Source organism: Adiantum capillus-veneris, chromosome 7, assembly GCF_014529385.1.
Source record: "Adiantum capillus-veneris isolate H3 chromosome 7, ASM1452938v2, whole genome shotgun sequence".
In the NCBI taxonomy this organism is placed as follows: Eukaryota; Viridiplantae; Streptophyta; class Polypodiopsida; order Polypodiales; family Pteridaceae; genus Adiantum; species Adiantum capillus-veneris.
The window spans coordinates 29,662,004-29,734,092 of NC_140937.1; the positions used below are offsets into that span (position 1 = coordinate 29,662,004).

Genomic DNA, 72,089 nt, shown 5'->3' on the forward strand with positions numbered 1-72,089 from the left:
CCAAGGAAACAAGTTTTCAGTAGTGATTATGATAAAGGGTTTTAGTAGGAGGTAGGATCTAAACTTTCTCACTGCAAAGACAAGAGAAAGCATCATAGATTCTGCTTCTGTGTAATCCTTTTCAAGTGCATTCGTGACCCGGCTAGCAAAGTAGATAGGCCGCATCCTAGTGTTATGAGGATCTTGCTGCAACAGTACTGCACCCAATGTCTCCTTACCCACACTTAAGCTAACAAAGAATGTAAACTCCCAACGAGGAGGCATGAGCGTCGGTAATTCTGCCAAAACCATTTTTATACAAGAAAAGTACTCTTCAATCTCAGCAGACCATGCAAACTCTACATGTTGTGTCAACTTCTGGAGGGGGTGAAGTAACTCCAATGCCAAGTGAATGAAGCGTGACATATACTTCACCTTTTGAATAAATGAAATTACCTCCTTAAGACTCTTTGGTGATGGTAGCTCAATGAGAGCTTTTGCCTTTGCTGGATCCACCTCAATGCCTTTGGAAGAAACCTTGTGAACAAGCAAGATCACTTCATCCTCACCTATGTGGCACTTGTCAGGATTGAGTTGACCTCCCATATCATATAGCTTCTTCAAGCCTTCTTCTACCTTCTGTAGATGCAATGATTTAGAGCTATAGATGCAAAAATCATCTATGAATACTCTAATAGACTTCCCAAAGAATGCTTGAAACACCATGTTCATGAATCGTTGAAACGTTGCTGGAGCATTTATCAAACCAAACAGCATGACTCTAAAAGAAAAAAAACCCCAAGGGGTGATGAAGGTTGTTTTTAATTGATTCTCCAGTGCAATACCTATTTGAAAGTAACCAGAGTAGTGATCACATACCGTGTTCTTTTCTTTGCCTGCTACCTCATTAAGAATCTCATCTTGAAATGGGAGAGGAAAGTGATCCCTTTTTGTTGCCTCGTTGAGTGGACAATAATCGACACATACCCTCCACTTGCCATTCTTTTTCGGAGTGACCAAAACTGGAGACACCCACTCAGAATTATCTACGGGGTAGATGAACCCTGCTGCTAGAAGCTTCCTCACCTCTTTGAGTAGTGCTTTCTCCTTGATGACTCCTAACCTTCGTAGCTTTTGTGCTTTAGGTTTGGCCTCTGGATTTAGCTCGATCTTGTGTTGAATGGCGTCCACTCCATGTACATCTGTGTAATCTTTAGCAAAAAGCCTAGGAAACTTTCTTAGCACACTTTTGAATTCCTCTGTTTCCTCCCAAGTAAGAGTCTTTGACAACATACCATCTAGTATTTCTTCATCATGCAAACTTTGGTTCTCCTGGGGGCCTACCTCTTTTAAACCTTGGCAAGATGTCTTTTTGTTATTTGGACTAAAACTTACACCCATGACTTCAATGGATGACTTCTCCTCCGTAGTGCTACCACTGCTTTCTTCTTCCGAGGTGTCATCGGTCCAACCATCCCCGCTTTCACTTTGAGAAGATTCCTCCTAGATCTCCTCTTGACGTTGCTCCTTCATGTCAAAGACAACCTTCTTATAATTGTCATTCCTACAAATCAACTTTCCACTTTTCCAATCCTGCAAAGCTCGCATCCTCATTAGCCACGGTCTACCTAGGATAAATGGATAGCCATTTACCCTTGTAGACATAACATAGAAATCAACAGCAGCCTTAATTCCAAAAGCTTCCACAGAAACATTCTTACAAACTTCCAAACAACTAGCCTTGCTATTATTTGTCATTTTTACATTGATTTCACGTGTCTCATGAATGTGCATGCCTAGTCTATGCATAAGGTCCTCTATCATGATGCAAATTTGTGCACCCCCATCCACTAGACCCCTCCTAACTAATTCTCTCTTGATATAGCAATCTAGCACATGTATAATATCCTCATTCATTTGGGCATGTGCAATTTTAACAACAGGAACATTTTCTTTGGTCCTTCTCCTAGTAGTAACTGCCTTTGTTAACTCCCTCCTAATTTGTGGGCACAATGCAAGAAATTGAGGCCATGATATGCTTGGACCTTTACCTCTCATGTCCTCCATAAGGTTGTAGGGAGCCATACCATGTCCAAGAGGGAAGTCTTGAAGGTTGATGCGGCGCCGGGTCCTCTTGGCTTCCTTGATTTCCTTTGCTTTCTTTCCTCGTCCATGGTCACTTTGTGATGTTACTCCTTCCTTTTCCTTACCTTTTCCTCACCCACGTTTGATGCCATTTGCTTCAATGTCACCCTCTTTGCATTGTGTGACTTCTACAACATTGACATTTGGGTCAAGCAAAGGTGGAACTCCTTCCACCCCTTGTGGAGGTGGTCTTGGTCCATTTGGCCTTTGTAGAAGCCTCGGTTGTTGACCAGCTCGTTCACCTGCATTCATCACTAGGTAATTCAAGTTAGGTCTCCCTGGCTCCCCACAGGGCCAAGGACAATTATACATCCCATGTCCAGACTCTCTGCAATTCCAAAATTTCAAGACTCTCCTAGGTCATGGATCTTGCTCTTCAGACTTCTTTGCTTGTCCCTTTGGACCTACAACTTGTGCAATGTGAATTGACAGGCTGCTTAAAGATTCATTTAACTTCTCAATCACTTCCGCCGTTACCTCAAGAAGCTCCCTAGATGTTGATACTTGTGACTTACCTTTGGGTCTATGACCTTCTATTGGAACCTCTCCCCTTAAGAACTTGAGTTTCCTATATTTCCCAGTAGCCCTAGTTTCAGGTGCATCAAAGGTAGCAGGTGCACCTGCCTCTACTTTTACCTTAAGGTCCAAAAAGAGTGTGGCTATGAACCTCTCAGACCAATGGACTGCCAGGTCCCGGTCCATCCGCCCAACCTCCCTTTAATAGGCTCCTAGCCACTTTCGGACCCCTTCCCACTGGCAGCCGGGCCGAGTCCGTGACCCCTTGGTTGGCCCTTGGCCTGACATTACTCTCCCCTTGGAGAAACGTTTTTGTCCTCAAAAACAAAAGTGGGGAATTTCTTCTTAAGAACACTAATGTTTTCCCAAGTGGCACCCTCTTCATGGCGATCTTTCCACTTGACTAAAGCTTGACTACGTACATGATGACGAGTACGGAGTTCATGAAAATCTAAAATGCGTTCAGGTTCATGCGGTTGAATGGGAGGTTCAGTGAAATCAACCAATATTTGCTGGCCGATAACATTGTCATCCCCATGCAAGCGTTTACATAAACGACATACATGAAATACCGGATGGACATGAGAGTGCGCAGGTAACTCAAGTTTGTAGGCCCTATCACCAACTCGCTTGAGTATCTTGAATGGCCCACAATAACGTGGAGATAATTCGGGTGTAGGTCCAGTCTTCATACTTCCTGAATGCTCTGGCACACGCAAAAACACCTCTTCCCCTTCTGTGAAGGTAACTTGCCGACGTTTCTCATCAGCATACTTCTTATACCGATCTTGTGCTTGTCGAACATTTTGACGAGCAAGTCTCAGCATTTCCATATGATCTTGGAGAAACTCCTTGACTTGTTGGAGCTTCTCAATTGCCAACCCCATCGTCACTGGTGATCTAGGTTGAAAACCATACATAAGCATGAATGGACTAAAACCAGTTGTAACATGCTTAGCACTATTATATGCAAACTCAAGAATAGGAAGATAATCTTCCCAATCTGATTGCTTCTTGCTAACGTATGCTTGTAGCATATCCTCTAGCACTTGGTTGACTTGTTCCGTCTGACCATCTGTTTCAAGGTGATCAGCCGTACTTAAATTAAGTTGTGTACCCAATCGTTTAAAAACAGCCCTCCAAAAATGACTGTTAAACTTGGGATCACGATCTCTCACAATGTTACTTGGCAATCCATACAACCTGTAAAGATTGTCCACAAATAAATTAGCTAATTCTGGAGTCTTAATGGTTGATTTGGTTGGAATAAACCGACAAAGTTTAGTCAACCGGTCTACGACCACCCATACCGAGTCATGTCCTTGAATAGTGGTTGGTAAACCCACAATAAAATCCATGGAGATACTTTCCCATTTACCATTGGGAATCTCTAAAGGATGTAAGAGTCCTCCTCCTTTCAGGCGCTCTGCTTTATTAACTTGACATTTTTGGCAATGCAAGACATAGTCTTGAACATACCCATGCAAACCTGGCCAGTAAAACTGTCGTCTTAGGAGTGCATAAGTTTTCTTAATTCTTGGGTGCCCTGCACTTGGACTATCGTGACATTCATAAAGAATTTGGCGCCGAATGTCTGCGTCCATCGATACACACACTCTCCCCTTGTGGAGTAGGTACCCCTCATCTATGGAAAAATTCTTCCATCTCTGCAGTTCATCACTCGAAAGAGGAGAACTAGGTGTGGAGGAAACAAAACCACTGTCAAAATTGGAGTGAGAAGGATCCCTCTTTCTAACATAGCTCCACACCTTGGAGTATGCAGTATCATGCTCGCACTTACCTTTGAGAGATTCCAAAAACTCACTCCGCAATTCCGTGAAAAGGAGAGAGTTGATCTCTGGCATTTGGTTGAGAGAATCAGCCACTACATTGTACCGCCCTTTGCGATATCGTAGCTTGGCATCATACTCCTGAAGAATCTCAGCCCACCTGGCTTTGCGACCCTTCAAATCACTTTGTTGTGTGAACCACTTGATGCTTTCATGGTCAAACACAATCTCGAACTATGCACCATACAAATAATGTCGCCATGTCTTTAAAGCGGACACCATTGCATAGAGCTCTTGTTCGTAATCAGAGTAATTCTGCTGTGTTGAATCCAACTTCTTGCTTTCAAATGCAATTGGCGTTCCCTCCTGCAGAAGGACTGCTCCAATTGCACGATTACTAGCATCCGTTTCCAAAACGAATGGCTTTAAGAGATCCACAATAGCCAAAACAGGAGCTGTGGCTAATGTGTCCTTAAGTTTGTCAAAACTTTGCTGTTGTTCTAATCCCCACTGAAAGGTCTTGCCCTTGGCTTTCAGCTAATCTGTCATTGGAACAGCAATATGGGCATAGTTTTTAACGAATCGACGATAAAAACCTGCAAAGCCTAAAAAAATCTGGAGCTCTTCCAAATTTTTGGGAGAGGGCCACCTCCGAATGGCATCACCTTGGATTGATCCATGTGTAACCCTGCAGCCGAAATAACATGCCCCAAGTAGTGAATTTCCTCCTTGAGGAAATCACATTTGGATTCCTTGGCATATAACTGATTTTGGCGTAGCAAATGAAACACTTGTTTCAAATGTGCTAAGTGCTCTTCCTCAGAGGCACTATATACAAGAATATCATCGAGGAAAATGATAACAAACTTTTCCAAGTATGGTCTCAAGACACTATCCATGAGTGTCATGAACGTAGCTGGAGCATTGGTTAACCCAAAGGGCATCACCAAAAACTCATAATGTCCAAACCTTGTTCGGAATGTTGTTTTGGGTATATCCGCAAGCCTGATGCGTACTTGATGATACCCAGATCTTAAATCAATCTTTGAAAATATACGAGCGTGGGTGAGCTTATCAAACATCTCATCCACTCGTAGCAATGGGTACTTGTTCTTAACAATAACTACATTTAATCCATGGTAATCTACGCACATGCGCATACTACCGTCCTTTTTCTTCACCAAGAGAGTGGGAGAGGCCCATGGTGAAGAACTTGGTTGAATAAACCCTCTACTGAGATAGTCAGCAAGCTGACGTTCCACCTCAGCACCCTCAGAATGACTCATTCTGTAAGGTGGTTTACTCACTGGCTTACTACCTGCAACCACGTCTATGCCATGTTGCACAGAACGTGTTGGCAGTAGCCCTGGTGGTAAATCATCTGGGAAAACATCCTTGAATTCCCTTAAAAGTTCCTTTAATTCATTAGCAACATTTTCTTGTTTTGAATTAGTAGGCATAGCTGGAAGAGGAGGGAGAGAAGAATGCGGCGTTGAGGAAGTTTTATTCAAAACATTATCAACATTAAAAACATCATCCACATTGGAAATAAAATGGCACAGTGAGTAACACAAAAAGAGTTCTTCTATTGCATCATCAAAAGCGATCTTCATAAGCTGAGCTGTACAAATAAGTGGTGAGGAAGGTACATCCTTCTCCCCCAATAGCAGCACGTGCACACCATTGGATTCGAATATTAGACTATTATGCTCATAGCTACGTCTAAGTGATGATCCTAAACTATGCAACCATTCACAACTAAGAACCACATCTGCCCTCTCCATATTCATGACTTCGAAATCCAAAGAGGTACGGTATCCTTGAATTTCCAGAGGTACATCTTTAACCTGAGTTTCCCATATCTCAGCATCATGGCCGTTAATCATTGCTACCTTGTAGCGATGAGAACTCGGGGTTTGGGGAAAGCTGAGTCGTTTCACCAATTTATAATTGATGAAATTGTGCGATGCACCATCGTCTACCAAGATCCGCACCCTGTGCCCTTGGATAGAGCCATGAATACGCACCAACTCACGTGGTCCGAAAGTCTGCTGCCGCATGGAGGCCGTGATACAGCACTCATGCACCACCTCGGTGTGTGTTACCTCCACATTAGCAAACTGGGAAGAGGATTCAAGAGGTAAAAGTTGCACCATGTGCACTGCTTTTTCCTTCCCCTTGTCTTGAGCAACAGATTTCCCCTTGGGACAATCCTTTTTGCTATGTCCAGTTCCCAAACATTTAAAGCACAACTTTTCTTTTTCGTCTTTCTCAAACTCTTCCATTGAGAGAGGACATCTAGACCCCTTGGGCTTTTTGGAGGTCTCTGATGCAGCAGATGCAAATTTTCTTTTATGATGCACATGTTGTGGACGTGTTGAAACAGGTGTAGTGCCATGCACATGTGAACTATGCAATGCCCGATCATCGGGATCATCATGGATGTGAGCTTGCACTATTGTTTCCTCAAGTGTTTGTGGATCCTGGGTTTTAATGTGCTTCTTAAGCTTGGGATTTAACCCACGGATGAACCCACGTACCTGCCGAAAGGTGTCCATCCCTTCCAGCTTGAGGATCACATCCCGAGAATGGGAAATATATTCCAATAATGTTTTATGATGGAGCATAGAACATTCGTCCCAGGCGGTCCAATTTCTATCCTTCTCATTAGTAGGTAGAAATTCGTTCCTGAAGACAGTCTCAAAAGCTGCCCAAGTCTGTGGTAGGATGCCCTTCTCCTTGAGAGACATCCACCATTTGTAGGCCTTGCCGTCCAAAGTCAGACTTGTCTGCAGCGCCTTGACCACCTCGGTGTGTGTTACCTCCACATTAGCAAACTGGGAAGAGGATTCAAGAGGTAAAAGTTGCACCATGTGCACTGCTTTTTCCTTCCCCTTGTCTTGAGCAACAGATTTCCCCTTGGGACAATCCTTTTTGCTATGTCCAGTTCCCAAACATTTAAAGCACAACTTTTCTTTTTCGTCTTTCTCAAACTCTTCCATTGAGAGAGGACATCTAGACCCCTTGGGCTTTTTGGAGGTCTCTGATGCAGCAGATGCAAATTTTCTTTTATGATGCACATGTTGTGGACGTGTTGAAACAGGTGTAGTGCCATGCACATGTGAACTATGCAATGCCCGATCATCGGGATCATCATGGATGTGAGCTTGCACTATTGTTTCCTCAAGTGTTTGTGGATCCTGGGTTTTAATGTGCTTCTTAAGCTTGGGATTTAACCCACGGATGAACCCACGTACCTGCCGAAAGGTGTCCATCCCTTCCAGCTTGAGGATCACATCCCGAGAATGGGAAATATATTCCAATAATGTTTTATGATGGCGCATAGAACATTCGTCCCAGGCGGTCCAATTTCTATCCTTCTCATTAGTAGGTAGAAATTCGTTCCTGAAGACAGTCTCAAAAGCTGCCCAAGTCTGTGGTAGGATGCCCTTCTCCTTGAGAGACATCCACCATTTGTAGGCCTTGCCGTCCAAAGTCAGACTTGTCTGCAGCGCCTTGACCACCTCGGTGTGTGTTACCTCCACATTAGCAAACTGGGAAGAGGATTCAAGAGGTAAAAGTTGCACCATGTGCACTGCTTTTTCCTTCCCCTTATCTTGAGCAACAGATTTCCCCTTGGGACAATCCTTTTTGCTATGTCCAGTTCCCAAACATTTAAAGCACAACTTTTCTTTTTCGTCTTTCTCAAACTCTTCCATTGAGAGAGGACATCTAGACCCCTTGGGCTTTTTGGAGGTCTCTGATGCAGCAGATGCAAATTTTCTTTTATGATGCACATGTTGTGGACGTGTTGAAACAGGTGTAGTGCCATGCACATGTGAACTATGCAATGCCCGATCATCGGGATCATCATGGATGTGAGCTTGCACTATTGTTTCCTCAAGTGTTTGTGGATCCTGGGTTTTAATGTGCTTCTTAAGCTTGGGATTTAACCCACGGATGAACCCACGTACCTGCCGAAAGGTGTCCATCCCTTCCAGCTTGAGGATCACATCCTGAGAATGGGAAATATATTCCAATAATGTTTTATGATGGCGCATAGAACATTCGTCCCAGGCGGTCCAATTTCTATCCTTCTCATTAGTAGGTAGAAATTCGTTCCTGAAGACAGTCTCAAAAGCTGCCCAAGTCTGTGGTAGGATGCCCTTCTCCTTGAGAGACATCCACCATTTGTAGGCCTTGCCGTCCAAAGTCAGACTTGTCTGCAGCGCCTTGACCACCTCGGTGTGTGTTACCTCCACATTAGCAAACTGGGAAGAGGATTCAAGAGGTAAAAGTTGCACCATGTGCACTGCTTTTTCCTTCCCCTTGTCTTGAGCAACAGATTTCCCCTTGGGACAATCCTTTTTGCTATGTCCAGTTCCCAAACATTTAAAGCACAACTTTTCTTTTTCGTCTTTCTCAAACTCTTCCATTGAGAGAGGACATCTAGACCCCTTGGGCTTTTTGGAGGTCTCTGATGCAGCAGATGCAAATTTTCTTTTATGATGCACATGTTGTGGACGTGTTGAAATAGGTGTAGTGCCATGCACATGTGAACTATGCAATGCCCGATCATCGGGATCATCATGGATGTGAGCTTGCACTATTGTTTCCTCAAGTGTTTGTGGATCCTGGGTTTTAATGTGCTTCTTAAGCTTGGGATTTAACCCACGGATGAACCCACGTACCTGCCGAAAGGTGTCCATCCCTTCCAGCTTGAGGATCACATCCCGAGAATGGGAAATATATTCCAATAATGTTTTATGATGGCGCATAGAACATTCGTCCCAGGCGGTCCAATTTCTATCCTTCTCATTAGTAGGTAGAAATTCGTTCCTGAAGACAGTCTCAAAAGCTGCCCAAGTCTGTGGTAGGATGCCCTTCTCCTTGAGAGACATCCACCATTTGTAGGCCTTGCCGTCCAAAGTCAGACTTGTCTGCAGCGCCTTGACTGCATCCGGGGTACGTCGAAGGTCATGAATACCATCCTACTTACCGAGAAAAATACTCACGGTGTCTATGTTTCGCTCACGCTCTTCTCCCCGAAAAATTGGTGACTTTGTATTTTTCAACAAATCGTCCACCTCTTTTTGGGTCAGAGAGTGAAGCGGTGCCGGAGGAGGGCCTTGCCCGACAACTAGCCCCTAGGCTGGTGTGCAGCCGTGCTCCTGATTTTGTTGACTAGCAGGGCCCGTGGCGTGCTGCCGCATATGCAACTTAATCAAATCGGATAATGCTGTGACATTCTGATTTAATTGTGCAAAATTTGTTTCAAGCACAGTCATGCGTGTTTGCAATGCACGAAAAATCTTGTATGTCCAGCAACTCATACGCATCGTCTGTCGCCGTCGTGGCACGATTATCCTCCGTATGAGGAACCCTCCGCGTGGGATCGACAGACGAAACGGGTGCGGACTGCTCGAAATCAAATGCATGATGCATATCTATGTTCGAATCCATGCTGTGGACGTACTGTGCGAGAAAATAAAGGAGAATACCTGAATTCCAACGAGCTTGTAGCAGGTTGCGATAATTAACCGTATAATTATGCCTTTGTTGGGAAAGAACGCTGAATTTGAAAGCGAACTTCAATCCAAAACGAAGAGTAGCTTGAAAATAAGAAGCAAATCTGCAGTCGATGATTCACTCGAAAGCACGGAGCAAATTCGAGGTGCCAATAACCTGGTTTGCAGCATATGCAATACACCAGGGAAACTTGAAACTTTTGAACAAAGTTTTCAGCCGACGAGGATATGAAACATATGAATTAATTGGCAGGCATGTCCGATGAGGCTTGCATCGTATGCAACCTCCAAATCGATTGAAACTGGGTGACCAAATTGCGATTGGTCGAAACTGGAAAAGCCGAGGCTCAGCAAATTGGAACTGCTGAATGTGCAGTAATTACAGCCAATAGCAATTGTTGGCGGCTATGGAGTTGAGGAGAAGAGCAGAGAAAGGAATATGAAGTGCTTCGGCCAACTCTATGTGGGCACCACGGTTAACCAAGGCCACTAGGGTTGGCTCTTTGAGAGAAAGAAAAAAATTTGACGAATTTTATTCTCTGCAGACAGAGCCGAACTGTGCCATGACGAAGGAGATCATAACTTGAAATTCGACCCGATTCTGAGGGCGCCACAGTGACGGAAAATGCTCAGCTTGCCCTTGCGCTTCAACTGAGCCTAACTTTGCTCGGTTTGATGCAAGTCAAAAACACCTTCTTCCCCGACAAGGGGTTGCTGCACACGCACAGGCTTTGGCTTCCTCTTCCTCCTCACTTTGAGGCAGTATGCAACAAGCATCCAAAAACAGAACGTGCCCTCAGTTCTAAGTTTAGCTCTGATACCAATCTCAGAACAATGGACTTCCAGGTCCTGGTCCATCCACCCAACCTCCCTTTAATAGGCTCCTGGCCACTTTCGGACCCCTTCCCACTGGTAGCCGGCCCTTGGCCGAGTCCGTGACCCCTTGGTTGGCCCTTGGCCTGGCCCTTGGCCTGACAGAACCTCTCCTTCTTTAGAGATTATGCACCATCACTAGGCTTAGCACATTTCGTATCCATAGAGCCCAAAGACGTAGAAACTCTTGCTTGTACAAGTAGTAATCATCTAAGTCTTTTTGCTTGTGAGAAACAATGTCTTGCCATAATTTTTGAGTGTTTTGGGGATCAAAGAAGTATTTCTTGAAACGATTCAAAACTTCCGTGTAATTTCCCTTAACTTCCTCAGGCAAAGAGTCAAACCAAGTGCTAGCATCTTTCCTAAGGACTACCTCAAACATTTCTACACGTTCTTGATCAGTTACTATCTTCTTGCTACGGCAAGACATTTTGAAATTTGCTAAGAATAATTTTGCATCCTCCCTAGGATCTCCAAAGAACAAGGGATAGCCACTCATTTGGCTAGTTGTATCCATGTTGCTGATTTTACTAAAAAAATTCTTTTTCTTTTTTTATCTTTTGTTTTACAAAATCAAATTTCAAAGTAGAATGAAAATGTAAACATCAAAGCCTAGATCGTAGCAAATCAATGGCAAAATGAACGGATTGACAAAGGCATTGATAGCCGCTACTTGCCTAGGTTCAAACATACGATGGAAAACATGTTGAAATTGTAACTTTGTGCCAACTATTACATGCACGTATTGTCTAGCCAAAGGAATGAATGTACAATACAAGTCCTCTTGATTCATTAACCTAGCTAAAACAAGATAAACACATGCACATCAAAAGAGACATCATAGTCTACAAGTGGGAGTATAATAGGATTTGGGGATTGTAGAATATCTCTTAATGCTTCAGCACCAAAGAGGAATACAATACGTTGTTTAAAAATGATTTTCCTATCAATGCCAACATTTATCCTAATCCCTTGCACCCAATGAAACTGATGAAATTGAATTGCATGAGCAGGATTAGAAGGTGGTGGATTGTTCATGTAAACACAACTAGTTTTTGAAGATTTACCTTGTGTATGCTAAGACAACCACTCATCCTCGTGGGGGCACAAAATTGAGGCGGTCCAGAGCGGGCAACAAGAGAGGTGACCTCTAAACACCCCTCAAGGCTCCCGAGCTGCTCAATTGGTGTTGGGGCAACCACAAGCACAACAAAACAACCAACCCACAGCCAACACCCAACTACACAAGGGGCACCACCTAGTTTAAAAAGCGAACTAGGACGCAAAAAAAAAAAGAGAATCGTTAGAGCAACCCAAAATCAAGTAAGGATTTTACACTAACCGTAACACCAATGGAACACTCTCACGCACTAAAACAAGAGAGAGAGAGAGAGAGAGAGAGAGAGAGAGAGAGAGAGAGAGAGAGAGAGAGAGAGAGAGAGAGAGAAAGAGAGATATGGTGTATAACATAGCTTCAACCTGATGATTTGCACAAGAAGGCACCTAGAGCTTGCGGATTCAAGTGACAAGATTTGGTTATAGCATCACTAGCACATTGTCTTAGGGTTATGGGAGCCCTCTCACCATCCACCCTTTTACAATGGTAGCCAATAAACAATAGCCAAACAATGCAGTTTATATGTGATTGACTTGAGTGATAATTGTGAGATCTTCAATGACAAAAGAAACGCTAAGGATACTCAGAGCAAGCCAAACGCATCCACTGTGTGAACACAAGTAGAATCAACAGATACAGCTCCTACCAATGCATAGACGACATGCTTAAACACATGAACGATATGATGAACAACATGCAAAGAATGCCAATGCGAGACCTTGTGCAGGGAAAAGATCAGGGACAATCTATGGGCTAACAACATTTAAAATTGTGCGCTATTGAAGGGAAATGGAAAAATCATGAGACAAATGAGTGCTACTACAAGCCAAAATACGATGGAAATGTCTAATATGTGACAATGAGGCCACAAGGGCAGCACATGTATAGATACCTACCCAATATGGCACCCATGCAAAGATCACCCATGAATGTGGAATGACCTCATATTAGGTTGACAACCTCCACTTCCAAGGAATAGATCTATACCGATCAAGTACATGGTGTCTAAGGAACAATCTAAGGAACATGCACTAGTACTCGTTACCCCATATCCTAAGACTAATTGAGTTACAATGGGGATAGAAGAAGAGTGGTATAACCAACCTGCTCCAGTTCCTATTGAGCTGATGTGCTAAGCACCCACTAATACAACACCTATTTATTTGATTGCAAACTAGGGGGTGAGACCACCTATGCAAGCTAATGCCCAAACCAAAAAATGAGAATTGTCACAACAGTGAAGCGGATGACCATTGGAAAAATGAATGTCCTAAACCAGATAAGAATATGATACCTATAGAGGCATATTGTGGAGCATGCAGATAGAAGGATGTACATTTTCTTGAGGACTACCCTAGGAATCCGGCAAACAAAAGGAAAACTGCCTTAAACATAGTTCAAGTCTGCTGATTAGTTCATTATAAGGGGAACTGATAGTTCCAGTTCAAGTGATGACTAGCGCACAAACCATGCAAAACAAACAGAAAAACTTGAATGGATCGGATAAATCCAACAATTCCTTCGAAAACTTCAAAAAATAAAGACGCAAAAGATTCGAACTCAAGAGACAAAAATAGAAAAAGGAGATCAAGGGGAAGATATGAAAGGAGACATAAGAAAAAATACAGACTCCTTACACACTTTAAGGAACCTGATTCAAAATCAAGTGGATCTATTCTGGTTGTTAAATTTTACAAACCAATCAATGCATCTTTGCAAGCTTTTCAAGCTGGACTAAAAGCTGGGCAAACATTGGAAAACCAATGGAAAAACTATCCAACACCTGAAATGGAAGCAACTAAATTAGAAGCTTACAAAAACCTGGTGAAAATCACACAAGCCCTGATGGAAAAATCGAATCCTCAGAAGAAAGATATAGGAGAACTGAAAGAAGCTGAGAACAGATTCCTAAGAGAAAAAGATTCAAAAAAGGAAAGGTCAAAAAATTGGGAGAACAAGGAAGTACAAACACCTTAACTAGAAATTCTTGATAATGAATAAGAATAAGGATGGGACGGGGTGCCGATAGCTAAAGACAACTAGCCAAACTATTTGTGGAAACAAGCTAGGGAAGAGAAAGATGGGATCTTGACTCTAGAATCGGCACCAATAGAAGAAGTTTGGTTTGGTAGATCACCCATGAAACTAGATGAACAATCGTTTTCTGGAGATTGAGGATCAAAACACTCTACAAAAAATGAAACCTTGCAGACACTACCGTTTTACTTAGGTGAGAATGAAGAGAAATCAATGGTCTGCAAAACAACAAAATTGGAAAGGCCAAGATAAACTTTGAATATGGTTAATTTAAAATCCATTATGTCAACATCAATTTAGTGCACAATCACTTTGGATGAGCTGCTAAAACTGAGACCACACCTAGGGGGAGATATACAAAATACCATCGAAGAATGGACTGGAACAAAGTGTTCTATGTACATGTTGATGCTTCAAGTTATGCCATTGGTTTCATCTTAGCCCAATCGAGAGAAGGAACAATGGATTTTCCTATGTCCTATGCTAGCAGACAATTAACCCTAGTGGAAAATAACTAATGCTCCCAGGCAATTTAACTTGGTGGAAAAGAACTATACAACCACGGAAAGAGAAGGTCTTCTTATGGTGTATTCTCTCCAGAAATTCCAGCACTACTTGTTAGCTAGCAAGTTTTTCTTCTTTGTAGACGATCAAGCCTTATTCTACTTGGTGAACAAGCCATGCAATATACGTAGGATAGTAAGATGGTTTATCATCCTACTTGAATGCGACTCACCAGCATGCAAATCACTTGTCAAGACTCACCATGGGGGAAGTAGATGATGACTTACCCAATGTATATTTGTTATCTGTGGAAATGATTCCGATATGGTTAGAAGAACTTGTGTCTTTAATGACTATAGCACAAGTGGATTCTCAAATACCAATTCCTTTTACACCACGATTGATTGAGCAATCAACTCTACATCCATTGTTGGCAGGAAGATTGTATCATAGAAATAAGGATGGAATCCTGATCTTGTGCATCAATCCTGAGGACCAGGATGCCTACTTGAGTCAAGCTCATACCACAATCATAGGTCTACACTTTGCACAAGACCAAACCCTACAAAGATTTACATGGTTGGGTGTTTACTGGCCTACCATGAAGAGAGATGTTCATCACCATGTGAATGATTACTCTCAACGTAAAGAAAAATCCGTCATACCCCACGCCACGTTATTTTAGATTTTAGTGACACCACAGTGGAGTAGATACCTGGTTGAGTATATGACTAATATAATATTCCCAAAAGACATGAGTAAGAAAAAAAAGAGCATTAGAAATAGAGATTAGAAACCAGCTCTATTGAAACAGGAAAGATCAATATCTCACTATTGGCCAATGAAGAGGAATACCTTCCTATTATGGAACAAGCTTACGCAGGTATAGCAGGGGATCACTTCTCTCATGAGACCACAACCAAGTCTATATTGACGGAATGCATTTGGTCACCAACTTTATTTGCTAACATGAAAGAGTATGTTCGACAATGCAATGCATGACAACAAGAAAGATGCCAATGAGAATGGATAACATGTCACTTCGACCTATGATGGGAGAACGTGAATTTTCTAAATGGTGTATAGACTTTGTAGGTCCAATACAACCACCACCTTACAAAACTTTGTCACAATATATTATTGTGGCAACAGACTACTTAACAAGTGGGCTGAGGCACAAGCCACCCAGAAGAATGATGCTAGAACCACGACTACATTGTTGTATGAATGTGAAGTTTACTAAATACGAACTTCCTATTGAGCTTGTGAGTGATCACGGATTGCATTTCTTCAATGAGGTGATAAAATATCTACTAGATGAGTTCATGGTATTCCATAGCAAATCTGCACCCTACCACACAAGCAAAACATACATTTTTTTTTTTGAGCTCTGTACTAACCAAAATTGTTAGTTCAAGCGAACGGATTGGGAAATGCACCTTCACTCTGCCTTATGGCCTTATTGAGTTTCCTTTAAAATGGCTTTGAATACGAGTCCTTTTAACTAGGTTTATGGCTTGGATGCAATATTTCCAATGGAATTCTTATTACCCACACTTAGAGTTGCAGCTGAGTTGGAATGGAAAGGGCATGAGTTGTCGGAACGACTTGAGGACTTAGAATGACTAGATGAACAATGTTTAGAGGCCATTGCCCATACATAGGCACAAAAAATGGAAACAAAAGCAGTTCTTCGACTTGAGGACTTAGAATGACTAGATGAAGAATGTTTAGCGGCCATTGCCCATACATAGGCACAAAAAATGGAAACAAAAGTAGTTCTTCAACTCGTATTTGATGACTAAAGTTTTTAAACCAGGGGATTTAGTCCTAGTATACTCATTAAAACAACATATACCTATGTTCAAGAAGAAGGGACATGGTCCTTTTGTCATTGAAGATGTTTCACCAAGTGGGGCTATCAAGTTAGCCACGATAGATGCAAAAATCATGGAAAACTGGATTAGTGCATGTCGACTCCGCAAATACAACCTTCCCTTAACTATTAAACTTCTTTAGAGAATGCATGCATCCAAAGAAAGGAAGCTTAAACGACAACAGGTTACTGAGGAGGCTCAAGAAAAAGCTTGCATTAAATTTCTAAAACAAAAAGCTACAAGAAAACCTATTCTCCAAGCTGTACCACCCAATACCCTCCACATTCAACCCTTTTGGTTGAGACTAATGAGGAGTGGCTAGGTGGTCGTGATATGTGAATCAATGTGAATCTGAACGACAATTACAAAGTTAAAGATTTCGTAGATACAAGATCCTGAGTCAATGTGGTCAATTATTTGACTTAACGCAAGGCAACTACTCAACCACTCTAGTACTCTCGAGCCACTGTCAAGGCATGCAACAAGAGCATCAGTCCAACTTTAGGGAAAATCAAGTTAAATATTATGGTTCGTGGATTCTCTTGCCCTCCTACTTTCATATGTATAGCGGATGAACACATGAATGAGAACCTAATATTAGGTTTTCCGTGGATGAGAACCTAAATAGAAATTCAAGATTGGGATGCCAAAATACTAGAGTTCACACTCAAAGGAGGACAACTAAAAGTTCCATTTTCCTATAGTAACGAGGAATGGAAGGAAGCTCTAGGTGATTTCCAATCAAACAAGTATGAGTCCTGATCGACTCCCCAAAGCAGACAACTCGGACTATGGGTACCAAAGACCCCACCGCAACTCAAACCAACCTCCATCAAGTACAAGTGGATACCTAAAGTCAAACCACCAACTATGATTGGACCCATTGGTTCCAGGCAGAACACAGTGGATGGTACATATTGCACCATAAAAGAACATGCTCAACTGTTATAGAGTCTACTCTACAAGAGAGTTCAACCACAAAATACCTAAACGGCCCTTGAGTACAATACTCAAGACCCACCTCTTGCACAACATAGCGTGTTTAACTGCATTGACATCAATAGCAATATAGGGCTAGTCAGGTCCATGCATGGACATGAATTTGTAGCATACGCAATGCACAACCAGAATACTCAGTTATTCTGTGGCAGAATGATGCAAGGAGGGGGGAGAAAATCTAAAAATGGACAAATCATATTGACTTGGAAAAGATACGGGCAATGTTTTGAAGTAGTTGTGTGATAACGTACGATCTTTCTTCATTATCCGATTCCCATGTAACACAATGATTGGGGAATGCAATGATTTAATCCCTTGATATGTGTATATATTGTACATAACTGTCAAAAGCCATATTTAGTGCAATTTTTACTTATATTGTGTGTTTTCGAGCCAACATCATTATAAAAATGGAGTAATCCACAAAAATATGGCCAAATAATAAATTTAGGAGTGTTTTAGTCTTTTTTGCGTATAGGATGGAATTTTTTGATTATTTATGTAAATTTTCTTTTATTTTTCTAATAAAAGCTAATAAAAGCCAAGAAAATAAAAAATAATGAGCAGGAATGTTAATATTGGATTCTGACTTCAAACACAAAATCTCAAAGGTCAATGGAACGACCAGAATTTTTTTGAAACAAATCCGATCAAAAAACTCTGCGGCCACTTCAACTCACTAGTCATCTTGAGCAGAATGAGACAAAAAGGTCCATGGATGTCAGTTTTCAGATATTTTTGATCCGAGAGTACATTGTAAGGCCTATTAGACTCACTAGTAGTCATTGGATAAGGGTTGTCAAAAAAGTCTAGGTATGTATAGTCCCTTGGGCCATATTTTCTCTCATTCGCATTCTAGACTTTAGAGGGACAACTCCAAGTTGTGGATTTTGGCAGCCTTCCACACTCTCCTACGCCCTATTTTTCGGCTCTTACTCACTCCAACCATGAGGGATAATTTCCTAACTATGTCTAGAAGAATTTTGGATATCACATTGTCAACTAAATAAGCAGTAGGAGGCACATATACACAAACCAATCTGGGAACGTTTTGGATCGGAACCACCAACATTGGCCACATCAGACCTCCAAATTGCACCAAAAGTGAACTAGAGGCTCTTCACTAGTAGGAAAAAAATAATTCTAGGGTCAAAGATGCAAAAAGTCCTAGAAACAATGACCTAGTATCTTTGGCACACCGAAGATAGAAGACCCAGATGGGGACCAAATTTCACAAATCTGTTGGGACTATCATGTTAGAGATTTCTGGAGAGTTAGGGTTCAATGAAAGTCCAATCATCATTGAACAACAAGATGACCATATCCTTACCATAAAGTGACATTTTGCACCACAATGCAAAATATTGATCCGTTTAATCTCAAACTCAAAGGGGGACACTCTATACCTTACAACAGAACCTTACCAACCTTGAGTGGAAAGACAGCTAAAGACTCTAAATCAAGCTCGGCTCAAAAGGGAACAATCAACCTAATTGGGGACACTAGCAAGTGCAAAAAACACAACCAAGGGCTTCACCCTACCGAATTAACCTAGTAGAAGCTATATGGGGCAAGATTAGGACCTAAACTGCATTAATTTGTAAAAATTATCTTAGGTGCACCAAAGATAATCTGCAAGGATGGAATCACATTTTGCACGCACATTCACCTGGTATGATTCCCTTACCTGTCATATAGCCCACATCAAACTAGTACACTCATTTCATTCATAAATACTCTCAAATGCATATTAACACACCAAATAGAGTCAAGTACACCAAAAACCTACTTTTAGACTATCAATTCAGAACCCAACTTCATGTGACATCAAGGTTCTACCCATCACATCCAATTAGGGTGTCAGAAGCACAAAACCTGCCCAACTTACTCATCTTTATCTTAGGCGTGCCTAAGATAAAATTGCTATAGGGAAGGCCTAACTTGCAGTTTAATGACACGAATATGTCTACAAGGGTCAAATAAATCACCCTAACAAGTTTCATCAAGTTTGGAATAGTAAAGTCCTATGAGTCATCAAAAGCTCTGAAAATGGTAAAGTGGACACATATTTGTGCACAATTCTCACCACAAGTGTCCAAAAGCTATCCAACTCCATGAATATTGCCAACAATCCATACAGTTCCTAATCGTTCAATCTGGCACAAAATTGCATGCAACTCCATCCAGCTGTATCTTAGGTGTTGGTGCACCCAATTTGTGTCGACACATGAAGAAGCCAGCAACAGGTGCACGACATTAGGCAGGATGATGTTATCGAACTTTGGCAGGACTTATATGCATATTGGAGCAAGTATGGTGGGGATATGTATGTCAAATGCGGAAAATTACATGTTGATGATGGTTTTCTGGAGCTCTACTAGCCAAAAGCTTAACGACATGTGTGCCAATTCGGTGGACAAGTTCACCGGGATTGAAGATTGTGATGGTCGTGGCGGTCGTCCCTTTAATCAAGGGAGATATTGGCACCCAAAGTCGTCTATGTGTATCTGCTTATGCTGTTTTGAGGCCATGATGGCCTTGGCACAGGAGCACGAGTTCTTGTGTTAAGGTATGCGGAGATATGCACAAATAATCGGCTGTGGGTTGCCTCTTGTGGGAAGGGGGTTCAAGTAGAGAGAATTTTTTATGAAACTGAAGGCATGCAGTGGCGAGCAAAGCAAGGAAAAATTTGCACCACTGGTTATGCTTGCATGGAGAGGATGGCCAAGCCTTGCATGGGAAAGGCCAGGTCTGCAAGCCACGTGGGTGGTCATCTGTCCAGATAGTGCTGCATGGGAGAGCAGGTGACGGGAACCAGGAGTTGCATGGGGAAAGGAAAGGGCGGCATGCAGAGCACTGGAGGAGAAAAAGTCGAAGCCCAACCAGTACGAGGAGGAGAGAAGAACGGCCAAGAAGGTGAGCGCTACAAAGGGGTTAGGCCACTTACACACCAAGGGGTGGCAAGCTCGCTCAAGAGAAAGGCGCCATCAGAGAGTAGGGGCCGCCAGGGCTTGAGAAGGTGAGCGTTGCTGAGGAGAAGCCGCTGGTGATCATGGGTGGGCTACGTAAGGCAAGGAGAGGTGCCATCTGAGAAGCAAGGGAGGCTTGAGGCCGTGACCAAGTGAGGTCCATCCAGGGCTGCCACGGGCAAAAAAAAGAAGCACCCAGAGAAATGCGCCACGCGGTGGCAGGCCAGAGTCGGGGTGCTACCTGAAAGGACAAATGAGTAGAGGGACAGAGCTGCCATGTGATACAGAGGGCGGCCAAGTACAAAGAGAACTAGGCCAGCAAGGGCCTATGTATGAGAGAGGGTAGGACCAAGCAAAGAAAGGTGCCATCTGTAGCGTTGGTCCGTGGTAGCGGTGGCTCCGGGATTGTGTGTGTATGAGAGAGAGTGGGAGGGAGATTGGTGAGCTATTCTGGGTGCGGTCGAGGCATGTGTGGCTTCTCGATGTGAGCGTGTTCAGAGTGGGTGATGGTATGATGTTGGATTAGTGGTACTGAGGTGTTTATGTGTGAGTGTGTGCAGCTAGTGGTGCTCAAAGGCGAGTGTGCACTCACAGTTTGGAGATTGTGTATCGGTGTGTGTGATTCTGTGTGGTTAGGGGGTGCGGGTTAATCCTTGGAGCGGCAAGTTTGGAGTGTGATGGATTTGTTTCCCCTTTCCATCAATGGTGGCCCCACTGAGGATCTATTGATTGCTCCTCGATGAAGTTTTAAAGCCTGAAGATGATGCATGATATTGAATTGGTGCTTGCTGGAGAAGAAGAGTCTACAGATTGGTTTTTCAATTTGGAGCTATACCTATTGCAGATGAAAATTTGTGGAGATGAAGCCAAATTGAAGGCACTACCATTAGTTCTACAAGGACGAGTAAAAGTGTGGTTTGAAGGATTGAAGGTGGCAGATCGAGAGTCCTTGCATGAGATTCGTAAGCAGTTTCTTGAAGCTTTCCAGAAGCGGGTTTCTCCATCGAACTTGGGTGAACAATTGAGCAAGCTGAGGCAAGATGTAAGTGAAGAGTTTGCTTTGTTTTTGGATAAATTTGAGTCTATTTGGGAGAGACTAGCTACTGTTACATGTGTGCAAAATGGAGATCGTTTCAAGCAAGAGCAGTTTCTATCCTGCTTGCATCCATGAATCAAGGAGAAGGTCGAGTGTGGTGGTGCAGAGGACTATGCTCAGATGGTCTGTTTGGCGAAGGTAAAGAGAAGGAAAGCAAAGAAGAAGTTGGAGATGGGCTTGTTGAAGCCTGCAATTTATGGGTATAGCTTGACAACGGAGCTTCATCACGTGGCAAAAGAAAGATCAAGCATCAAAGAGGTAGTTACTTTGCCATTGGTAAGCCATTTTGGTCATTTGTTTCAATTTGTACCTCCAGTTTGGTATGCTGCTATACAAGAGTCTGTTAGCTCGGCTAGTAAGGATGCTGTCGTGGTCAAATTGTGTATGCACAATGAATCAAATGAAGCTATGGATCAGAGCTCATAGGAAAAGTTTGAAGATATTGGAAAAACAATGGTCAAAGCTGTGCAAGAAGAAGCTAGCCAGGGGGTTGGGCAACCTTGCCCTACCGATTGTGTTGAGGAGAGGCAGTGCATTCAAGAAGGTGTGGACAATGTCAACATACCAGAGAGCAAGGTAATACATCATGGCTTTCTTTCTCGCTTAGCAGGTGACATGGTCGTACAAGAAGTCCTTGAAGAGCAAGTTAGTGTTCAAGCAATAGTGGTCAAGCAATCTCATTTGCTCTCGCATGAAGTGGTTGAAGATGAAGCATCAAAGGCTATGGAAAACAAAGATTTGCATGTTGAGTCAAGTATGAGGTGTATGTCATTTGAAGGACCTACAACAGAGGGTATGCTTGAGAAGCAGGTAGGCTTGGTTCTCCAAGAAGAAGTGCCATTGAAAGACAGGTTGCCAAAGGTTTGTGCCATGCTACTGATGGGCATGTTGCTGAAGGTTGCTTTGCAGGCAACTGTGTACCGATTGCAAAGCTTTTTAAGAGAAGGATATACTATGGAGGGCTCTCTAGCAGGTGAGAAGATCATGATGTATGGTGCAAATGCTTCACAGGCTTATTTTGTGTATGAAGTCGGTGTATGGATACAGGTTGTTGAAGATCGGTGCTACGCCAAGCTACACGAGAGGCTTGTTTTTAGGTTTACAGGTGCAAAAAACTGGTTGATTATGCATGTACTACAAACGGATGGCTATGCTCAATGCCATGTATTTGATCCTGGCGGAGGTTGCATCATAGTTGGGGAAGCTCAAGGCTTTCCATTTGATCCGAGGGGATTCTACAACTGATATAATCTCTCTCTCTATCTATCTACTACTTGTGTACATACTAAGTATCAGTTTTCTAATATGCAATCATCTCCTATCTAAATAATGCTATGCTGGAGCATGAATGCTCAATGAGGGGGTGGGCAATGATGGTGCACCCAATTTGTGTTGACACAGGAAGAAGCAAGCAGCAGATGCACGACATTAGGTAGGATGATGATATCGGTCTTTGGTAGGACTTATATGAATATTGGAGCAGGTACGGTGGGGATATGTATGTCAAATGCAGCAATTTACAGGTTGATGATGGTTTTTTGGAGCTCAACTAGCCAAAAGCTTAACGGCATGTGTGCCAATTCGGTGAACAAGTTCACCGGGATTGAAGATTGTGATGGTTGTGGAGGTCGACGTCGCTTTAATCAAGGGAGATCTCGGCATCTGAAGTCGTCTATTTGTAGTTGCTTATGCTGTTTTGCGGCCATGATGGCCTTGGCACAGGAGCATGAGTTCTTGTGTTAAGGTATGCAAAGATATGCACAAATAATTGGCCGCAGGTTGCCTCTCGTGGGAAGGGGATTCAAGTAGAGAGGATAATATAAAAAAAGAATTTTTTATGAAATTGAAGGCATGCAGTGACGAGAAAAGCAGGGAAAACGTTGCACCACTGGTTGTGCTCTCATGGAGAGGATGGACAAGCCTTGCATGGGAAAGGCCAGGTGGGTGGCCATCTGTCCAGATAGTGCTACATGGGAGACCAGGTGACGGGAACTGGGAGTTGCATGGGGAAAGGAAAGGGCGGCATGCAGATCACTGGAGGAGAAAAAGTCAAAGCACAGGCGGGAAGGTGAGCGCTCTAAAGAGGGGAGGCCACTTACACACCAAGGGGTGGCACGCTGGCTCAAGAGAAAGGCGCCATCAGAGAGGAGGGGCCGCCAGGGCTTGAGAAGGTGAGTGCTACTGAGGAGCAGCTGTTGGTGATCATGGGTGGGCTGTGTAAGGCAATGAGAGGTTCCATCTGAGAAGCAAGGGAGGCTTGAGGCCGTGACCAAGGGAGCTCCATCCAGGGCCGCCACGGGCAAAAAAAAAACACAGCCAAAGGAATGCGCCACGGGGTGGCGTGCCAGAGTCAGGCGCTGCCTGAGAGGACGACATGGGTAGAGGGCCAAGGATAGAGCTGCCATGTGATACACAGGGCGGCCAGGTACAAAGAAAACTAGGCCAGCGAGGGCCTGTGTATGAGAGAGGGTAGGACCAAGCAAAGAAAGGCACCATCTGCAGGATTGGTGATAGGTGAGGATTTTTCAAGAGGAGGGAGGTCGGCCAGGATTTGTAAAGAGGAGTTGGGGTGCCATTGGGCAGCCGTGCAGATCTTGGAGCAAGTGAAAGGAACTGAGGGCTGCAATTGAAGTGGTCGCCAAGGGTTGCTACAGAGAGTGAAGCGACCAAGCTTGAGGGGCTTGGAGGAGAAGGGTTGCCCTTGAGGGGCTTAGAGAAAGAGGCCTTGAGTGCAAAAAAGGAGAAGCCTGATGTTGCCAGTCCTGTGTGTTATCGTTATCACCATTGTACCCATGGTTTTTTCCAAAGAAGTTAGCTTGTATTAGCGTTTTTGACTATTTGGCTACCATCTTCTTGTCTGCTCGTCGTCTCGTGCATAACACCCGTGGTAGCGGTGGCTCCGAGATTTTGTGTGTGTGTGTGAGAGAGTGGGAGGGAGATTGGTGAGCTATTCTAGGTGCACTTTAGCCATGTGTGGCTTCCCATTGTGAGCGTGTTCACAGCGGGTGATGGTATGACGTTGGATTAGTGGTACTGAGGTGTTTATGTGTGAGTGTGTGCAGCCAGTGGTGTTCAAAGTTGAGTGTGTGCACTCATAGTTTGCAGATTGTGTATCGTGTGTGTGATTCTATGTGGTTAGGGGTGTGGGTTAATCCCTAGGCTATAGAGAGGCAAGTTTTGAGTGTGCTGAGTTTGTTCCCCCTTCCTCCTTTCCAGCGTGCCTAAGATAAATTTTGCCAAGATTGTGCTTTTTAGTGATTATTTGTGTCTTATTGGTTTCTCTACTTGATTGAAACTTACTAACTTGGTCTAACCAATGAATTGGATGTTGCCTTGTCAGGTTCACTCTCATCTACCTCGGGAAATCCAAAGAAGAAAACCATGAAGTAAAAAATTACGTAGCTTCCACCATACCGGTTAGAAGAAGACTCCCTCAAGGAAGCAAATGTCGCATGGCTATCAAAAGAACAAATTGAAAGTCAACATTTCACTATGTACCGTGTCTCATTCAAAAGCGCACATGGATATAAAGTTGAAGTTCATATGTTGCCAGAGGAATCTCAAGACCTTGTCAAAGAAGAGGAGGTCCGACCACTTTGGGAAAGAATTGGCCTTAAAGACTACCTTGAACTACAGCCTTGTGGTGTAGACTACAAGAGGGCTTATGAGCTCCTACATAGAATTACATGAGAAGGAAGGGTAACCATCTCAGGTTTGAATGACTCTCCAATAGAGGTGCACATTACAAAAGACCAAGTTGGCGAAGCCCTAAGGCTCCAAAGAGGTGAAAAACTTGCGAGAGACAGAGGGTTGCCCACAACCGGCATTTTCACCAGTCGGTCATCAACCTCCTTCTCAGATCTAAAGGAAAGAGGGATAGAGAGGGATCTTTGGCTCTATCATTAGCAATTTTAGTTTAATGCTAAAAGACCTCCCAAGTACACAGTCCCAAATCATGAAGTGTCCACATTCACACAAACTTCAAAGAGACAAGGTATGATAGAAGTAGACCACGCCCGCTATATTCACACCACTCTCACTCATGTGAAAAAGCCAGACAACATCACCTTCTTAGGAGCTCTAGAAGTGTTAAACAATAATTTCTTATCATGCTATCGGCCAGGAAAAACATCTACTACTTGTCCTAGAGAAAAATCTATGGCTACAGAATAGGAATGAAGAAGAAGAAGTGCAGATGAGAGCTCCACTAGTGCCGACCAGACCAAGGACTAGACTAGTCGATGTCCCTAGAGAAGAGACAACTACTGCAACAAAAGCCGATGAAAGCGAAAAGGAAGAAGAAGAGGCAGAGGAGGAAGAGACTCCCCTGGAAAGAAAGAAAAGAGAAAAAGGGAAAGCAAAGGTAGAGGACACAAAACAACAAAACAACCATGCCCTGCATCAACAACAGAAGAACACATCCAAAAGGCAGCAAGAGTAGAAAGAGAGAAAGTGGTCAAAGCAAAGAAGATGCATCAAAAGATCAAATCCAAGGACACCACCACAACAAAATCAGTCAATTTAGAGAGAAATCTTGTGAAGATGAAGTGCAACATCACAGGTGAACATGAAGAAAAGCTTTCAAGTGAAGTAAAGCTAGATATTTAGCTAGACAAGAACCTCATGTCTTTTTGCTCTTGGAAGAAATGTGACCAACCACAGCTAGCAGATGCTCCTAAATTTATTAGCATATCTAAAAACAAATGAGCACATTATGGGGAATCATTTCTACCACCATTCGGATATGTTCATAGACCATCATAGCCCAATTTCATTTGATGACAATAAAAGATATAGCAAATAACATCATAATGAGAATGCCGTTGGCCCAAAAGGTCCTAGAGAAATGGAGTTCAATGAAGATGCAATCGTCAAAGACAACCAAGAATGAAGGGCCAAGACTGGTCACCCGCGGACGACAACACAAAGACCTCAAGCACAATTCAAATTGAGATGGATGATAAAGCAAAGTTTATTGAAGATGATTCATCTCCATTGAATAGAATCTCCAAAGAGCCTAAAGAAAATCAAGAAATAGAAAGTGCAGAAAGTAACAGAGCAAACAACAACCATGAAATACATTGAGTAGGCCCGTGCCACTAGTAGAAGAAGTAAAGAAGAACAAGGTTTCACACAACTAGGAAGAAATAGGCAATCCAAAGTACAATCACTCATTGCTTGAATCAGTTGATGTAAGTCAAATAAAAAATCAAAGTCTCAAGCCACCTTCCGTAGAGACACATTTAGATCAAGGTAAAACCACAAAAAAACCAGGACAAGGATCTTCAATAGAACCTCCAATGTGAATAGCTATAGTTCTCAATAGTGAAAATAGAGCAAGTTTCAGATACAATGCTCTACTAAATAAAGAAGCAAAGTGAAATTTGGTCGTAGATAGTATCCAAATAATAATTAAGATCACTCCAGGTAAACAAGAAAGTAAAGCAATGCTAGGTAAGGCTCCGAGTCAAGAAGAAATGGCAAAGTTTCAAGTAAAGTCTTTAAAAGACATGCTTGCATATGTCATCCTTGGCTATCAATGGTTAGACAAACACAAATCATACAAAGAAGAAACAATGCTATTGCTCTACTTTCCAAATGGTAGCAAGCAATAGGTACAGGTACCATTAACGCTGGATTTAAATTTGTAGAAGTCACAAGAATCAATGACAGATCTTGCAGACAAAGACAAAGCTCAAGTGAACCATCCACCGACTAGCACAAAAGGTGTGACAGCATATGCCTATACATCAAATAACCCTCATGGATTAGCTTTGTCAAGAAAGTCAGGCTTTCAAAATTTCAATCCACCCAAAAAGACAAAGATATTTCAGTCCAAGTACTCAACAAAACAAAAGATACTCCAGTCCAAGTACTTGAGAAAACAAAAGAAAGTCAAGAAAGTTTTTGTTCAGAGAAGTTTAGTCAAATTTAGTGATCAAGTATGGATTGAAGATGGCAAGTCAACACAGACAGACAACACATAGTATGGATAGCATCCTAATGGAGCCCAAAAGAACAAGAGTACTATAGAGGTAGTAGACATATATGGGTACCAAAACCGTAGGTCAAGGCATATGAAGTAAAATCAAGACCCTCCTACGAAAGAAGGCCCACTAGATATCAACCTCGACAATATCCTAGGATGCCTAAGAAGCAGGTCTGCACTAGAATGACATCAAATTCTAAAGTCTACCACAACTAACAAGAGGATGTAGAACAAAGGTTGATTTCAATAAATCTTCCTCATCTTGCACAAAGATTCTCCACAAGATATACAAATATTTGGTTCCCAGTCAATGAAAGGCCAACTGCAATTTGAGACAAAATTGCATGAAGATCTCAGAAGCACTACAGGACCTCGAGATAGACAAAGTCATCAAAGAACCTAAGAAGGTAATGGAGAGATTTGAATTCCTAAGTCCTCAAATGCTCCGAGTCAAAAGGATTATAAAGACAATGAACAAAAGGCCTCCAACAACATCAAAGACTCCTTACAGTAGGCCCATGTGGAAAACCAAACGACTAATGGAGTCTTCAAAGTCAAATAAGGACAACTCAACCAAAAATGTTGCAGATTCCAAGATAAAATAGGTATGGAAAAACTAACCTTCAATGCCAACATGGTCCTTCAATAATCCTCTATTTGACAATTCAAGCTTAGTTTTCCTTGAAGGAATGTTTGTAGTAAGCTCAAGAATGTGAAAAGTCAAGTTGCTAGGGTTGAGCCACAACATGAGCAAAACATTAGTCTTAAAGCTTCAAGTCATATTAACCTATATACCAAGAGTCGTAGTTACTGGGCTTATGCTAAGGCTGTACGAGTTGAGCATACCTAGGTGTTGTATAAGATGAGCATAAGAGTCAAAGTCTATTAACTTAATCATGGTGGAGTTACATAGAGTCAAACACTCACGCACAGTGCACAGCAAGATGAGAGCACATATCCTTGATAACAAAAACCCTTCTTTTGCTTCTTGTTTAGTTCTCTTATGCTTCACATCAGCTAGTTTTTATGGGATTCTCCCCACACACGCACACCCACGTGTTCCAAGGTGAGTTGGCCTAGTGGTAAAGGAAAGGGGCTCTAAGCATGCCCACTAAAAACCCTTCTTAAAGGGGTGTCAGCTTGTAAAGCCAAATTTTATAGCTACACCTTCTATCTAAAGAATTTCTCAAAAGACTTTCTTGCATAGCATATTGTTTTCCATGTATTTTTATGTTTGCATATATAGGATTTTCCATCATTGGACATATGCATTACACTCTTTTTTGCTTCCACCTATTCACCTTGAGGATACTACAACAGGAATACCAATTTTCCATCATGCTAAATACATATTTTCTACCCTTTTATTTCCATATCCATCAACAAATATTCCCTTCAGTACTTTATTAATATTTTTTGCACAAATAAGTACTCAATAATGCACGTATCCCAAAGGCACTTTTTTACCTTTGGTCACTAGGTATTAGAACCTAATTTAGATCCTCACCAATTTACTTCTCTTGTACATACTCCCAATAAATAAACGAGAGCCTTGCCATTATGATTCTACAACGAGAAAATGCGACATCATCTCTCACCTCAACAGACAAATCTTGACCAATGAATCAACAATTTCAACAACAAATGAAGACATTCCATTGACAACCAATCAAAAAACTTCCACAACCTCCATGAACACTTTTTAACAGTGCCCAGAGATGGGCACTAAAATTGAAAGGGAGGAATGTTAATTGAGCCAACGTTAGTTAGCAGAAGCTACTAAAGACCGAAGCCATGCGAAGGCATAAATTGTGAATTTTCTCGTTGATTCGGGTAGTACGCATTGTTTTATGTCTCATAAGCTTGCACAGACTTTGAAATTGAATTCTGATTTTCACGCTAGGAGACCTGTAGAATTGGTTAATGGGAAGAAACATTATACACAGGGTCATATTCAAAACTTACCTTTTTTACTGAACAAAGAGAAAGATTCGGGAGAATTTTATGTTATTGGCATGGATGAACGGGATGTAATTTTAGGAATGGATTGGTTGGCTGCGAATCATGCATTGATTGATTGTGAGAGGGGTGAATTGGTTTTTAAAAGCAGAGATGGTAATGCAATTAAAGCTGAGGAGAGAAATACTAAATCACTTTTGATTTTTGCCATGAAACTTTTGAGGGGGGTGAGACAAGGGTATGAGACGTTTCTTGTGTTTGCTAACGAGATTAAAGAAGAATCTGAGGATAAACAAAAAGAGACAAATCCAGAATTTGTAGAGGATCTCTTACATGAATTTAAGGATGTGTTTCTGGACGATCTTCCTAGTATGCCTCCGCCTAGAGCGGTAGACCATGCCATAGATCTATATCCAGGAGCAACACCTTATTCAAGGGCTCCATATAGGTTCAATATTGATGAGCTTAAAGAGCTCAAGATACAACTTGATGATCTTTTGAAAAAGGGTTTCATTAAACCTAGTGTATCTCCTTGGGGTAGTCATGTGTTATTCCAAAAGAAAAAGGATGGTACATATAGGTTATGCATTGAATATAGGGGATTAAACAAACAAACCATTAAGAACAAATATGAGTGGTGCCACAATATTTTGAAAGGTGGTGCCACAATATTTGAGTGGCTCAGCCATTTTCAAAGGTGGCTCAACCATTTGAGTGGTGCCACAATATTTTCAAAGGTTGACCTTCATTCTGGCTACCATCAAATCCGCATTAAGGCCGAGGATATTCCAATGACTGCTTTTCGTACACGTTATGGGCATTATGAATTTACAGTTCTTGCTTTTGGTTTGACTAATGCACCAACAACTTTCATGTGATTAATGAATAATATTTTTCACCCGTATCTTGATGACTTCATTCTGGTATTCTTGGATGATATTTTTGTGTATTCTAAGAATGAAGAAGATCATGCATTGCATTTAAAGAAAACATTTGAGGTTTTGCGTGAATATAAATTGTATGCCAAAGCAAGTAAGTGTTCTTTTGCAAAGAATCAGATTGTGTATTTGGGAAGAGTAATTTCTAAAGAGGGGATTCACATTGATCTTGACAAAGTTAAGACTATTGTGAAGTGGCCAACACCTAAGTCATTAAGGGATGTGAGAAGCTTTATGGGTCTAGCACAATATGAGAGAGCACACATTATAGATTTCTCTAAGATAACAAGTCCTTTGACCGAATTGACCAAGAAAGAAAAGGGTTTTGTGTGGACTTCTAGCTGTGAGACTTCTTTTGAGACCTTGAAGGCTAAAATAGCATAAAATTGTGTTTTAAAAGTTCCTAAGATGGGCAAACCATTTGTTGTGTCCTCTGACGCTAGTGGTGAACAGTTAGGTTGTGTTTTGACACAAGAAGGAAGATTGGTTGCATATGAGTTTCAAAAATTAAGATGACATGAATTGAACTATGCAACACATGATCTAGAATTGCTTGCTGTTGTTCATGCATTGAAGCATTGGCGTCATCTTTTGCTTGGCTTAAAATTTGAATTGCGTATCATCAAAGCTTGAAGTATATTTTCACTCAGCCATTGTAAAATAACAGACAAAGAAGATAGATTGAATTGCTGGCTAAGTATGAATTTGGTTTGAAGTATTTGTGTGGAAAAGAAAATAAAGTTGCAGATACATTCAGCCGTAGGCCCATGTACGTGTAATTTGTTGACTGTTGTGCGGTCTAATTTGATTGATGATATACATGCTGAAGTTGAAAATGATTCTTTTTATATGCCTATTTTGAAATTCTTGCGTGAAAATATTGGTGAGATGTATGAGAACAGATATCACTTGTATAAGGGAAATCTGTATTATTATGACCGCTTGTGTATTCCTGTAAATTCTGCTTTTAAGAGTCAAATTCTGCATGAGTGTCATAATTCACCTTTTTCTGGTCATCCTGGATTGAATAAGACTTATGAAAAGATTAAAAGTTCATTCTTTTGGCCGCGTATGAAATTGGATGTTAAGAACTATGTGCGTGAGTGCTTTCAATGTCAACAAGTTAAAATTGAACATAAGAGGATGCCTGGTGACCTTCAACCCTTAAACATTGCTTTACAGAAGTGGGAGTCTATATCCATGAAATTTATCATTAAACTTCCTACTACTCGTGGAGGGTATGATTCGATCTTTGTGGTGGTAGATAGACTCACAAAACAAGATCACTTCTTTCTTGTAAAAATAATTGATACTGCATTGACCATTACACGCTTGTTTGTGAAAGAGATATTTCGTTTGCATGGCATACCCAAGACCATAGTGTCTGATAGAGATTCTAAGTTCACTTCTCATTTCTAGAGAGCGACTTTTGACTCTACAGGTACCCAGTTACACATGTCTACTGCTTTTCATCCTCAAACTAATGGGAGAAAAGAGAGAGTGAATCGTATTTTAGAAGATATGTTACAAATGTATGTCAATGAAAACCAATCTAATTGGAATGAATATCTGCCTTTGGTTGAATTTTCATATAACAGTTCATATCATTCATCTATTAGGATGACTCCGTTTGAGGCAATGTATGGCTATAACTGTCCCACACCTATTAATTTTCTTAACTCAAGGAATAAGGTAGAACTGTCACGTGAGAGATGCTTGAGAAAAAGGATAGCGAGTTGGGCAAAATCAGGGGGAATATTAGAGAAGCTAAAAAGAGACATAAATTGTATTATGACAAGAAACATCGTGTTGTGGAGTATGAAACTGGTGATATGGTTTTCTTAAAGGTTATTCCTGAGAAGTCTCTTTTGATAAAAAACAATCTTATATGAGACCGGTTTACTACATAAGCAAAGTGAAGAATCATGCCCAAAATTCTTGGCATGAGATCTAACAATTGGTTTGGGCATTAGTATATGCAAAAAATTTTGAAACCTTATCGCACTTGTAATCCTTTTGTGGTGTTGACATCATGTAGTTTATTGCCTCATCACTAAGGTATCCTAGGAATAGTCCTAAATTGCAGAAGTGGATACTTAGTTTACAACAATTTGACATGAACTTTACTAAAGAGGATAGTGTGAGAGAAAATATGATGGATATTCTCACTTTTAAAGAGATTCATGCAAATAATGAGTTGAAGAAATATTTGGAAAAGAAGATAGTACCAAGTCCAACTATGCATGCAGAGCTTCAAGATGTAGAAGGCACCTTGTACTTTGATGGGGCTTTGAAGAGGAGTATTCATAAAGGCACTATTGGTTATGTATTTGTTGATAAAGATGGAAATGAAATCTGATTTGGAATTCAAGAAGTGGATGTAAAGAGTAATAATGAGATTGGATATGAAAGCCTCTAACTAGTCTTGGAAGAATGTATCAAAAGGCATGTAAGGAGGCTTCTAATAAAAGGTGATGCTAGGTTGATTGTGTGGCAAGTACATGGAAGCTAAATCAAGAAGGCGTGAAGGGATAGATTTTCAAAGTGAGGAGGTTGTTAAATTATTTTACTTCCTTTCAAATATGGCATTTACCCAAAATATAAGTGTAAGAGCTCATGAGATGGCAGAACAAATGTTTAGAAAGGATGTGCATGCAATGAGAATTAGATAGCCAAGGTATCTTGGAAGGGATTCTCTCCATGAGGAAGAGCATGAGTTGCAAACGTGTTTTGCGAGAAAGGGATTGACTTCTCAGATAGGCATGTAATCACAGAAACAACTATGAGGTACGTTATCGTGCTGTGGTACGTACATATTGTGAAATTAAAACATTCACCTCACTTTTGATACTTCTCGATGCATGGAAAGAAAAGCAATAATGTACATATTGTGATATATGGTAAAGCGGCTACTACGACCACTATTAATGTGCATACCTATCCGGGGAATCGTGGCCCTGGATGTGGAACCTTTGCATGATTTACCACTTGATAAGATTTCTAATTTGGTTTAATAATGTAGATATTCCAAGTGTTTCATGGTGGCACACTCATCTCGCCTATAAAGACTGATGCGGGCAAAAGCTACTGAAAATAGCAGCTAATAGGTGCCATTGCAAAATTGAATGGAAAGTGACCCAAAATGTTATATTGATAAAAAACATGCTTATCTATGCTTTTTATTCTTATGTGAGTGATCCCACAAATTTAGGGATTTTTTTTACTCCGTTTGGGATTTTACGCATCAAAAATGACGTTTTTTGGGTCAAAAATGAGTTGAAAATGTCCTAGTTTTGGTCCAAAGTGGAAAAATGGCTTAAAGTTGACACATCGGCTGAGAATACTGTGGGTAAGAGAGAGAGGGATGCTTTTTACAGAAAACACCTGCAATTTTTCTCTGTTGTGCAATTGCTTCCATGGTTTTCTATGTGTAGGGCAGTCCCGCCTCTTGGAAATCTTGTATCTGAGCTTGTGAGGGAGTGAATTAGGGTATTCCCTGATCAAAATTGTGTGTGGGCTTCACTTTAGAAGCTCTTAAATCTCTGCAAATTCAGACAATGGTCGCCATGAAGGCGGAAGCTCATGTATTCCTTTCATCTGTTTGAAGTTACGACTATGTAATTGGGGGCGAGGCTACATGATACCATGATAGAGGTTTGGGTTTTGATTGAAAGTTGTGCTTCTATGAGAGTTGAAGTTTCATGGATGAAAGTTTAGTATTCTTAATTTCTCTTTTTAAGTAAAGTTGGATATGAATTGGTGATCATTTCATCAGAAACTTGTCTACGAAAACAAGCAATTTCCAAGCACGATAAGAAAGAGGGTTTGTGACTTTGCGGTCACGAACTCTCTTATTTTTCTAGTCATTTATAGAAAGAGGGTTGATGATTGTCCACAAAAAATTTTCACAAAGTTTTTGTGACTCTTATCTCACGAACTCTCACAGCTAGATCGAGGTTTTGCACCTTCCCAACTAAACCGCACACATTCCGACATTTTTGGTGAACCCGACGCAAAGGAGCTCGGGTGGGAGCGATGACAACTACAATAGGAGAATATGTTTTGGATCAGATTGAGGCAATTATGGTGTATGGGGTGGATAATGACACAATAGCCGAAGGGGAGATTATATCGATGCTTCAACAGGTCTCGAGTCATATGCACGAGCATGTAGCAAGACTCAAAGAGGAGCAACTTGAGGAAGCAATAGATACATCTATGCATCTTGTGTATGATGAGAGGAACTTGTTCAATGGGTATGACATATTTGGATACCTTGAGGTCTATGGGCACAGGATGGGATGTCACAATGTTTCAGAAAGTAAGATGATTGAAGTGTTTGAGCAATTAGTGGTGCCAAAGATGAGTGTCCGTATTCGAGAGACTCAGTTAAAACATGGGCAAAGCTGGGATGAATTTCAAGTAGCTCTCAAACATGAGTATCCTCATGAGATTTTGGAGCAAGATCTCTAGTTTCAACTGCATGATTCAATGTGTTTTTTCGATGTCTTGGAGAAGATTCATGGTGCCATCCTAGATGATTGACTTAATGAGCCGATTGTTGAAAATTTGCATGTCACACTAGAGCATACAACTCATAAAACTTTTTTGCAAACACTCGTCACTACAATAGATAAGTGTGTACAACAACAGAATAAGCAAGTGAAGTCAGTAGATGAGGGCATATTTGATGACAGATATGGAAAGCCATATTATGTAGACATGGTTGAAATCAAGCAGGGTATCTATGAGTATGGGAACAGGCAAGTCACCGAGGATGTTGGAAAGCCTGTGTTCAAAGTTCCTGAGCTATTCCAAGCTAGCTTGCAAAACCAAGCTAAAGAGGGTTTGAATCACGAGGGTATTCCACAACGCAATAGAACGTGTATATGAGTTTGATGTACAATTTACAAACTTTCTAGTTGAAGATGAATGCAAGTTAATAGATGCCATGCTACTGCATCAAGAAGAATCAATCTGGGATATAAGAGGAATCAATGTGGGTATAAAGGTAAAGACGATACTTCTTATACCTTTTGATCCACAACACTAAATTTGGGTTTCTTGCAAGCTTGCCATACTCAAATTGCAGTAGGAAAAGGTTATGGGACAGGTACAAGATCTAGTGATGGGAGCATGGCTCGATGAGTAGCTGAACTGTATGTGTTGGGCGTAGCTGGAGAAGTAGCAGCGGGAAAGAGAGCTTTAGTGCGCCTATTCTCGGGATGATTTTTTCCTTATCAATCGCAGAAGCTCACTCTGTCTGCCAAATCCTCCTTTTCATTTCGTGCATTTCTGCTTCCTCTCTTTCAACCTCCTCTGAGAGTAGCGCTAGATTTCCCCGCCTTGATGAAGTCATGTGGCAGAAAGGACTCGTCAACAGAGTCAACCTCATTGGCCGCATTAACCAGACTGTGAACATCAAGTATCTTGATTCTGGCAAGATTGTTGCCGATACGTCGATCGAAGCACAAGTACTTGATGAGCTTCATGCTCGTAATGGTATGTCGTGCAACGCGTTATTTCGAGGACATGTAGATTATGGAGGAGGTGATCCAAGCACTAATCTGGTAAGAGAAGATGCAACAAGAGAGCTTCGCTCCAAATCCAACAACTTTTTCTTGCAATTTAAAAGCAAGTGGCAGCACAACAGCAATCCAAAAAGGTGAAACAATACATGAAAAGCTTGTGTAGCGTCGAGAAACGCTTCAATGTCTTGAACAAATGCGACTTGAAGACGTTATGCCAAATATTGTTATGCTAATCTGAACCCTAAAAGCCTGTGGAGACGAGGAAGCAATGCGAAAAGGAATAGGAACTACATGATCAGGTTTAACATGAACTACATGATCAAGATTGGAAAAATAGACACATGTTGGCACATGCCCGGAGGATGTGCAGGTTTGGAGGGGGTGGATGTTGCGTAGTTGCACGTTCATGCTAAAAAAAAATGGGCAAACTGCTCTTTAATGTATACTAGTACGGCCGGCTCTCCCCCTCTCTCCCTCTTTATCTCGTGCAAAGGGGCTTGTTTTTGTTTTGGACTTTAGCCTTCAGGTCGCAGATTGCGACACGTGTAAAGGGCTCCCCCTTCCGCCATATTATGTTAGTAGATTATTCCTCCTCTTTTGAATTAATTTCAGTTGATACCGCCTACTACGTCTACTGATGGAGTGAAGTGGAGTGCTTGTTGCTTGCGGCAACGGCGTGACAGGAAAAGAAGCCACTTGTGGTGGGATGGGATCTCATCCAGCCTCTCGCCCTCTGCCTCCACCATGACGGCCATGTCCAGGAAGATTTGATGCGGTTCCACCAGGCTAAGGCTCTTGCAAGTGCGTGCAACGGAAGGAAGGAAGAGGAAAGGGGGGAGAGAGAGAGAGCGAATTTCAATATGGCGCACCATTCGTTGCAGCCTGAGTTCGAGAAAAGCTGAACATCGTGTCAGGCTAATTCTACTTCATCCTTGAGTTTCAAGAAAAGCTGAACAACTGGTTTCTCACCACGATGCAGTTACAGACTCACTGTGGAGAGAGAAAGAGAGAGAGAAAGGGAGAGAGAGAGTTGCAGGTGACGGCCGCTTTTTTTGGAATGTAGCCTGAATCAGCTCGCAGTTCATGCCGCGTGGAAAGGGCAACCTTGGCCGCCATATTATGCTAGTAGATTTATAATTGCAAGTGCTTTGACTAATATGAATGCCTATTATGATGATCTCCTGAAAGGCCTAAAAGTTATTGATGATGACTTTCTTGTATGGAGTCTCGTGCCTTGGAATGCATTAATTATTGCAATATATGCTCACTAGAGCCATGTGATTAAACTCTCGAGACTCTTATTATTAGAGCATAGATGCAAACGAGAGGCTTTACATCTGGCGATTGGCAGCTACCGGGCACTCTTACCGGCTGCCCACATTCTCAAGTGCTTCCTCTAATCTAAGGAAAGATGATATTGATACCAATTTCAAGGAAATCGGGGCAGTAGGACCAGCCCTAGGTTTGCTTTTGCTATTTAGCAATTTGAGGTGCCTACAAGGTTATCCTCCATGGAGATTTTGACTCAGTGAATACAATAGGAGATGCATTGAATCAAGGTATTAATGGTGCTTGCTTGATGCCTTGCGAAAGGAAGGAGTGCATATCAGTAGAATTATTATGTCTTCAAGATGGGAAACTAGCAATTGTTGAAGCTAGCAATCGTTGAAGCTGCTAGAAATATATGCCTTAAATATTTGCAATCAAGTGCTTCTTGTTCAAACAAGGTCATGCGTCGTCATGGGTCATAGGTGCAATGGAGGAGCGACTGGATGAGGAAGGGCTATGCAAGGGAGATTGGACCCTCCAACTACTTTACCCAACCGACTCCAGAATCCCATCACTAAGCTTGGGTACTAGCTTTAGAAAATCATATGGTTGTCACCAGGATTTGTATATATTTGCAATGCTCATGATCAGTGATTAGGGATCATGCCTTTGTGTATATCTACTTTCATTCAAGTGATTTTAGTTAATTGTCTCTTTATTCTCAACTACAAACTCACATAGCTACGGACCCGGTGTCTTCCCATCATTGCACGCAACACTTCTTGACATTTCTGGTGAGCCTGACGGAAAGTTGCTGGGGTGGGAGTGAATTGATCTATACAGTTTGTTAGCTATGGATGAAAATCCAAAGACCCATGGATGCACTTTGATTTTGCAATCATGCAGATGTTTCAAGCATTTGCCATGTATATGCAGCAACAACAAGCAGCAAAAAAGAAGCCAGATTTCAACCACAAAAGCACTGCAGTCCATTGTGAAGAGAATTGACCAGTTTGATGAAAAAGACATCATAAAGTATCTACGAGATTATATGAAGAAAATGGAGTTGCATCGAGTGTGTGCGGAGGACATGGTCCGAAGTTTTGAGCTAGTTTGTGTCCTAGAGATCAGAGACCGTATTAGGGCAATTCAAAATGCTCATGGAAGAAATTGAGAGGAATTCAAGATTACTGTAAAGGAAGACTACTTTATGGAGGACTCTGAGAGGGTGACAAAAAGAACTTTCTTAGAATAGGTTGCAAAGCCTAAAGAAGGGATTTTTGCTACAGAGCTTCTCAGAGGGTTTGAGCGACACTATGCTCAACTATCACAAAATGAACAAGTTTCCTTGGATAAGGAGAAGGTAGAATGTAAGGACATGAGTCCTATGGGCAAGGCACCGGCATGGCTAGACAATGTGTACGCTAGGGAGAGCCTATAAGATAGCACGGTTGGGTGGAGACTAGCGCACGCATTACCATCGCTCTCTCACTAGTATCCAAGCTATTTTTGGGAGGAGGCTGAAAGCGGCTTGCATGTGCGTGCGACACCCTGCTTTTCTTCCACGTTTCGCAGACATCGACGTTCCCATTGTGCAGCAAAAAGAAGGCATGCACAGTTGTATGTGCGAGCAGTGCGTGGACAGACAGCGGCAACCGACCGCAGCCGCCCCATCTACACCCTCCATAGCGGGCGACCAAGGCAAACTCGACCGGGAACTCAATGGCACCGAGACTCCAAAGGCTTTCGTTGGCGCCGTCGGCTACTACACGCGTAGAAAGGCCCACTTAACCCTTGCATGAAGGAGGGTTGAACCCACCCCATGAGGGTAAGAGGCCAACACTTTACCATCAAGCTATTGGCCCTTGTTGTGTATAACAAAGAAAGATAGTCTACTTGTGTTGAGAGGAAACTAGAAGGAAAGGGAAGCTTCAAACTTCAAGGAAATAGCTTTATCCTTCCTTTTCACTTCTTGGACGAAGGCAAGTTTTCTTCCAAATTTTAAAAGAAAAATTGTATGCCTTTCAAATTTGGAAAGAAAAATTGTATGCCTTTCAAATTTGGAAAGAAAAATTGTATGCCTTTCAAATTTTAAAAGAAAAATTGTATGCCTTTCAAATTGAGTTGAGCCATGACATCATCCAAGGACTATAATTACATTCGCCATCAGGGCAGCCACCCCCACCAATTAGACACCTCCTCTGCGATACACAAGTCTTTTATTTACCGATGGCTAAGATTTTCCCTTGTCCTAGGCATTCCACCTGCTGACAACAAGGCACAAGTAGTCCTAGTCCAATCCTCCGAGTGTTGCTTGAGCCCGAGCGTCCATATTAGCACTTTGCTTTCTTGAGTAATTTATGCAAAGCTTGCCACCTCGAAACCTCCTTCAAACACACGGCGATTCCTTGTCTGCCAAACATTATGTAAGAAGAAGTATCTGACTATTTGAGTGCTGATGAGGAGGGCAGGACTTCCTGTATTCTTGCCTCCAAGGAAAAGGTCAGTCTTGAAGAAACTAATTTTCCATGTTCTTTCGATCCACTTGCATATTTTCCCTGCGAGGCCTTTGATAGTTGGGCAGTCCATAAATAGGTGGGCCAGATCTTCACTAGCATCCTGCACCCCAAGCATCGATTGACCCAATCCCTCTCTCCTCAATCTTTACCCCCGTCGGTAGAGCACCCCAAATCACCTTCCATAGAAAGACCTTCATGTGCTGTGGAACCTTTGGCTTCCATATGTTCTCCATTACTTGCTCCCACCTTTCCTCCGGCCATTGCTTTTTCCACAGCTTGTTAAGGGGGCTAGACCAATTCTTCTTATGCGTCATTGCCTGATATATGCTTTTAGGATGGGGTTTCCATAAGAGACTGCTTCCGGGCCATTTCCAGGCATTCCAGTCAAACTCCGAATCACAGATTGGCATCACTAAATTGTTAAGCTCCTTCATCACTTTGTGGACAAGCAAGACCTCCAAGCTATTGAGTTGGTACTGGGTAACCATAAGGTCAATGGTTTTCCAACTCTTGTTGCCACTGTCCCAGAAGTGCCCAAGTTGCTTCAGATCCTTGTTATTCAGTTTCCTGGCTGTCTCAATCCAATAGGGAGTTTGTGATAGATCTATAACTTTGGAGAGCCAGGGGGACCAATGCAAAATGGAGTTCTTGAAGTATCTGACTTCTTCCCCCCACTTTAAGACTCCTGCTGCTCTATTGCATTTTCTTATCAATTCTCTCGAGTTTCCCCCCAGTCTTAAGGTAGACCACTCCGGGGCTAACAGTTTGTCATGAACCTCCACCCCTCTCCACTTTCCACCCTCCGAGCCAAGTTTAGCTGCTTCTATCATATCTCTAACCATGACAGCCCAAACTTGATCCCGTTTAGCCAAGGAAACAACAAACTTGGCGCAACAAGCTTCTACATGGGCCACAGTGTTGAGAATTTCGAGGCCTCCTTGATTCACCGGTCAAGCAATTGATTCCCACCGGGCCCATTGCCATGGCCTGGAGGATTTCATGTTGTTTTTCCATAAAAATATTTTAGCTGGTTTTAAGAACTCTTTCCAGTGACACTTAGCCATCTTGAGGAGCGGGCTAGTGAAGGCAATATAAGGAATCATAAAGGTATTCATCACTTTTATCCGGCTTGGGAATGGGAGAAGAGCATACTCCCACCTACTCATTTTTGTTTTGATTTTTTCAAGCACCCACTGAAATCTTTGCTTGTGAGTTACATCCACCCCCAAGGGGGATCCCAGATGTCTGAATATATTCCCTTTTGTTACAATTTCCCCCGACCAGACGAAAGGGTCAAATGAGTCATTTTCTGTTAGGGAGATCAACCTTGACTTCTCTACATTACAATGTGATCCGGAAGCTACTGAGAATATTTGTACAATCTCTAGATCTTTTCGAATGACCTGTGGGCACGCCTTCAAGAAGAGGAGAGAATCGTCTGCAAAAAATTTTGCTAGGAGTTGGCTATTTCCTGGCAAAGCAAGGCCTTGAAACTCCCCTCGTTCCACATAGCTTCGAGCGTCGTGATTAAAGGATGTGAACCTATGGCGAAAAGTAGGGGGGCCAGAGGGCATCCCTGCTTAATAGACCTTTTGACCTCAAAAGAGCCCACAATTCTATCGTTGAACAGGAGCTCTGACTAGCTTCCAGCCCCCAGTACGCGTACCAACCGACATAGGCGAGGTCCAAAGCTCAGAGCTTCCATGACGGTTTGTATATATGTCCATGTTATCCTGTCATAAGCCTTGTCCAGGTCCAACTGCAACAGAATGCACTCCTGCTTTGTGACAGTTGCGTATTCGATGCCCACCATAGCTACCAAGATGTTATCGTAAATGAACCTTCCTTTTATGAACCCATGTTGATCTGGGGAGAGATGATCTTGTTTAGTACAGGGGCTAGTATGATGGCTACTGATTTAGCTATAATTTTGTAGGCCACCGACATTATCGTTATAGGGCGCTAATGTTTCAATTGAGAACAATAGATCTGTTTTGGGATGGGTTTGATAAGACCTCTTTTAACACTTACCTCCATCGACCCTTCGACCATGGCTTTGTTGGCCAATCTTGTGATTGGGGCCTTGAGATCATCCAAAAATTCTCTATAGAATTCCACCGTCATCCCATCCCAACCGGGGGACTTTTCCTTGCCAAGGGCTTGCAATGCTAGTGAACATCCATCTTCGGAGAATGCCCGTTCCAAGCAATTAGCTTATGAGTGGGGAATTTCCTTCTTCACACTTTGTAGTAAGGTCCCTCTAGATTCTTCCACTTCTTGGGACTGGATCTCTCGTCGTCCAATGATTTGACTAAGATAGCTCAACATCAGACCAGCCATCTCATCCTGGTTATGAACTTCCGTCCCTTTATCATCGTAGAGCGAGCGGACGTGGCCCCCGCTCTTCTTGATTTTTAAAGCCCTAAAAAACTGAGTTTGATTGGAGGCTTCAGGTTGAAGGAAAGTCTCCCTTGAGAGAAGCCTTGCCTTTCTGATATCTGCTAATTGCTCATTAGCAAGGTTAGATTTGGCTTCGAGCCATCGTTTGTCCTCCTCCTCAGTAGCATGCCCAATGGCTTTTATGGAGGTAAGCAATTGTACCTCCGCTATAAGATGCATAAGGTGTACCTCCCTAGCTTTCTTGAATCGGGGGCTCGATGTTTTGATTTCTTTTTGGATGCTCCGAGCAAAGAGGTCCCACGCATTGTGCTTGTTGAGGTTGACATCTTTTTTGAGCTTACCCAATGCTTTCTTGGTTAGATTCCTGAAAAGAGAGTCTTTGAATAGGTGTGCCCCTATTACTAACAATTTTTTCTCACCTCTTGGGGTCTGCTCCTCCTCTTTATTCTTCTTGAAATGTATGTGCAGAGAAATGTGATCCGAAAGGCTTTTTGCTGGGACTACCTTCATCTCCATCAACGACGGTATCCAGTCAGCTTGGTGTGAGCATTAGCATTTGTCCAGCCTGAAGGCAGTGCGGGCATACTGGAGGCCTGTGTAGGTGAAACCAGGTGTGCTGTTCCATGGGCCGACTTCCCATAAGTCGATCATCACCCACTTTTCACACAAACGTTTCCATTTAGACCTTTCCGATCCATCCAACATATTGGAGGATCCTGTTCTATCCCTGCTCTTTTCTACCATATTGAAGTCGCCAACCAACAAACACTCCCCTTCAATAGGAGTATCTCTAAGATACATCCACAATTTAGCTCTTTCTTTTGCATTGCAAGGGTCGTATACATTCACAACGGTGAAGGGATGCCCTTCCCATCTGATTCTAGTCCCCAAGATTCTGTCGGATGGGTGGTTAAGAACCAACTTTGGCTCCAATTCTCTGTCCCCAATGCTGAGGACGCCACTGAAACCGTTACTTCCTTCTCCATAGAATACCAATTTCTTTCCTAGAACCTGTTTTCTCTTACTATGGGCATCTAAGTGGTGTTCTTACAAGGAACGACAAGTGAAGTGCTCAAATTTCCACAAGGCAAGGTTCGCATGCAACACAAATCGCGGAGCATACAAAACACAAAGACTTCAATTTCTCAAGGATCAAGTTGACGTTTCTTTTTCTCTCTTTGCATTAGTGTGTGTTTACCATGGCCAATGAGGATATACCACCTACACACAGTTTGATTTTGAGCATGTAGATCAAAATCATGGCACCACAGGTGCTGCTGACATTAATATGCATGATGATGATGATCTAGGAGATCATGGGCTTGTACGTATGGATTTTTCCAAGACTTTGGAACATTGCCACAGCGTACTTGAAAGAAACCTCTTTCCACTCAATGCAGATGTTACCAATCTTACAGATTTACTTGTGAAATTTATGAATTCACAGACAACTCAAGGAGCTACAAGTGGCACGATTCAAGGGAACCAAGCTCACACGACTCAAGGAGTCCAAGAGACAAGTGCCGCAGAAGATGCAGAAGGTAGCAATGCATTACTTAAGAATATCACCATTCTTGAGTTTCACGGGAAAGAGCGTGAGTCGCAACAAGGATGCGGTCAATACGTTCTTACACAAATGGAGTGATGTTCATAGATTGAGACAAACCCCGGATATAAAGACGGCTGTGGAAACAAGTCTATCTCTTAAAAGCAAGGCCTATAAGTGGTGGATGACATTTCCAATAGATACTCGTCCTTCGTCTTGGGCTACGTTTCAAGCTTATTTCTTCAAAGAGTTTTTGGAATCCAATGAAGAAGATAAGAATTGGTTAGCATGGGATGCATGCCGCATGTCTGGCCTCTCTCTCACACAATACCTTTCAAAGTATCGAGAAATCATATTAAAACTAGAAGGTCTAGAAAAATTCCAAAAGATACGGGATTTTAATAGGGGTCTTGACAAAGACTATCGTCCTCATGTCAAGACCCAACATCCAAAAACTTTGGAAGAAGCCATTAGTCATGCACAAAGATATGATGATGACCAAGAGAGGAAAGGAAATGTTCCCTACTCTAAGAATAATTTTGCTAAGAGCAATGTGGCTAAGAGCCAATGGCGAGGTAGATCTTCCACACGTTCCAAGAGGAATAAGAGACAGTCTATCTCTCCACGCCCACAAGAGGCTAAGAAGCCTAAGCAATCACGAGATACTCCGTGTGGGTCTCTTAGCACTGCTGACTTTGAGCGTGCAAAGAAACACAATTTATGTTTTAGATGTCTTTTGGACCAACATAACAAGAAAGATTGTCCTCTTTTGCAAGGCAAAGAAAAGGCCATGCACACGGTGCAACATCTCACATTAGATTCATCTCCTAAATATTGTGATGTAGAGGTTCTTCATATGAAGAAAAGCACAAGTGTTGTGTGCCTGCTTCAATGTGGCAGCCCACCTTTGGCCCCCATGATTTGATTTGCATGCATGGAACTATTAACGAACAACGTGTTCGTATTTTAGTGGATGATGGTGCAACTCATAACTTCTTGAACTATAAGCTAGTCAAGAAATTGAAGCTTACACAGACTCCCTGCTCTCACAACTATGTGGTGGAGCACATGTCTGTGAATGATGAAGAAGTATGGGACATGATAGTTCAAGGGGTTGAGCTTATTGTTCAAGATCATACGATGACCCTTGACTTCCAAGTTATGAATATGGACCGTGCTGATGTAGTTTTAGGATGGGAGTGGTTGCATGGTTTAGGGAACACATTGCACACTAGTTATGAAAACAACTCCGTATCCTTTATGGCCAATGGTAAACATATGTTTTTGCTTGGTGAGAAAAATATACCATCTGCACATCTTATATGTACAGTCAAGCTTTCTATTTTGCAAAAAGCAAATTTAATAGATGAAGTCTTTTTGTGTTACTGCTTGTCTCCGAGTCTTGTGAATTCTCAAGAGAAAAGTGCAGTGAATTCTAGTAATGGTATGCAAAGTGCAATGAATTCTACTGATAAACAAAGTGTTAAAAAATCTAATGAGCAAAGTGCTCTCAATTTTAATTCTATAGAGAAATGTGCAACTGTTGTAAAACAAACATTACAGGAATTACAAGATTCTCCATCCCAGCATAACTCTAGTTTATTTCCTCCTTTTGCACGAAAAAAGATGACTCACTTACTCACGGAGTATAGTGATGTGTTCTCAAGTGATTTACCATCGGGTTTACCCCCTACATGTGATGTGCAGCATGGCATAGATGTCTTACCAGGCACTAAATCGGTGAGTAAACCACCTTATCGTATGAGTGCTAAAGAAGCCAAGGAGGTTGAGAGTCAATTGGCTGACTACCTCGCTCGTGGTTTCATTAGACCTAGCACTTTGCCTTGGCCATCACCAATTCTATTGGTAAAAAGGAAAGCTGGTACTATGCGCATGTGCGTAGATTATCGCGGATTAAATGCGATAACCATCAAGAAAAAGTATCCTCTGCCTCGAGTGGATGAGTTGTTTGATCAACTCCACGGGGCAAGATACTATAGAAAGATAGATCTTCGTTCAGGATACCACCAGGTTCGTATCCTGCTGCAAGATATCTCCAAAACTGCCTTTAGAACACGGTTCGGGCATTTTGAATTTTTGGTTATGCCTTTTGGTCTAACCAATGCTCCATCTACATTTATGACACTTATGGATAGTGTCTTATGTCCCTATCTTGGAAAATTTGTTGTGGTTTTCCTTGATGATATTGTCATTTATAGTAAGACTGAAGATGAACACATAGAACACTTACGATTAGTGTTTGAACAGCTACGAGCTCACGTGCTGTATGCTAAGCAAAGCAAGTGTGATTTCTTTAAAACAGAGATACATTACCTTGGTCATGTGATCTCTTATTCTGGCAGCAAGATGGACACTGACAAGGTCGCTGCCATTCTTCGATGGCCACATCCCAACACAGTTGAGGAGCTTCAAATATTTTTAGGCATGGCTAGATTTTATCAAAAGTATATCCATGACTATGCCAAAATCATTGTTCCTATGACGGATCAACTTAAAGCAAAAGGTAAGACCTTTTCTTGGGAAGAAGCCCAAAAATGTAGTTTTGAACAGCTCAAGGTAGCTATAGCCACTGTTCCCATCCTAGAAATCGTCGACCCACGTAAGCCGTTTGTGGTAGAGACTAATGCTAGTGATAAAGCCATCGGTGTGGTACTTCTCCAGGATGGAAGACCTATAGCCTTTGAAAGTAAAACGTTAGATAGAGCTCAACAAAATTATTCTGTATATGAGAGAGAGCTATGGGCAAGGCCGGACAGTGTGTACGCTAGGGGGAGGCTATAAGATAGCACGGTTGGGTAGAGACTAGCACACACATTAGCACCGCCCTTTCATAGAACTTTTCCTACAAGTGGCGGGAAAAGAAAAAGAACAAAAGTTAGAACTTCTCTTGGAAGACAAAGATACAAAGCAAGGTTTGAAGATAAGTTGGAATGATGTACAAGATGCAGTCTCCCTGTGTTGGCAAAAAGACAACACAGAAGAGACAAGATGGTGGTGAACAATGGTGCTCCAGTTTTTGCTATTACTAAGAAGCAGCCAAAACCTGCTATTGTAGCTTCTAAGGATGATGGATCTATGCTTGAAGAACTTGTGAAGGGCATACACGAGCGGAAATTAAAGCTAGCAAGGCTTAAAGAAAAGGGAAAAATGTTTGGACGGTCATCAAGTCAAAGACCTCAAAACAAAGAGGGGTTTGTAACTAGGTGCATATGGTGTGACAACCCAGACCATCCAAGAAGGGATTGCAAAAGCTTCAAAGATGCCTTGGGTAAAGATCTTGTCTTCTTCAAAGAAGGAAAGATACATCTTAGTGAAACAGGGAAGCCCCCGACGACCAACTTTGGCAAAGGGAGATGAAAAAGCTAGTTGAGGACATGGCAACCAGTCATGCTATCTCAATGGTTAAAGTAGTAGCATTTGGCTTAAAGGCTGGTCAATTCATGCTAAAAGGGTCAAAATCTATTGAAGACATGAGTGCTGATGGTGAAGATATTTGGCCATCTGCGATGGAGTTAGCTATGAAGGGAAAGTTGACTAAAGAAATCTTACATGAAGTTGGAGATTGTATCCGTCTTGAGACTGGGTGGAATGAACATGTAGATGCCTTGTTAGTAAATGCCTACATTGCAAAGTGTTGAGGCAACAAGGTACTTGTTGAAGAAAAACGTTGTCGGAGTGCGCAATTCTCCTGGGTCGAGAAAGCACTGGGCCTGTGGCTATAGATAAGAGCTTAGCAAGCGCTCAAACTAGGATAACAAAGTGCAGATAGATGTAATTAATAGTTTAATACACATAATAATGATGATTCAAGAGAGTTTGAGAGAGAAGACTGCAAATAAGAATAATATTATTGATACGATGACAAAACAAAGCTTCCAAACTCAAGAGATGCTGACAGCAGATACATTGTAAGATTTTTGACTACTCTTTTACAATCCTGTCACATACACCCCCTTGGTATGCCTTTTGAATTGTAATCCTCACCTCAGAATTCTTCCCCAAGCTGTCCCACCATCCCATTTCCTTGTGCTTTGGATGCTCCTCCCACCTTTCCTTGTCTTTTCCAATTGCTCTCAAGAAAAAGAACTCCCCATCGCCCAACCGGTTCCCCAAAAGCCCTCTCAAGAATGCTCGAAAATTGACTCTCCCCAAATAAAGGAAACCCCTCAAAGAAACTAAGGAAAAAAAAACCCCCAATGGTGCAAAAAAAGCCCTAATGACAAAAGGCTCCAAGAGCGAGAAGCAACATTGGCAAAAAAGCCCCCATAAATTAACGTTGACATCCTTTTATAGGGGGAACTAAACCCAAAAAAGAAAAAGAGGTGAGCTCTCTAGCTCGTTCAGTCCTCTTTGAGCTCCTTTTAGCATTTTCTTGCATTGCTAGCACATGGCACACCTCAGTTTTGGCAACTCTTGCATGATGCACCTCTCTGTCCGCCCGACTTGGCCGCTCGTTCATGCCTTACACTTGCCCTCTTGGCCTTCCTTGAACTCTCCTTCTCTTCCTCTTGCTTTACCATGGGACTACCCCTTTTGAATCGTCCCTTGAGCTGCCTTGGACTCGCCTTCTCTCTCTCTCTCTCTCTCTCTCTCTCTCTCAATGCATGTTGTCGTGGGACCCCTCCCCTACTTGAGCATTAGCGACATCGCTATTGGGGGAGGCACCCTTGCCTTCAAAAGGTGTTGGCCCTAATGGGCGCGGGATCGAGCTCCTAACAGGCTGCCACGTCACCTTTCGTCACCGATTGTCATTGACCACCCGGCACAACCGGCCACCAAGGCACGCTGCCAACTTGGCCAAAATCGTCGCTCGTGCCGCCTGCGTAGGGCCAAACACCGCTAATGTAGCACTTAGAGGGCGTGCGCCATAGCCAAGCATCACGAGCGCTCCCACTTGCCTCCATACTCTACAATGGTCTCACGGCCCGGGTCATATACCCCTCCATCCAGCCACAATCCCTTGCATACGGGATTATTTCCCTCCCACGTGGCAACCTCCTATCAAATGTCCCCATGCCTTTAACAAAATGCAAAAAACTAAACTCTTATAAAACCCCAATTTTGCTCCTTCTTTCCCTAGCCTGCCAACTGTCACCTGCCGATCCATTTTTCGAGCCGCAAAACCCGGCCACAAGCTGCCCCAAACTCCTCCAGCCTTACTGAACTTCAAGACTCCCCAAGCCCCGGGACCGAGGCCACAAAAATCAAGAAATTCATTTGCAATCAATCACGAACAAATGCACCCAACTTCCCAACTACTGTAACTTTCTGCTCCGGGCTCGGTTTGATGAGCAATGAACTCTTGCTAGCTCCACTCATTGCATAGCACCTTCTCAAACCCCGTCAAAACCCAAAAAATGCCAGATGGCATGACTCCCCATGTTATCCGTTGGGCACCAACCTAGCCCCTGGCAAAACTTCAACTGGCCATAATCTGCAATCCGTAGCTTTGATCTGCAATCTGAAAAGACGAGTAGGCTCCATAAATCAAGCACTACGCACTTGTACACTGACATCCACTTGGGCCACATGTCTCCAGCTGCCCTGTCTGGCAAGAATCTGCGACACATTGAACCTTCAAACTCCAATAACTTGGGCTCCATAGCTCTGTTTGATAAGCCGTCTGGACCTTCTCCTTCAGCACTTCAAGCTCTACATTTTTAAGTGTTGTTGTAGCTCTTGGACGCGCTCAATACAATCAAGAATCACAAACCTGTCAAACTTCAGAATTTGGGTCTCTTTTGGCACCCCATGCAACTCTAGTTCCTCTTCATAGCACTGCAAGTAACCTGCAAGATCATAGCTAGAAAAAATTCCGTGTTGATTAAAAACCAAGCATTTGGCATTTTCAAGGGCCAATTGCTCCACCATCTCTCGCTTCCAGCTTTCTACCTCTATAAATTTTATGTTTGCTATTACTGACTTTGATACTTGAAAAATTCTGGGTTGCTCTGCTCTTGAAATCCACCTAGTTCACCTTGTTCAGACTGCTGCAATTCTTAGTTCTCAATTTTCAAACCGGTACCAAAATTTTGGTGCATAAAGTACACTTGATTTGTATACTGTTGCTGCAAAACAGCAGCCATTAGCCCTATAATTTGTTGCATCTCTTTCACTTAGCTTGTCACCGTGTCTGGCTCCGTCTACTCTGGTCAATTTCACGTTGGGTTCACCAAATTGTCGGAGTGCGCAGTTCTCCTGGGTTGACCGGGAAAGCACCAGGCGTCTAACTATAGACAGGAGCTTAGCAAGCGCTCAAACTAGGATAACAGAGTGCAGATATATGTAATTAATAGTTTAATACACATAATAATGATGATTCAAGAGAGTTTGAGAGAGAAGACTGTAAATAAGAACCATATTATTGATACGATGACAAACAAAGCTTCCAAACTCAAGAGATGCTTACAGCAGATACATTGTAAGATTTTTTATTTCTCTTATACAATCCTGTTGTATACGCGCGCTTGGTATGCCTTTCAAATTTTAGTCCTCACCTCAGAGTTCTTCCCCAAGGTGTCCCACCATCCAATTTCCTTGTGCTTTGGATGCTCCTCCCGCCTTTCCTTGTCTTCTCCAATTGCTCTCAAGTAGAAGAACTCCCCACCACCCAAGCGGTTCCCCAAAAGCCCTCTCAAGAATGCTCGAAAATTGACTCTCCCCAAATAAAGGAAAACCCCAAAAGAAAATAAGGGAAAAAAAACCCCCCAATGGCAAAAAAAAGCCTTAATGACAAAAGGCTCCAAGAGCCAGAAGCAACATTGGCAAAAAAAGTCCCCCATAAATTAACATTTACATCCTTTTATAGGGGGAACTAAACCCAAAAAAGAAAAAAAGGTGAGCTATCTAGCTCGTTCAGTCCTCTTTGAGTTCCTTTTAGCATTTTCTTGCATTGCTAGCACATGGCACACTTCACTTTTGGTAGCTCTTGCATGATGCACGTCTCTGTCCGCCCGACTTGGCCGCCCATTCACGCCTTACACTTTCCCTCTTGGCCTTCCTTGAATTCTCCTTCTCTTCCTCTTGCTTCACCATGGGACTGCCCCTTCCCTTGAGCCACCTTGGACTCAGCTTCTCTCTCTCTCTCTCTCTCTCTCTCTCTCTCTCTCTCTTTCTTACTTCACTGCATGTTTCCATGGGACCCCTCCCCTACTCGGGCATTAGCGGCATTGCTATTGGGGGGGGGAAGCTTGCCTTCAAGGTGTTGGCCCCAATGGGTGCGGGATCGAGCCCCTAACGTGCTACCACATCACTGGCCGTCACCGATGTCACCGACCGCCTAGCACAACCGGCCACTGCCGCTGCCAAGACATGCCACTACCTTGGCCAAAACCGTCGCTTGGGCCGCCTACGCAGGGCCGAACGCCGCCCATAGGGCGTGTGCCATAGCGAGGCATCACGAGATCTCCCACTTACCTCCATACTCTACAATGATCTCATGGCCCGGGTCATATACCACACCACCGGGCCATGAGATCATTGTAGAGCATATGGAATTATTCCCCTACCACGTGGCAACCTCCTGTCAAATGCCCCCCCCATGCCTTTAACAAATTGCAAAAAAAAAACTCTTATAAAACCCCAATTTTTCTCCTGCATTCCCTAGCCTGCCAACTGTCACCCGACGATCCATTTACCGAGCCGCAAAACCCAGCCATAAGCTCATATGATTGGCCCGGAACTCCTCCAGCCATGCTGCACTTCAAGACTCCCCGAGCCCCCGACCGAGGCCGCAAAGACTAAGAAATTCATCTGCAATCAATCACGAATAAATGCACCCAACTTTTCGACTACTATAACTTTCTGCTCCGGGCTCCATCTGACAAGCAATCAACTCCTGTTAGCTCCACTCATCACATAGCACCCTTCTCAAACCCTATTGAAACCCGACTCCCGATGTGGTCAGGTGGGCACCAACCTAGCCCTCAACAAAACTTCAACTAGCCATAAGTTGCAATCCATAGCTTTGATCTGCAATCTCAAAAGACAAGTAGGCTCCATAAGTTGAGCACTACACACATGTTCACTGACATCCACTTGGGCCACCTGTGTCCAGCTACCCTGTCTGGCAAGAATCTGCAACACATTGAACCTTCAAACTCCAATAACTTGGGCTCCATAGCTCTGTTTGATGAGCCGTCTAGACCTGCTCCTTCAGCACTTCAAACTCTACATTTTTAAGCAAAAAACCAGTCCTTTTTTCCTTCTTCATCTCTCAGCCCAATTAGTTCACTTTGGTCTACAAAACCCACATAATGCATACATTCCAATCATCTCCTGATATCATGGTAGAATCTGGCCCAAGTCAACAGTTTGGTAAAACCTTGAAAATGCAAGCAGATCCTCCTCTTTCACCCCATGCCCGCAAAGCGGTGTGACCGGGATGGAAATACACACAACACCTCTATATTTGATCCGACACACACTGTTGAGATGATACACATACACACAATGGGGTACCACTTGGCTTACACAACCCACCTGGCCGAGATAGGGAACACACCGATACAGTGAGAGGAGAGAGACTATCCATTTTCCCACTCCACATAGAGACACACACACACATACACCCAAAAAACTCAGCTCAAAAGAGGAGAATTTCTGATGTTTAGATACAATTGAGCTTGGGCCTACACCAATGGGACAAATAGCTCACACAATATGGGTAAAATATGTCAGATACAATCACAAATTGGAGCAGAAGCTTCGCTCATAGGAGAAACTTACACAACCAAAATAGTAGAAAAATAGTGAGGAATTTGGCAAAATGGATAGCACCATCGCGTCCGGAATGGCCCAAAACCCCATTCTACAATGTCAAAGTGCTCAAATCCGACTCGGATGAGCAGTTTATGGCCAAAACAGGCTCCAAAAACAACAAAAACTCACTTGTGGTTCTTCCTCCTCTTCTCTCCACGTTTTTTCTGGTCTTCTCTCAGGTTTTTTAGTTCCCACACTTAACTTTATTACTTAGGAAACTTTGGTCTTTTAGTTGAACTCAAACGGATCCCGAACAGGCCAAAAAGTGGCCTCGCAGTGCATAATTATCACCTTGCTGCATCCATCCGCACACCTGACACTCAACTTTTTCCAATAATGCATCCCGCAACCACAAGAAGTGGACCCCAAATACAATTCTCATGATTATATTTTTGCATAATTATCACAAGAAAACACCCATGTTGTTTCCGTACTTATCCACGTGCAAATCTTGACCCCATTCGACCTCCTGACGCCACTAGATGCCATCTGACGCACTTGCTTACCTCATGTCATCGGCCCGTGGATATCTTCCTTGAGAAGTTTTACACGCTACCAACACTACAAGAGGCTATTCATATTAGCGACGCTCACACAGCGACGCTCAAAAAAAAAAAATCCCGGCGTCGCTATGAGCGTCGCAAATTTACAAGTAAATTTGGGACGCTCATAGCGACGTCGACTGGGCTAAAAAAAATAACAGAGAGCGCCCAAAAACTCAGATCTCAGATCTGAGTTTTTCGACGCCCTCAAGCAAGGAGCAGGTAACGCTCTCCCTCTCTCTCTCTCTCTCTTTCTTCTCCACACACACACACACACACACACACACGAGGAGAGGAAGGAGAGCCAGGTATGCTCCTTCCCTCTCCTCACTCTCATGTTCCCTTCCCCTCTTTCTCTCTCCCTCTCTCTCTCTCTCTCACACACACACACACATAGTGTTTTTGAGAGAGAGAGAGAGAGAGAGAGAGAGAGAGAGAGAGAGAGAGAGAGAGAGAGAAAGAGTACAAACATAAACAAAAACGCACACACACATACATAAACAAAGAATGCACACACACATTGAGAGAGGAAAAGAGAGAGAAAGCATGCATAAACAAAAAAACGCACACACATTGAGAGAGAAACAGAGAGAAACTAATTTAAAGTCGTAGGAAACTAATTAAAATTAAAAGACCTAAAGATCTAGCCGACGAGGAGTTGAACTCAAGACCTATTATTCAAGAGGGAAATGGCATAACCAATCTATCATACTTGGCATGGGTGATAGAAAGGTTATACCATTTATCTCTTTTTATTGGCACACACATCCACACACGCGCACACACACAAGAAGAAGAGAGTTATAACCTCGTAGGAAACTATCCTAAAAGACGTTAAAGATTAGGTTAGATGTAGACTTACTTTAAATTAGATTTAGGTTTATTTAAGTTAAATTAGATTAGATTTAGATTTATTTTTAGTTAGATTTACGTTTATTTACGCTAGATTTAGATTTACGTTATATTAGATTAGATTTAGGTCTCCATAGACTGCGATGCCTGCATGAAGCGGGTGAAGAAAGCCCTCAATGGAATATAGGGTATTGCTGCCTTCACTCATGGTGGGCTCCGTCGATCCAAAAGTACTGGTGAAATGTCTTCAGAAGATAGGGAAGAAGGTGGATCTTCAGGGCGGCAAGAGTCACTACATCCCTGACAATGACCATCTAGACAACCTCTAGTCATTCAACAGCAACTTCAAAGTTAGTAACAAGAGCAAGAACGGTCCAAAGGGCCAATTGCTGTCGTTAGATGTGGATGGAGATGAGGCAGCGTCACCGCCGGAAGTTAACTCTCACATCTTTAGTGATGAGAATGCCAACTCTTGCCGAGTTATGTGAAAAATTATGTGTTAAATCAGTTTTAAGGTTCTTATAATCCCTGTTAGTTTAGTTCTTTGTTTTTAATATAACATAATTTACGTTAGATTTAGATTTATGTTATATTAGATTAGACTTAGGTTTATTTAGGTTTACCCACACACACACACACACACACACACACACACACACACAAGAAGAAGAGAGTTTTAACGTCGTAGGAAACTATCCCAAAAGACGTTAAAGATTAGGTTAGATGTAGACTTAGGTTAAATTAGATTTAGGTTTATTTTTAGTTAGATTTACGTTTATTTAGATTTACGCTTATTTACGTTAGATCGAGTCCACGCAAGAATTACTTACGGTTTAGGGTTTTGAGTTAGACGAACAGTGAAAAGATCTACTGTGAAAAGATGTTAAGATGTTGTGAAGTGCTATAGCTAGAGAAGAGGCAAAGGGGTTTTGTCCACTACATGCAGTATCATGTAGACGTGGGTCTGTAGATTTCTTGTACCCACAAATATAGGTATTGACCAATAAAGATGAGATTATAACCCGGTGGTTCTGATCTTCGTGCACCTCTAGACCGACGTGTGCGGGGATTGGACATGACTAGAGAATGTGAGGTAGAGAGAGAGAGAGAGAGAGAGAGAGAGAGAGAGAGAGAGAGAGAGAGAGATAAGACGAAGAATGCCAATAGAATATTAAATTTGTTGTCTAGGTTATAAGATTTTTATCCTCATTATGAGTAGTGACAAGGATGTGGGACCGTCCAACCGAAACACCTATCTCTCAACGAGGGTCTTATGTCCTTGTAATCAATGCAAGCATGTTGTGCGATGGACAAGACATGTTTCTTTGCAGCACGTTCGTGAATTTGGCGAGTTCGATCCATCTATTATAGATCGAGTTGTTGCCAATTATAACTCGTCGGACTCTGACGCTGGCCAACAAGCAGCAATCTTGCAACCCAATAGACGTGTTCGCAGGCGCTTTGGTCAAGCAACATATGTGAGGCCACAAGATGTAGCCTCTGACAGCTCGGGGGATGATCATGCAGAGCACATTCCCAACGAGGCAATGTTTGAGCCCGAGATTGATGAAATGATCGAGATGATCATGGATTCAGAAAGGCTTATCTATGATGATATGAAAAGTGAAGCCGATACGCCATTGTATAATGGAGCACGTATGTCTAGATTGAAAGCACTCCTGGTTCTTCTCAACATGCAGTCAAAGTTTGGATGGAGTGACACTAGCGTCACAACGCTTTTCAGGTGATCTATTACAATTAGTTTACTTTAATAAAACTCTAAATGTATAATGATCTGATAGATTTTTACACGACTGTATCGTATTTTTATGTTGTGTAGATTGCTTAAAGAGCACATACTACCAGCTGACAATGTGATGCCAGATTCCCGAGATGAAGCAAGAAAGATTTTGCGAAACTTGGGGATGGATTACAATTCTATCCACGCTTGTCCTAATGACTGCATTCTTTTCAAAGGGGAATACATAGACATGGAGAAGTGTCCGAAATATGATTCCGAAAGATATCGAGTAGATCTCCACGGGACAAAAATTCCACAAAAGCTTTTGCGACATTTTCCTCTGCTTCCTCGCATCAAGCATTTCTTCGAATGTAAGTCCATGGCCGCCCTAGCATCATGGCATGAGGAGAATAAATCTTCGGATGGTTTGCTACGAATTCCTGCAGATTGCGCAGCCTGGAAACATATAGATATATGGTCGGATTTTGCCAGGGAAGCTCGAAATTTGTGCTTAGGCCTGGCTATGGATGGCGTAAATCCATTTGGTCAAAGATCAACATCTTACAGTGTATGGCCCGTTGTCATCGTCAACTACAACATTCCCTCGTGGTTGACTACGAAGAAGGGGCACCTATGGCTAAGCTTGATTGTGCCAGGGCGATATAAAGTGGAGAATATGGACGTGTATCTTCGTCCACTATTGGAAGAGCTACAACAATTGTGGATTGGCATAGAGGTGGTGGATATGAGCCGACACACAGGACGACGGAATGCTTTGATCAAAGGAATTCTAATGTGGACCATGCATGACTATCCCGGGCTAACAGAATGCTCAGGTGATCTATTGACACTCCTCACTCAAACACTGTAAATCTTGTTTTTTCCCATAGTTGATCTATTATCATGTGTATACATGCAGGGCTTCAAACAAGCGGATACAGAGCATGTGTCACATGTGGACCTAGACTGAATGCACGTAGGGCGCCCTCACTGAAGAAGCAAATCTACGAAGGTCATCAAGCGTATCTTCCAGAGAATCATGTGTTACGCGACGGCCCTTTGGGAAGAGAGCCACCAAGGATGTCTGCACAAGCATGTTTAGAGCAGAAGGAGATGTGCGATGACGGATTGCCTCCAGGGATGAAGAGACTATCTCTATGGTACGAGTTACCACACTGGCCCCGACTCATGATCAATCACTTGCTCGATCCAATGCACATATTCAAGAATGTGGGTAATCTACTATGGGACCATCTGACCGGCAAGAAAGATACTTTGGGAGCCAGAGTTGACCTTAGAAATGTGGATCGTATGGAGCAATATTGGCCGCAAACAGCGTCTGATGGATCAATAAAACTCCCTAAAGCACCATGGATTTTCACAGGAGCCCAAGAACGCAAAGTAAAAGAGACCATTCGATCTTTGCGGACCCCCACTGGCGTAATGCACTCGCTCCGAACGTGTTTTACTAAAGAAGGAAAGCTTACCGGTTTGAAGTCACACGATTGGCATAAAATATGTCAGGTACGTTCATAGTGGACTTTAATATCATTGCATAAAATGCGTACTTTAATATCATTGTTGCACATACTTTATAGTTTATTTTCACGGTTGCCGTTGAGGGATGTTTGTCTCTCGACATCTGTAACACAATCTACAAACTTTCAAAGCTCGTGCAATGGATCTCACAAAAGGAGATCAACGTAGACTCCATACCATTCGCCAAACTAATTGCTGCGAAGCTTGTGTGCATGTTTGAGAAACATTTTCCTACTACCATGCTAACCATTCAGGTGCATCTTCTTGTTCACATAGTTGATGAGGTGGAAATAGCTGGCACAGTTCATTCCAGATGGATGTTCTTCTTAGAACGTTTCATGAAAACGCTTAAGGGATATGTGCGTCAAAAGGCACGTCCGGAGGGTAGCATGACAGAAGGTTGGTTGGTATCAGAGTCCCTAGTGTACATTGGAGAGTGGCTAGACGGATTTGATAAAGCCCGGGACACGCTATGGCGAACCATAGATGATGAGCGCATATCTGGGATTGTCATGTGCAATCTCAGTGTTGAGAAGAAGATGACGGAAGATCTAGAGGCTAAAATCAACCGATTTTGCATGCTTCACAATCCAGTGATGCAAAAGTGGATTTCACAATATGAGGATGCAAAGCAAGAGTGACAAAGGGCACGAATCGAGTGGAGACGGGGAAGACGACCACCGATGCACTATCCGACGGTTCTGGAGAGCCTACCAACATTCATGAGCTTAAGATGGTTGCACAACCAATTGAAAAGCGCACAACAATGCGGTGACGAAGTGACTGAGGAAGAGTGGGAGTACTCTCGGGGTTGCGCGACCAAGGTAAGTTTGCAATGTACGACTAGCTAGTGACTTTATTTCTAAACGTTTGAACGGCCACTCATAATCTTTGTTCGTTGTAGTATAAGTCATACACAGCAGCATGGTGTAAAGGTCGACATTTTAGGGTGGAACGGATCGACAAAAAGCGTTTTACTCAAGATTGTGGAATCATGGCAAAATTTGAACAGTCTACTCGACGACGTTCCTCTGATGATTTGGCACGCTACAAGAGATTTTGAGGATCGATTACAGAGGATTTTTTGTCGACTTGTTCGACGTGCAATGGTTCAAGATAATCATTGAGGGTCGCAACGCTACTGTGCGTAGAGGAGAGTCTGGTTTTCTTGAGGTGGATTCTACTAAGAAATGGACTGACCTAAGAGACACTTTCGTACTACCCGAGCATTGTGAACAAGTAAGTATGTAAATAGTTAACATCCCCCTTTTACAAGTTATGTGCTTGAAAGCTCTCATGTAAGTTATGTGGCTCTGGCAGGTAATATTTCATCCTACAAAGTCTACATCAAACTGGTGGTACGTCATAGAGGTAGCCCCTCGTAGTGCAAGGACGTATGAAGGCTACCATGTGCCAATCACAACGGCATCAATGGAGGAGATCAGAGAAGATGCTCAATCAAAAGCCACTACGGTGGTGCCAGACGAGCATCAAGATACTACTACTCTATATGGGGTGCATGCAGAGGAGCTACAAAATGAAACAGAGGATATGTGTTTAAACGGAGAGCTCTATATAGATATAGGAAGTTATGCTGAGTTATGCGAGGATGAGAGAGAGATCTCTTAAAGCCACAAATATTGTATTTGAACAATTTTGCTCCGTGTTGTAAAAGCTCTGGCTTTCTAAGTACCTTCCATGCTGTATAACGCTCTTTTCTACTCGCGCTCACATCTTTTGATTGAAAATTTTGAGTTTTCGACTTGCCTCTTCCATCACTCAATTCATTGCGTCATTGTATTTATATGCGTCATTACGTCATTGTATTTAATGGTCTTTGCGTCATTGTCTACTCTATTCATTCAATATTAAGTTTAAATATTCGTGTGTTTAATGCAGGTATGGATGATGAGGAGTTTCTTTCTTCTTTGTCACCGCAGCAGAGACAGTGGTACGTGGAGCATCATCGCTCTGGCGCATCATCGCGCGTTCCTACTCCATCCGCATCTCCCTCTCTTTCGGAGCATTCTGCACGCTCCGAAGCTTCGGTGTCGACGAGACGATCTTCACACTCGTCTAGACACCGGCGCTCTAGTGGTGGCGGTGGCGGTTGTTGTGGGGATTCCGTCGCCGATGCCTCCACACCACCTCGTGTTCGACGAGGCTCTTTACCCTCCCCTTCTTTGCCCGCCCCCACACCAGCCACAGCATCGCCATCTACGCCAGGTTTTGCGCGGCTGACTGTTCCTAGCAGCTACACACCTCTACCTACTCCGCCAGGAGACACCCCACTCGACACTCCTCGCTTCGGGGCCCAGACGCTGGTGGAGACACCTGACGTCCGTACCCCCATCGACACGCCGCTAGAGACCCCTGCCGGGACACCCAGGTTCATGCGTCACAGGCCAGAGGGCTTGCCTTACTCCGTCGACTTCAGCGGCGGCATCATCATGGATGATGACGGCAAGAAGGTGATCTCGTGCATGCGTGGTCTTTGCGCTCAGCTGTTTAGACACTACATACTAAACAAATGGAGTGAAGTACCAAGTGATTTAAAAGCCAGAGTCATCATCATACTTCATGATGAGTTTCCCGTTCCAACACGGGATCAGCGCTTCAATGAAGACCTGATGAAGATTCGAATGCGTGAATACTGCAAACACAAGCGTTCCGAAGTGCAAAAAGCAATCAAGCATGGGTGGAATAGGCCAGATTGGCTGGCCAAAGAAGATTGGAAGAATGCGAAGAAAGCAGCGCACGAGAATCCCGACAACTGGAAGCAACAAAAGGATGCAGCCAGAGCGCGAGTAGAGGCAGGGAGCTCGCACCACTTGGGGAGCGGTGGATGGGCATCATTTGAGGCCGATTTTGTAAGTGTTTTCGCATTGCTCTTTATGTTTGATAGTTTAGCGTTTATGAGTTTTTTAATTCTAACATAATGAAATCTTTGTATGTTTTGACAATGGTCGATGACAGGACGTGATCCCACACCGTACGAGCGCGAGTACGCAGGCAGGAAGGGCTTAAACGCCCTGATGGACATTCTCAGTTCTCGCGGCGGCATGGTTAGTATTAGGGTTTACTCTTTTCTATTTTTTGTATTGTTTTTATAAATGTCGTTATATGTTTATACTTAACACTAGGTTGGTAACCTAACAGGACATAAAAGTGTCCTTTCAGGGTTTTGGAAAAAACCTCCAAAACCATAGTAGATCCACTCATTTTGTAAAATCCTTTCAAGAGGTTATAGTTCAAGGCCTACTGCACATGTAAAAAATAAGAAACTTGTAAAATTTCTCATCTTTTGGTCACACCAAGCCTCCAAAGTTGATGGACCAGTACATTTTCATCAAAACAATCATTTCTTACGTTTTGTTGCATAAAAATAAGATTAGGGATTTTTGTAGGGCTTGAGATAAATTCCCTAGTTAACTTCAATGGGTTGGTGATTAGAACATATGATTGCTTCTCACTCACTATTTTTTGTTTTTCCAAAAGAAATAGGTACAAAAAAGTTGATTTTTTACCAATCTGCAAACCTATCATCAAATTTTCTATAGCCACACTCACTACAAATAATATATGCATGTTTTCTTAGTTCCCTATTGTCCTTTAGGTTTATAAGGAGCCATGGAGCATGTCAAAAGAATAATACATCTCTTACCAAGGGGAATCTTGGGGACAAAGATGAAGTGCTAAATACAGCAAACATGAAAAAACTGGGTTCAACATTATGAGTTGTAGAATCCCATAGAAACTATTCAATATCTAGCCAAATTTGATCCTTATGACTAGATATGGTTACTACCTACAAAATGCATGTAGTTGTCACAAGAAACTAATAATATTGAAAAAGCTATACTTGATATACTAGAATGTTTCGTTTTCTTCTAAAATTGAAAAAATCAACCATCGCTGTATACTATGCAGAATAGGGTACTAGGTGCCCCAAAACTCAAGGAATATTAGCTTTATGTTACAATATGAGACATAGAAAATCAAAACTGCATTTGGATATCATGAAAGTCACCAAAAAAATCATAGAAGAGCTAAAATTGGCTAAAAAATAGGATTTGACAATTTTTGTAATTTGGTCATAACTTACAACTTTAACATTTATTTCTCCCTAGAAGCATCAGGACGTGTTGAGGACTACTAAAGATAGTTCTCTGGCATTATAGACCTCAGAAACATGAATTCTAGAGTGGTATAGTTGCAAAAAGTTGAAAAAAGTCAAAAACAGGACCCGTTTTTTCACACAGTTTAGGTTGTGAAATGTTGTGCAAGGACAAGGTTAAAGATGGAATTGATATTCCAAAAAAATGTCGAGTTTTTTTCTGCTCATAAGACAACTTTCTAGATAGATAGCACCTCAAAATCCATTTTGAAACTCTTGACATAATTCAAGGAAAATGGTCACTTAACAGGACATAAAAGTGTCCCATTACCAACCTAGTGTTAATGAAAGCTGTCTTATTGTCTTTTTTTGCAGAATCCGACAGATACGCCGCTTGGACGCGATGAGACGTCTGACTAGACGACGTCAGTTTAGTCGTAGCTAGATAGCATTAGTTTAGGGTTTCGCATAGCTTATGTATCATGAGACGGATTTTATACGTCTTTTTGAACCATGTATATTATTACATTTGTCACCGCAGTTCATTTTGCCAATCAATTCTTTATGCCTATGATGTTGTACAATTGTCATTATTACATTTTCCAATCAATTCATTTTTCCTATGATGTGTACAATTGTCAATTTTACGCTTGTCAATTTTGCAAACAATGCGTCTTGTGGGTGACTATTTTGGGTCTATTATCTACCCTTGCGCTTTTTTTAAAAAGTGAATCAAGTACAATATGGTTGATGGGTGGCAGGGCATTCAATGCCCTGTCACCAAAAAAAATTTCTCTCAGGCGTCGCTATAAGCGTCGCTATTTATGGCTCTGGAGCGTCGCTATAAGCGTCGCTATAGACTTCTGTGTAAACATCGCTATAACCGTCGCTATGACCGTTGCTATGAGCGTCTCTATATAGCGACGCTTATAGCGACGCATATAGTGTCGCATATAGCGACGCTCTCGTAGCGACGCTATTAGCGACGCCGGGGGTTATAAAAACCCAGTGTATTTCCGTCGCTAACAACGTCACAAGCGCACACAACCTCTTGTAGTGTAACTCCTCATTATTATAGAAAAAACACATTGACACTGATGATAGTGAAAATCGATGCAGTATGTACATGCTGTCATCTTGTACACATGTGGGCCCCACGTAACCACCTGGTTCTGAAAAATGGGCAATCCTTTATTTGATGCACCATGCATTTGTATATACATATGCACAATCCCTTGCTCCAAAAAACTCCTAACATAATTGGCCCATCCCCTAGCCTGCTAGCTCATTCATGATCAGTAGCAGCAAAGAGAGATATGAGACTCGCCGTGTCACATGTCTCCTCATCCCTCACCAACATTACTTGCTCCAGAGACATCTCATCTTGCTCCACCATCATTAACCTGGCATGATATAATTTAGACACAATCCATTTACCCTTGACTTATGTAGAATCCCATCCAGGTTATCTAACTGATATGTACCATTTGGAAAACACTCCACTACCTTGAAAGGTCCTTCCCACTTAAGTTGAAACTTCTTTTGGAAGGTTTTTCCAGCTTACTATTGTACCGCAAAACCAAGTCATGCTTCTTGATACCCTTACTTTTGACCTTTCCATTTATCTTTGCCAAAGCTTTATCTTGCATTTGCCCATAATGTTCCAATGCACTCATCCTATCCAGTTGAACCTCTTGTAATTGTAAGAGACTCTCTTTGAAGGCATCACTAGGCGGCCCAAGCAACGTCTCTAGCATCTTTATTGCAGGCAACTCTACTTTTACAGGCAATAGTAATTCCTTTCCATACACCAAATGAGATGGAGTAAACCATGGACTTGTCTTCACCGAAGTACGGTAAGCCCATAATGCACTAGACAATTCCAAATCCTAATTCTTTCCTTGGTGCTTTGTCACTTTCAAAAGGATTTGAACCAACTCACCATTGAATCTTTCATTTAAGCCATTACACTGCGGGTAATAAGGAGTGGTATGCTGATGCCTAATCTTCATCTTTGTGCATAAAAATTCCAATAGTTTAGCTCTAAATCCTGGCCCTTTATTTGAAAGTAGCTCTAGTGGCACCCCAAACTTGCAACATATTTCATCATGCACAAATTTTTCCACATCCTTTGCAGTGATTTGTTTTACTGCTATAGCCTCTGCCCATCTAGAGAGATAGTCCATTGCAGTCAAACTATAGCTTTTGCCCCTGCTTGTGATAGGTAACAGGCCTATTGCATCAATCCCCCACTTTTCAAACACATCAAATGCCATAATGGTTTTTTGTAACTCTGGCTTCAACACTCTCTTCCCAAATGCTTACACCTATCGCAAGATCTACACCAGTGGTGAACATCCTTGTGCAAACTAGGCCATACATACCCCTCTTGCAAGATCTTATGCAAGGTGATCTTTAGAGAAAAATGTCTGCCACATGCATGTTCATGATTCTCTTCCAACACTCTATAAAGCTCCTCCTGCCAAGGTACACGTCTCAACACTAGATCAGCCCATGTCTTGTACCCTCCCTCCAAAGTACATGTCTCAACACTAGATCAGCCCCTTTCATGTACAAGACATCACCAATCAATTTGTACCTGGATGCTCTACGCAGAAAGCCATACCTCTTAGACTTCTGAATGTCCTTCGGAATGATTCTTGTTAGCAAAAACTCCTCTTCTTGAGCCAAACTTTCTCGGCAATGATAAAGCGGTAAATTGGTCCTCAACACAAATAGCTTCCCAATCATGCTTTGAGCTACTTCATGTACCTCTCCATTTAGAGCACGTTCAATGTGTCCGATGCTCCATGCTTTGAACTTTTTTAACAGGCCTTTAATTTTGAAACACATTTCCTTCAATGAGTTGTTCTTGCTCTTCCACACACCCAACACTTGCTTCACAACCAACAAGGCATCACCTTTTATGATCAAACTTCTAATCCCATGCTTCAAACAAATGTGTAATCCGGCTTCCAACGTAGCATATTCAGGCTCATTGTTACTATGCGTATCCAATTTGAACCCTCTCTTGCATACTAGCTTCCCCTCTGGATCATAAAGTGCTATACCCCCTGAAGCTGCATCATGGCTCTTTTTGTATGAGCCATCAAAGAACAACACATGTGCATTGCTGATCTGTGGCACTTCTTCAACTACCCTTCTCACCATCTCTTCCTTAAGAAGAAGGGGACTCTCCTTGTAAGTCAACAAATCAGCTAAGGTAGCTCTTGTACTATCTTCCACTAAAAAAGAGAACTCAAACTCTTGCAGCTCAATTACCCATTTCTTGACCACATTTGACATATTAGTGCCATTGATTAACTGTGGAAAAAAGGTGTAACTCATTAAGAAAACAAAAGGTCGTGGTAGCAAGTAATGACAAAATCGTCGACAAGCAAATATTACACTGGCCATCACTAGCTCTACTTCCGAGAATTTTCTCTCTGCTACTAACTTCACTCGGCTCGCACAATACACTAGCCTCATATAATGGCTGCCCTTCCCCTTTTGCAATAGCATGGATCCAATGGCATCATCCCCTATTGATGGATTTACATAAAACACTTTCTCCCAATCAGGAGCCTGCATTGCTGACAACCCCCCTAACACCTCTTTCACCTCTTGAAACACTTCTTCACACTTGTCATCCCATTGCAATGGATCATTATTTACCACTTGTTGTAATGGATAAAGGAGCTGCTAAGACAATGGAATAAACCGTGCCATGTACTTCACTTTGTGTATAAAGGTTGCCAATTGCTTTGTACTCGTAGGTGATGGAAGAAGAATAATAGACTTAACCTTGTCTGGATCAGCCTCAATGCCATTTTCTGACACCATGTGGCCCAATAACTTCACCGTTGGCTGTGCTAGATGACCTTTCTTTGGATTAAGTTGTCCTCCACCTTCATCATATCGAGCCAATACCATCTGCAAACACTTGTTTAGGAAAACAGGGAAAAATTCACACATTTAGGACGATTCTTTGTGTCTCTTGGACTTGAGGTAAAGTTGTATTGTACTAGGTTGTTGCACATATGAAAACTGAGATACAATGTTTAGTGGATGCTTATGAGTCTGCAAGATCCAATATGGTCCATTTTCAACAACCATACTATACACTACAGTGTTTTTGCACATGTTAGTTTACAAATACACACACACACACACTCACGTGCACGTGCACACACACACACACATGCTCATGCACCCAAAATTTTCTTCCCACACATGCTTCATTTGATAAAACAATTAAAATGTAAGTTGCAAGAAAAACTTGGGTGACTAAAGTGAAAAAAAAACACCATTCATATTGAATAAGATTTCTTGAAGATCACAAAGGTGGGATGCCATTATCAATGTTGATAATGACCCTAGCTATGGGTGGACTAATTGGAACCATTGCTAGAAGATTACAAAGTTGAAAGGTGAATGCTAAGCGATCACTCCTCTTCATTTGCATTGACATTTGATGGTATGTTCAACAAGTTTCAACTGACTCTCTTTGGCCCTGAGGATTATTGCCTTTGGAATCTTGATTTTTTCAGGAAATCATCCACCCTTGGGCTTCCATGCCCAAATGATGCAGCTAGTCTCTTCCCAACGTTGAGGATCATTGATGTTCTCTCTCCAATACTTGTTCCAACAATCCTTGTAAACATCCACATCACTTGCATTCTTCTTCTTTGAAATTGATGCCCAGTATTATATCTTCACTTGAAGATAGGTTGTCGCGTCATTGTTCTGATCAATATCTGTTGCTTCCACTCCTAATCAAATTTGGGTAATTTTCATCACAAGGTTACACAAGTACAAAGTCTCCCTTTTCCACATCAAGAGTTGGGTTGAACTCCTCAGCAGGTTTGTTGCACATTGGACCACAATAGTGGCCCTCGATTATGTCAAGTGCTTCATCTAGACCATCTTCCAATGGAACTTCAAGAGGATGATCTTGTTCATGCATATTCCTTGGCCAAAAGTCATCAAATAAAGTGTTTTCACCTTGTCCAGGATTTTGCATAGCTTGCATGAGATTCTCCCAGTACATAAGAACTAGGTTGATCCACCTAGCACACTCACTTTCATGTCCTTTCTCTTGCAAGTGATCTTTCCACCAACTAACCTACTTCTTTATTCCTTCCATAACGTTCTCACTATCTTTAACATACTCAAAGGGTGGTAATACTTTTGGAACACATCCAGGAAGCTTGGCTCCTCCTTGGTCATTTCTCTTCCATAACTCTATACCATTTTTGAGTAACCAATCCACATTTTTAGGGTGTACTTTGTGTTGCATCAAAGGTATTCCATCACTCATATAGAACCTAAATTGCAATGGATTTGAATGACCCACTAAGCTATTTGTTCCATCATGTAAGAACCCCTTTACAAATCCTTTAAAGTCTGCCACCTTTTGTAGGAGAAAAGGTGCTGGATGCATGCTAACACACTCACTGCAAATCTTCATCAAATGTGGAAATGTAAAAATGGCTTGTTTTCTAAGCTTCTCAAAAAAGCAACTGAACAATGCATCAATGTCCTCATGAGTGTCACCAACCATAAGAAATCCAAGTTGCACAGTGTCAAATACTCCTCGTGCAACCAACAATGTAAGGTATGCAAACACATATCAATTCTTATTTCCTAAACCACAATTGTCAAGTTGCAACAACAATGTTCTTGGCAACCTCTTGAACCCAAATACATTGCCATCCTCTTGTACATGTGCATTAGTAGCAAAGATTGATTGCATCCTTGGAAAATCATTTCCCTGTCTAGAAGCAAAATTCTCAGTGTCCACATTCACATTTGTGATTAGATCAGTCTCTGCCTCTTCATTCTGAGCACTGTGTTCCTTGCAGTACTGGTTTTTCTCCTTAAGCACTTTCATATGGTGATAGAGAGAAGTTGTAGACAAAACACAATCAAAAATATTTTTTCATGGTTCTACACTTGAGTTTTCTAAGCTCAAGTCACCAAACATATTTTTATCTCTTCTTTCTAAGTTTCTTAGACATTTTGAGAGAGATGCAATTGTGAAGTTGGGATCACTCGGCCATAATCCCAATGCAAAGTGACCATAAGTTGTTTGTCCATGTCCATGAGTGAGCATTCGTGTCAAGGATACTGGAAGCCTCTCAACTCCATTGAGAGATTTTGGAACTGGTTTAATTTGTGGTATAGCAGTCTTTACTTTGGTCCATCTTGTCATGTATAATGAACAAGAACTTGGTTGGATTCATTTCTAAAGAGCTCCTCCATGCATAGTACAGATTTCTACAGCTCATTTGTTGCAACATGTGTGCTCTCCTCTGTGCCATGTATCTAGCATGCTCCACCTGAATTTGGTAGACTCTAGCTTGACCTTTATGGATGTGTAAATGTCACATTTAGAGAATGTGCTTGATTTTGATAAAGTGACTATCTTGAAGACTGTGTTCCACAACCTTGAGAATGTTGGTTGTGACAACGTTTTGTATTCCATTGTGACAAGTGTGTCGTTTACTTCCCGCAAAATGTCCACTTGTTTGTACATCGTTAGTAGAACATGTTGAGTTTCCCGAGTGCCATGCATGGTTGTCCTTGACTTATGTGGCATTTGATTTGCATTATTATCTATGAAGCCTTGTATGAGTGCTTTTGCCATCTCAACATGTGTCAAGCTCTTCCTTATTATTCTAGTGTTTCCATGATTGCCATTGCATGCTCCATCCAAGAATTTTTTACGCAGCCTGTAAAATGTTGACTTTCCTATTCCATGCATTACATACCATGCTTTACTACATACCTTCTTTCCATCAAAAGTAAACTCAAAGCATTCCTCTTCTTGATCTTTTCTATGAGCCATGCTCATACAATCCAATACAAATGTGCATCGGCTAGTGTAGCTTTGTCCCCAAAAGTCTGCCCTCGCTTGCATGATTTTGGATCTGTTTCCAATCTGGCAGCATCGCATCTCACAACAATCAATTGTTGCAACTTTGTGAGTGTTTGCAGCATCACATTGTTTGTTGAAAGCATGAGCATTACCTTTTTTTTTTCTAGGCCTAACTCTATGTACATAACTCCTTTTCTTACCTGTCCCATCTCTTATATCTTAGTCACCAGCAATGGCATCCTGCTCTCTATCATTTTGAGTATGAAGAAGAAGACCTAGTTCTGTACTGGTGGTACCTTATTCAAAACTAGTTTCAGTGTTGTTATCTATGCCATCATCCTCATAGTCATCACTGGAAGCATATAAGCTGTCAAGGGACTCTCCCGTTTATTGCATGAGGAAATCTTGAATACCCTCAATGGCAGAAGAAGATCCAGTGTCTTTGATCAAGGGCTCACCATTATCAAATGTGAGCTGCCTAATAGGCCAGCTTACCAAATTCAAACTTGAAATATCACTTTGATGTGGATGCATCGACCCTTCCACAATGACACCCAAGCTACTCTCACCTAGTTCAGTACAGTTTATAGCCTCATATGGGTGGACCAATAATACCACTCCATTACCAAGTTTTGTAGATCTATTGTCAGCCCAAAGGATGACTCTTTTCTCTTTCCAACTTGTTCTATCTATCAAGCCATCTTCTTGACCAACAAGAAAATCCTCATCTATTGTGTGAGATTTTCCTCTGTCCATAACAATATTATGCAATGGCCATTTAATGATTCTTCCAACTGCTTGATACATGGTTCTTGCATCCATTGTGACGAATGGAATCAAGAAGGTGTCATCAAAACTTTCTAGTACATGTATCGCCACACATGTTGTGCCAATCAATTCAAAACCACAACGTTGAGATGCATCAGTGGAATGAATAACCCCACGAGCTTTCCTTGTGGAACCATCAACAAGAAACACTGAATCATCTTGTTTTGGACCCTTCATATTTTGAGAAAATCAAGAGATATCAATAAAATTGTATGTCTGAACATATAACTCAAAATTTAATCCATTCCCAAGATACACTCACAATTTTGGCAAAATCTTGCATCCCATTCAATTAAGAAAATATACACTGAGTCAATCCATGGAGGATGGCAGGAGGAACGAGCTCAAGTTTGAGCCTGTATGTACATCCAAGTGCTAGAAATCTAAAGCTGACAAGAGTTGCAAGATAGGGACTATGTTACATTGCAGAGGCACCCATGGAATTTGATAGGAGGATGGAGCCTTTCTGCACATCCAAGTGCTAGAAATATATAGCTCACAAGAGTTACAAGATGGATCACGAGTTATATTGAATCAACCCATTGGAGATGGTAGGAGGCTCGAGCTCAAGTTTGGGCCTAAATGTACATCTAAGTGCTAGAAATCTAAATCTGAAAATAGGTCCAAGATGGTGCCTAAGTTACAATGCCGGAGCATACATGGAGTCTAAATGTAGGTCTAAGTGCTAGAAATCTTTAGCTTAAAATAGTTGCAAGATGGATCTCAAGCTATATTAGTCAACCCACGCAAGCCAAAGTTTCATAGAGGCAAGCATGGAATTTTGTAGGTGGCTCGATCTCAAGTTTGAGCCTAAATGTACATCCAAGTGTTAGAAATCTATACTTGTCACACGGGTTGCAAGATGTAGCCCAAGTTACATGGAGGCACCCATGAAATTTGGTAGAAGGATCAAACTCAAGTTTGAGCATAGATGCACATTCAAGTGTTAGAAATCTACGAGCAACAAGAGGTGTGAGAAAATACCCAAGCTATGTTGAAGTAGCCTTGAATTTGGAAGGAGACTCAGATTGAAGTTTGAGCTACATTATACATTTAAAGAGTTTGAAGGTGGAGCCAAGGTAATGATGAGCTTTACATCAAACCTAGGTTTTCTTGAATGACCTATCAAAAGAGTCGGAGCTTACAAGAAGGTGAGGCTTCAAAGTAGTTGCATGAGTGGCTCAAATTTAAGTTCGAGCCTAGTTAATCATATAGTTTTCTTTTAGGATAGGACATTAGTTCGATTATAGGTGGCCTTGGAGATTATGCTATGACAATTGAGCCTTGATAGACATTCAAAATACAATGAGGTTTTTTTCTCAGTTGTTTATGTGTAAATCGATTCTTGGTGATTATAGTCCTGGTGTTTTACGTGTTGTAGCAGGACAATTTTACATGCAAAAAGGTGCAATGAAATCAGTTAAGGAAGAGGGTTGGTGGAGGCGGTTCCCTCACTCATTGATCCTAAGAGGTTTTAGCCAAGGGAAGTCAAAACTATGTCCAACTTGTGAGTATTATTTTCCCAAAACTCTCAAAACACTAGTTCTAGAAACCCCTAACTTCGTCGAATTTTTTGACCCCTTAAACGTCGTTTTTTTGAAAACTCTTCATTTTTCTATTAGAGTTTGTTCAAGAAAGCGTAGAGCTGCTCTCAAGCTATAGGCTCTTTTTCTTTTTTGCAATCGGACTCCGTATGTGAAAGTTATGCCGATTTTCGTGAAAAGTTTTTTTTCCACTTCTTTTTTTCATCATGAAAACCATTAGTTTTGGTCCACGCATGTGAGTTTGCTAATCTAGCCTTGGTAGGGTTGGTGGAAAAAGCTATTAAAGACTTTTTAACGCTTTTAAAACCTTCTATATTATAATAGGTTTGGATTTTTCTACAGACTGTGACGAATTCGATGACGGCACGACAGGTGAGATTATTTACTCTCGTATCTCCTTTCCCTCTGTGAATCTGCTCGCGGCCCCACGAGGCTCTTTTTCACAACTCTATATTAATTATCTATCTCTCTCTCTCCCTCTCTCTCTTCTACATTAAAACAGGGTTTGGATTTTTGTGCAGACTGTGAAAAAATCGACGACGACGTGACAGGTACGGCTCTTTACTTTCCCATCTCCCTCTCCTCTATGAATCTATTTGCAGTCCCAAAATGCTCTACATTAACTCTCTCTCTCTCTCTGTGTGTGTGTGTGTGCATATCTTTCTCTTTTTGTGTACATTAAAACAGGGTTTGGATTTTTGTGCAGACTGTGAAAAAACCGACGACGACGTGACAGGTATGGCTCTTTACTTTCCCATCTCCCTCTCCTCTATGAATCTATTTGCAGTCCCAAAATGCTCTGCATTAACTCTCTCTCTCTCTGTGTGTGCATATCTTTCTCTTTTTTATTGCAGCTGAAGATCTGATTGCAGTCTAGATTTGAAATTTGAATTTCAAATTTGAAAGGCTTATCCAGGTGCACTTCTTTGTCTCTCTCTCTCTCTCGTGTGTGTGTGTGTGTGTGTGTGTGATATCTTCTTCTAATCTTTCTGTGTAATTACCCTCAGCTCCTCTTAATCACTACCTAATCTCTCTATGTAATCTCCCTTGCCTCCTCTTAATCACTCCCTCCCTTCCTCTTAATCTCTCCTAAACCTGCATCTCAAAATTCAGTCTTCAATATCATTCTATTAGTTTCTAATCTCTATTTAATCTACTTCTAATGACTATATATACTCATTTTTGTTTTCTACCGTCTCCTTGATACACCTTTTAAACTCTATTATTAAGTTAATCAAACTACAACTACGTCTAAAATCACGCTCTATAAATTGAAAGTAAGTGGCTAGTCTCTAATTAGAGTACTTAATCAATAAGTACTTTAATTAACTTCTTTTAAAATTATAATTAAGTAATTAATCTACTTAAAGAAAAAGATAGATAACAACACTTACTTGGTTGGGTATTGAGTGTGACATTTCCGCTTGACGTAGATTCTTTGCTTTTGATATTTAGCTCGTTTTTGGTGCCTTGTTTCCTTGTTGAGAAACTAGAACAATGAACTGATGTAGCTTAAACCTCACCTTCTAATGCTCTCAAAGCACTAGCATATTCCACTCTAGTGTGGCCTCATGAGCTTATTGTGGATATTTTAGCATGATAGCGTTGCCTCATGCAAGTGCTTGAGACTTAACCAGGGCCAGAGCATAATAGCTCTAGGAAAAGTGGCTCAAATTTAAGTTTG

General features: G+C 42.0%; 1 protein-coding gene across 1 annotated transcript; it reads left to right on the forward strand.

Annotated features, from left to right (window-relative positions):
• The first annotated feature begins 20,200 nt into the window (after window positions 1-20,200).
• On the forward strand, window positions 20,201-22,856 carry LOC147453623 (uncharacterized). Its single transcript, XM_086515756.1, has 2 exons — window positions 20,201-22,403; window positions 22,478-22,856. Exons 1-2 carry the CDS (start codon window positions 21,884-21,886, stop codon window positions 22,483-22,485), a joined length of 528 nt encoding a protein of 175 aa, XP_086371882.1. The 5' UTR covers window positions 20,201-21,883; the 3' UTR covers window positions 22,486-22,856.
• Window positions 22,857-72,089: the final 49,233 nt, after the last annotated feature.

What these genes read in the sequence shown, in the direction of transcription:
- LOC147453623 (XM_086515756.1), top strand. Translation starts at nt 21,884, where the DNA reads ATGGTCAAAGCTGTGCAAGAAGAAGCTAGCCAGGGGGTTGGGCAACCT.